Source organism: Bradysia coprophila (genome assembly GCF_014529535.1).
Source record: "Bradysia coprophila strain Holo2 chromosome X unlocalized genomic scaffold, BU_Bcop_v1 contig_173, whole genome shotgun sequence".
NCBI classification, from domain to species: Eukaryota; Metazoa; Arthropoda; class Insecta; order Diptera; family Sciaridae; genus Bradysia; species Bradysia coprophila.
In genome coordinates, this window is record NW_023503302.1 from 1191486 (window position 1) to 1263574 (window position 72089).

At 32.8% G+C, this 72089-nt stretch overlaps 2 long non-coding RNA genes across 2 annotated transcripts in view; both read right to left on the reverse strand.

The window, feature by feature from the left end:
• Positions 1-1318: 1318 nt before the first annotated feature.
• LOC119068379 lies at positions 1319-59176 on the reverse strand. The gene is made up of 3 exons (XR_005086146.1): positions 58503-59176; positions 38335-38672; positions 1319-1516 (listed from the first exon to the last, which is right to left on the reverse strand). It is a non-coding gene; the product is annotated as an uncharacterized LOC119068379 (long non-coding RNA).
• Positions 59177-68465: 9289 nt separating this feature from the next.
• LOC119068382 overlaps positions 68466-72089 on the reverse strand; it is a 22162-nt gene continuing 18538 nt past the window's right edge. Inside the window, exon 3 of the long non-coding RNA XR_005086149.1 lies at positions 68466-68630. This is a non-coding gene — a long non-coding RNA (uncharacterized LOC119068382). The remainder of the gene's footprint in view (positions 68631-72089) is intronic.

The window sequence follows — 72089 nt, forward strand, 5'->3', positions numbered from 1 at the left end:
GTAGCCACACCAACACCACATACATACATATCAACCTCAACATCTTTCGTTAGGGGTTAGGGTAAAATTCCATGAACACATTCCCATATTTGAGCCATGAATTCTCAAATATAGAGAAAAGTTTTCTGAAGTCTGTGCTAACAAAAGGAAAAGGTATGAAACAAACCCCCGGATTCTCAATACATAACATAATGACTATACAGATATAAGATTCAAATAACGTCTATAAATAGAATATGGAAGATTTTACACATAAACTCAACTGTTTTTCATTCTGTGCTGCCGAAGGGTTCTTTAAAATACAAGCTTTTTCTAAGAAAGTCGGTATGTGATTGTGTGTTTGTGGTTTAAATGTTAGAAGTTGAATGGAATTGCACAAGAAAATCATATTCATTATACACAGCCACAACGAAAAATACCTTTTAACAAATGGAACGATGAACATTGCGTGTTGATGTTACAACAATAGCAGAGAAAAGTCTCTTTGTAGGATTACAAAATTTAATTTCCAATTTAAGGGTTTGTCTCTTCTATAATATTTACGACTGAAGTTAGCGAAGAACAAACATGCTGTTACACTGATTCAAATGTATGTAGTTTTACATTTTCAATTGTAAAGTCCTTTGATTGAAAATACAATTTTCGTTTAGAGATTATCTCATTTTTGCTTCTAATCAAACAATTGCCATACTTTTCTTTGATGAAAGCATATAAGCTCTTCCTGAGAATGCCAACAAAAACTCTGCATTGAAACAATAGAACAAGTGGAAGTTTGAATCTTGAAAATATAAATTAAAATTTAGCGGGCAGGTCCTACGTACTCACTGAAAGGCCTTTCCTCGAGGTGGCGGAGAAGGTGCCGCGCCGAAAAGTTAGCTTTTATTTGTTTAATACCAACAACGTGCCTACATTGTTTCGTGCATTCAGGCTACTGTTTTCATTGTATACTTAAACTCGCTATAAATATACATTCACAATACATCTAAAATCTATGTTCTTAATTTAGCACAGATATTTCATCAGCGAATGTACCGTCACATACAACGTACTGTGTGTGTTGTGTATAATACATGCATTACATGTATCCATTATTGTAAGAGCCTCAGCTTTATTTTATCCGGCATGCATAGGACATATATCCGGTCCTCTATCACTTTCAAGAGTATTATATTTATGGCTTGGTATGTGTTACACATTGTATACGTGAATTTCCTGGTTTTGTAAAACGCAAGATGCATGATAAAATATTTTCTCTGTTGTCACATTGTCGGTTCTAAGTTTCGAGTTTCAGCTTTTGTCCGGTTTCGTCTAAGTTAAGTTTAATAGCTCTTTATGGCAAACAGTTCCTGTTGGCCTAGACATTTCGTGAAATTGGAAACTTCATTCCACTTGAAAGTGTGTACAGACTAACGAGCCGGAGCTAAATTAAAATGAATTTTCTTAGGTTACATTTTATTGTACTTACCGACTGGACTCTCATCATTCCAGAAAGAATCATCAAGAGTGTAGTCTGCTTCTGTAAATGTAAGAAAGGAAATATGTTAGTATTGGGATCTGTGGTTGATGGAATATTGATGCTTGTTGGATAAGATGTTTGTTTTTTAGCCTATCGAAAATTTAATCAATTTGCAATAACAACAGCTGATTTCTCTTCAGTTAGTACGATCTTCTTTTATCGATTGATGCTAGTCACACTCAATTTATAAGGAAAAAGTAAAAAAAAATCGCATAAACTTTACGATGTGGACCAGCTGTAGATAGCATGCACGTAAAAGTTATTTGACACGTCCCAAATGAAGATCCCACAGAAAGCAATCGGACACTTTCGAAATTCATCAGCACGTTACGTAATAGTTAAATTAAAATTCAGATTCCCATCTTATGACAATTTTTCTTTCGAGGGTCAAAGACCTTGAAAGTAGGTTCGAAAACAATTTGCTTTCAAACTCAATATAATCTGCAAAATGTTGAAATTCATGAGTAATATTCTGAGTTGAATTTAATAAGTTTTCGTTTCTTGCTGTTAATACATTATTGCCTAGACGGTATCTCATTTTTATCGTCAATTTGAGAAACGCTTATTATGGCATAAATCGGAATTAATAAAAATAAAAACGTATTACCTATGTTAAGCAAATAAATGTTAAAAATCCATTTCAGGAAATGTTCTATATTTTCTACCAGATCCGACACACACAGAAAAAAAAGAATATACACCATCTGATACTACAATATCAAACCAAGAAAAAAAGCCCATTTCACGCCTAACTGGTTGCCAAGCCGAATCATTTTCAAAATCATCAAATCGAATAGAAAATATCCCCGAAGCAATAACCGTCTTTTCCTCTATGTTTCTTTCAATAATATAATGTATATTCGCCGGAATAAAGTTACCTTCAAATGGTATATGAGAAACGTCTGCTACAATCATCTTTGAATCCAACGTTATATCCTACCATCTGGATGTAAAATTAGGAATTGATATAAGAATATTTCTGTTGTGTAATGATTAAATTTAGGGTGATTTTCCACGATTTGGAATTGTTTTTTTTTCTTTATGCTCATCTCCCGCTTCCCTTTTTTCTTCGTTTTAATATAATGAGAAAATGTTTACATGGGAAATTTTAGTTATATATTTAGGTGGGTGGATTCAATCGATTGAGAGTTGAGACTGTCAGACAACCTTAAAAAATTATGAATTATTCGATTAGAGTAGCAGTTCAGGTGTGCACGTAGTATTGTTACATGGTAAAACATTTATTTTCTTTTCAGTGGATAAATTAAGATTTCGTCTTTAGGCGATTCGTAGAATCGAATCGAAGTGGCACATTACTGATTTCATTCAATTGACACCCTCACTGTATCAGTTATAAAAATAATTACAATTTCGATACAGTTTCTGCACGTTTTGAGCTACCGACCTGTTCGGAATAATTTGTACCTAACCGGTCCACTTCGTTTCTTAATTTATATTAAATTTATAATTTTCAGTAGAGGGTGCAACGGCAATTTTTGTTTTGATACTTATTGATAATTTTACCCTCTCTAAATTTCAATTAAAATCACAAAACTTACAGGGAAAAATTTAACAAAATTCAAAAATAATTCGAATAATCCCAAAGTAATCCTAAAATAATCCTGAATTAATCCCAATTATTTCCAAGATTAATACCATCTCCGATAAATACCATATCGTTTTTAGCAATTACCGGTAATAAAATCCGGTAATTTTCAAATTGTTGTAATTAATTACAAGAAAGTTTTTTACCTGTGAAAATAATTTTTTAATCAATGAAAATTAATAACATTCGACGCGTCTGTCAAGCTAGTGCGTTAAAAGCCATGTGGTACGATATGACATCTAGTGCGACAATATACGAATCTTGCTACATTAATAACCAATCAAACAATGTCATTTGTGGCCTTACTTTAGGGAGCCAATTATATGACAGCATTGGCAATTGACAAAGTTCTTGGAATTTTCCAATCAAGAGAAATTTTAGCTATTCACACGTGGATCAATTATCACAACCAATCATCTACGACAGCATTCAAATTGGCTAAATATGTTAGAATTATGTGGATTACAATAATAACTACAAAGATAACATGAAATATGTGTGTTTACGTAATGATTCCTGTTAAATATATTAAATTGCACAAACGACGGCCACATCTATATACCGTTAACGAGACCGAATTAAAATGTCCAATTAAATTAATACATTTCAATTTCATGTCCGTGCATGCTTAACATGTGCAGTGCATAGTATATATACTTGAACAACGAGTCGACCATGCCAGTAACGTTACCAATGCAATTCCTTTCTTGAATTAATGTTTCATTTTTCGTTCAAACAAAAATTGGTGTTATAATATACCCATGCCCGAAATGTATGCATGTCGTATGCATAACGAACGGATGTATCATTCATATATTATATGCAAACTTTGTGAGCTTTCCCCAGACAAAATTGGTAAAACCAACTTTAAAAAGTCTGGAACATGTGTACTATTCAAATAAGCAACTATTCTGCATAATGATGATGGTCAGGCGAATGAGATTCAATTCGTGTTTTGATTATTTGATTAACATTGCAAGGGTGTATGAACGTCATTTTCAAAGAAACTGAAAACATATAGAGGAAAAACGGAAAATTTAAATCTGTCAGCATTGATACAAGACTCAACGTAATAAGTGTAATCGAAGAATTACGGCCAAATACATTGAGCAATTCAACTTCCATAACTCGACAAAATCGTATCCAATCCCACACAGCATTTATCCATAATTATTCGAACATTCTCGAAGCCAACTTTTCCCAACTGTCCCAACTTTTCAGATATTTCTCGGATAGAATAATGGAATTCAATTATTCAAAACCGTTCGCATAATGGTCACGAGATTATCGTGTTAGGTACTCTGTATCCGTCATATAACTTTCGTTCAAAGGTTTACAATCTGCTTTCAAAAATACGCTTACATCCATCAATTTTTTGTTACATTCGGATATCTGCCATTTTCATCGATGAGGCAACCATTAAAAAAAATCACGTGCTCAATTTTCTCGACTGTTTAAACCTCGTGACGAGAGATTAAAATGAAGGTAATAAAATACAAGCTCGCATCTATATAGCCCAGCATAATATGGTAACTATAAACAAATAATCGCTAGAGATTAGGTTGGTGATATGCTTTTTTTAATAATGAGTCCTGCTGCTAACATAAATTCGGGTTTGTTTAATTATGCAGACAAAAGTAGTGTATTATCCAGCTAGACCTGCATGTCAGAATCGACCCATTGCTTTATTTGTTACAGAGTGTGGCTGTAGGCAATTTAGAATTATTCGGAAAAACACTGACCACCAGGGCGGTCCTACTAATTTGCTTTGTATTACTTTTCCATTTGTCTCGTATGCGTTTTTTTTTCCTCATCGTCACGTCTGTTATATATTATATATACGAAAGCATCGTGATAATGATCCATGCCATTTCATTACATTAATATTGATAAAGTGAAAATACTTCTGGTTAATTCTTTTAATAAAATTTAATTAAATAATGGATTCCACGTTGAATTATTCAGTAGCGGTATGAGAAATAGATGTGTTGTAGTCAAGTTTGTTACATAATAAACGAGAACAAATTTGTATTTCTAAATAGAATAGAAAGAGGATAAAATGTGGTAAATTTTCGTCCACATCTGTCGATTTTTTTTATATAAACGTACGGTATGGTGATATATGAGAATGGTTGAATGTATATAAATCGATCCGTGTTTATCATTTAGGTATATGTGTGTATGGGATGGAAATTTGCAATATGTCAAGTTTTAATAAACATATTGTAGAAGCCTGACTTTGAGCCTTTGTCGGGGTGTTGTGTGAAATATATATATATATGGACCAACGTCCCACTTAGTTTTTTTTTCTATTTGAAGTATATTTGCAGAAAAATCTACCGATACAACAGCTTTGACAAATGAGTTTGTGTACGTTAAGACATAGGGAAAATTAAACGACTTTTACGTGCTGTATTCGTTATGAATGGAACGGGTTTTGAAGTGTGTTATTGTTGTCGAATTTGTATGATGACAATTTCAAGGAATTATATTTTCAGTACCCGTTGCCATTTACTAGTGCTATACTTATGTGACGTTGGAATCGTATTTGAAAAGATTAATTGATTGGAGCAGAGAGTACGGGTGAGTCTAATATTTATTTGCATTTGCGAAAATTCACAATAAATCGACTGAAGTGTCTTGGAATATTAATAGAATTTCCTTGACAATTAATGGAATTTTCGTAAAGTAAATCGTGCTGTTGTGTATGAAATTCATATATATTATGCTTGGGATCAAAGGATAGTGCATTAATGTACTTCTTTTTAATGTTAGATATTCGTAACAATGAAAGTGTCGAAAACGAATAGATATTAGACATCCTTACTTACTTCTGAGCCTATCATGTAAATAAATCTCATAGTAAATACTCCGCGAAGAAGATAGTTCTGAGCACTTGCTCGACTAAAGACACTGTATCGTGGTAAAGAAAAAGATTCCTCCACCAGACAGCGTCATAACTCACTAGAAATAATTCTTTTTGAGTGTGGTCGAAAATCTGCATGGATGTGAGAAATTTTGTGAGGACAAGTTAGCTTACCGCCACGAAATTAGTTGAAACATGCCCATTTTTGCAATTACAACAAATTACCAACTTCGTGCGACTGAACTACGATTCGGTAAGAAACAAAATTTAATGCTAATGAACAATCGCGATGCATCGTTTCAAGGAATAAATACTTCGTCCGAATCGAACAGAAAGAAAAACTTTCGTTTGAAGTTACGGTTGTTTGTTCAGAATCTTATCCTCAATGTAATTACAAAATAAATCAATTTCAAATTCTCAAATTTTACAAGTTTGGCTATTCTGTCGGCGACTTAAAATTTAGTGACGAAAATTCGTAAAATTTCTTTTCGATTTTATAATTCATTTTTTTCTTCTCCATTTTAAATTACTGAACTTTCGAAAAACTTTTCAGCCGTTAGATTTGTTTCTATGTTATGAGCATAGCTGAAAATTTATTCTAAAAGTTTCGTTGATTTTTAGAGAGACGAGACTTTGTCACACTGATTATTTTCTGTGATTTTCGGAAAGTCGAATGTTTACAACTAGACACAAAGACGTTGAACATTGCTTGCTCACAAAGTCAGTGCCAGATTAAGATTTCCAGCGCCCTGGCAAGAACATGATCCAACATCCTATCTAATGAATTTTTAATTGCTTAAAACGAAAATTAAAGTTAGGGCGCTGAGTGCGAAATTTTTGTAGTTCCAAAATTTTCTCGAATTGAAGCGTAATTGTCACACTGTATTAAAATAAAATGCGCAAATTTTTTCAATTTAAAGATTTCATGAAACTGTAAATGTCTAAATTTTCAGTTCAATTTTCATCTTTGCACATCAGCACCCTATTTTTTGTCCAGTGCTTTTTTAGCCCATTGGGTAATCCGGCTCTGTACGAAGTTTTACACATTTTCGTTCATTCAGCGCCAAGTTCTTCGTTTGTCGTTGAATCAAGTTGCTGAATACATGACGGTAATTGTATAATAACCAGAGATTTAAATAACATTTTACAATAAGTGATAACCAGAACGCCGTGTAATAAATTACAATTTAATGAATTTGGCACCGTGCTTTCAAATTTTAAATTAATATTTATATTTAAATGATGCGCTATTACCTGAAGGGTGGGTGGGCCGTGAAAGTGTATAATATTTTTAAAGAAAGAAAACATAATTCCTTTTGAATTATTATGAGAAACTGGCAAATTTCTGCAAATCATCTCGTGAAATGTTTTAATTGATGATTTCCGAAATCCATTTACAAAATGTTCATCTAAATAATTTAACTGATTCATATCCTTTTTTTCGGTGGAAGAAAAACGGAACGATTTTAAAACCATTTTTCATGAAAAGCTCGCGTTCCATGAACCAACTTAGCATAAATCCAATTAGTTTTATCATTTTCCCTAACACAATTTATAGCTGTGCTCACATATTACATTATTATTACTTCTAACACATTAACCCTTTCCTTTCATTAATTTCGTGCTTTTTTTCTTCTTCTTCTTTCTTCATTCGTTTCTGTTAATAATTCTCATCCCATTACACACTCACACTGAAATCAACTTTATCAAAATATAATTCATTAAATCCAAGAGGAAATTAAATAAATCACAACAATTTTCGTTTGCTTCGAAGGAAATTTATGCCTTATTCCATTTCCGTTTTTACTAAACTCTATGCCACCAACGGAATATGGTCTTTTAGCATAAATATTACTGCAAAACAAGGAAAGAAGCATTACAACAACGTTAGAACTGGTTTTTATATATTCACAGTTTTTACGTATATATAGAAAAACCTTCAAACTTTTTTTTTTTCAATTAGCCTTACAGAGGATATTTTCAATTCGCTGTAACTATAGTGATATTTCGTGTGGGAAGAGCGTGTTGCAAAATTGATCTATGAAATGTTGTTAAAAGCAAACATATTTTCAAATTCACCTCATATTTTCAACGATGTCTCTGAAAGTTTTCAAATGAAATATTGCACACCGATTTATTTTGGCGACGAGACAAATTAGTTGGCACAGTAGTTGAATAATATACCTTTCACTGATTCGATTCAACTTTGTTCGTATTACACACACACACACACACACACACACACACACACCCACACATGATGTGTGCTAGTACCTTTTACGTGTAATTCTTACTTTAGAAGTATATTAGATATATTAGTTAGGTGGTCGCTTGGTTGGTTCATAAATTAAAGTACCACACTGCTTTCATGTATGGGCATAACCCGTGTGCCATAAAAATTGTTCTGTTTCCGTTGCTTTGATAACAGTGCCGTTTATTGCTAATTGCGCAAAATTATGTCATTTTTTATGTTACTTCATGTTATAAACAGCAATTACTAATGGAAAAAGTTACTGACGTTGAACGTAAAACATAGAGAGTTAATTGGTGTTGAGTTGGTTGACATGCGTGTGAAAGGTGTTATAAACAATGTTGGACAAAGGCAAATCGACCTCCTTTTTTTTAAACGAGAAAAAATAATCAAAGCTTTGAACACATTTTGTTCAGATTAAAACATGGTTTTACATTGTGTTGTTTCTTATAATTACTACCTTATTGAATTTAAAAAAAAAATATTTCCGCCGTTAGGGGAACTCACAGAAAGCGAATAGGTAACTGCTATGAACATGGAGTTTTACGGCTTCTGGTTTTCCTCTGTCGACTATTTTCATAACACATGTGAATCTCTTTAGTGAAATTTTTTCTTCGCTGCTGTTACCTGTCATCTGCTATCGATAAGGACTTGCGAAAAAGCATATCCAAAAAAGTTGAAATGTATCTATCAAAAATGCTTAGATCGAATGAAGCAATAAATGGATCCGATAGTAACACTGCTGGTATGCTTGCCGTGTACACTTTATCCTAATAAAAGGTAGATTCATCTGGTAATTTTGGACAGTAGGAAATATTTTTTTCCTCCATATTTGGAATGTGCTATTTTACCGGCTGCTAGGAATTTCACGCCTCGTTATTTACAACAATTGACAATTGACAATTCACTAGTGTCGCGTCTTATAACACTAAGTTTGATTGAAAACATATCGTAATAAGAATTCATATAGAAACAATGTTTTGTTCATAAATATTCTGCTTGAGATGGTATTGTAATAAAAAGTAACAAATGAATGTCCTCCGAATTTCGTACAGATCTTTCGACGAGATGATCACGCCATAAAACATTAAACTGTGGTATGTGTGTATGTTGTAAAACACTTCACCCTTTTCCGTATATATCCATTAAGTGCCATAATCATTTAAATTTACGACAAACAATAAAAATCACATACGATAATAAGGTACAGCCTACAAATATCTAGAGAGTTTTTTTTCATTTTGTTTGGAAAAATATAGCCATTTTTTTCGTACATACACTTCCGTATCATCATTATAAGTACAAGTCTATTTATTACATTTCGTGTGCAAAGTACGTTATTCCCTTAAATTTAATAAATACGCCCCAAGCGTACGAAAATTATTGGTAGAATTTTGTGGAAAAATTGGTGAATAAGTAATGTTGTTCAGCCACAAAGTCGTTAGCACACCAATACAAGTGCAAAAATTAAGCAAGAGACAACGAATCGTTTTTGGACTTTATTTTTTTCGGTTTTCTTTTTCCACACATTTACGTTACAACATTTGGTAGAATATTATTTCGCTTCTCCACATTACCTTTCGAATATTTTGAATATTATACGTTTTATCATAACACATTTCCTACAGGAAAAAGAAAATAGGCGAAAAATCATCATAAAAAATAACACAATCACATCGAAGATGAAAATTCGTGCTGAGAATCTATAATGAATGAAAGAAAAAGTATTACGAAAAGGTTGAATGCGGCAGGGATGAATATTTTACTCTTGCTATCTGACCCGACCTTCCAGTAGAAAATCTTAAAACGAGTAGGAATTTTTGGCAGAAATCTTTTTTTTATTTTCGACACAAATACAGTCCACAGATTGCAATCTGTTCCCACAGTCGACTATTTTCGTTCGGTAGAAAAAAAGGAATGGAATGGAAACGAAAAATGTTCATATTGCAACAGTGTAACTTATATATGAAGGTGCGACATCTTTTTCGTCTATACTGGTAACACAAGTCTTACTGAACCAATTTTAAGGTGTCTAATTCGGTGAAAAGTGTATACCTACCGTTGATAAAAGTTTTCGTCTGTACTTAAGAAAACTCGACAGAAGTTAATACCTTGTTGACGTAATTCAGGAAAGAAAAAAAAACTGTTGTCGATGCAAATTGTAACAAAAATATAAAATCTTAAGTTTACTTTACAGTTCCTAATCCCAATTACGGAAGCTCATTATAAAATGTAAAATAAACTTTTTCTCGCGCATATTTTATATATTTTCAGCGTAAACATTTGTGTCACACAACGACAACAACAACAAAAACTTTTGTTTGTTCGTTATAACAATCGTCAAATAAATAATAGAAATAGGAATAATATTGCCGCAAGGAGGAAATTCATTCAATGTTGCGTCAATTCAGGGAAAAAATAATTGAAAGGTACTTTTGTTGTGTACCATACATGCATTTGCCGGCATCGTTTTAATGGACTTGGACATTCAATGTTGCTGTTGTTTTTTTCTCTGTTTGCTGGAATAAAAAGTGTGTAGGTAGGAGACTCAATAAACACATATAATAGAAAGATATACATTACGTTTCCAAACCCCCTTTCCCCCCAGTCACGTTTCACAAAAAAAAGATTTTATTTATTGATTTTAAAAGTTGCTGAATTTCACTACGGCAATTTTTTATTTTAAAACCAGAGTTAGACTTTATTTTATTGGACTTCGTTATTGGCAGCTTAGGTATAGAGAACGGATTGGCTTAGTGGTAGCGTACTGGCCTTCCATGAAAATCCGAATTCAAAACCAGTGGGGACAAATTCTGTATAGGATTTTTTATCAATGTATGGCATAAAAGAAACGTTTCTAATACCCAAGCTTCATAATCTGGGTAGTTTGGGTGTTTGGTGCCCTTAACGAAATGTGCACAGTAGAATGATATAAATGAATTCTGTGTACAAATATCTGAGTCTAACTTTAGGAGGAGGTATAATTACTGCCAGACAAAATCCTAAGAGCACTCACCCCTTGGCAAATTTCTAGCCTACATTTGTGCGCAAAAATATTCGTTTTTGATGATTTCTCTGAACGAAAATCTTTTTTTGAAAAAGTAAAACCATTAAAGCAAAAATGTGTTACTTTTAAAGAAAAAGAAAAATTAGTAAGTCATAACTTTACCCACTTGGAGAAACCCTTGCAAAATGTGTAATGTACATAACACATTTATAACTTATCGCCCACAAACCAATTTTTCCTATAAAAGTAACACTTTACTTTTTCAAAAAAAAAGTCTTTCGTTCAGAGAAATCATCAAAAACGAATATATTTATGCGCACAAATGTAGGCCAGAATTGTGCCAAGGGGTGAGCGCTCTTAAGGGCATGCTAGATTAAATATCCCCAGTGGCGCCTTCTGATGAGGCATCATTGCCTGTATCCAGCAGAAGATGCAATATAGACTTGAAAAGAGGAATAAGCTCAGTTGATTAAAATGATTTCTTCCTAGTTAACGCAATTAAAGTTGTCCCATCGCTCTACAGTATACTATGGTGTTTAGAAGTGACGTTTAAAAATTCCACTGCTTTACATAAAATCTTGTTTATAACTTGTTCTCTAATGGCAATTTTGCGCATTGTGTTGTCAACCGCAGCCTCGCCTTGGGTGGACAATTTACGCATTTGTTCACGTTATAAAATAGTTATTTATGTCAACGAGTTATAAACGATTCTTTAGGCACTAGATGTGATGAAGATGTCACTCGAAGCCGTAGTTCTAGTGCTTAAATACATATCGCGTACCCTAAAAAGCATTTATCAGAGTTGAGAAAATATCTAGCTCACTAGCAATGTTGTAAACTATTGAAACGTTTTCCTCCACAAAAAACCGTGTTGAGTTTAAAAGAGATGGCGTTTTTAAATCTATACGGACGAGAAAATTAATGCACGAAAAAAGTAATGAAAGTTCGGTCAATATTTTGTGGAATTTCGCTTCTTCTTGTTTAGCCTGTGAACCGAAAAAAAAAAATCAGATTTACAAAGCCACCCTTCTGTGTACGTTTGGCTTCCAAATCATATATCGTTCTATAGGGCAAGTTAACGTATTCGCATTGTGCTGTGCAAGCACTGCAGAAACTTCAACCGAATTGCGTTATTTCAGTTGTTGTTGTTGTTGTTGTTGTTGGCGTATCATGTAACAAATTTAGTTTGCGTGTTCATTAAGCGTTAGAAACACACTTGAGAGTAAATGATTTTGGATTTGATAGCTTCAAAATGTTTTTATAATTGTTACAATCTCGAAAATTGCTTAGTGAAGCACATAAATTATTGAACTATTGATAATTATCAGAGTGCATTCAAACATTATACCGTGTCACTGCATTTAATATTGCTGTAATATTAGACAGGTAGCATTTTAGTAGCATTTAATATAAATAAATAAATTGCAATCGTTATTCAACCATGAGTATATCATTAAAAGTTTTTTTTTTTAATTATTCGTATACCGAATTATTAGTCTAATTATGTTAATTCTTCACATGAAAATGCACTGTTGATTCTATGTCATTGATTGGATTTGCATTTCTTGTTTAATATGCATTGGAATTGGCTTCGATTTTCTTTGGTAAACATTATAACATGAACGAAATATAGACTATCTGAAAGTGAAGAATGAAGCTATACAATAAAATGGATTTATTGTTTCACATGTTGGTGGTCCAATAGGTCATCCTCATAAGGATGCGTCATAGATGTTCTTCCGGAAGAGCAGTTAATAAATCTGTTGACCCGTAAACATAAAACCGTTGGAGGCTGAGGCGTGTTATCGTCAACGACTTCAACCAGGCGGCAATTAATAAAAAAAAACTAGAGCAATGGAAAGCGAGAAAAACCGTTGGTCTGGGTGTGGTCACACGTTCTGTAAGCTATACTTAAATGGTACAGATGAAAAGGTCAGGGAAGTGTCGCTAAGGTGTTTAAGTAATCTACATTGGAGGATCGTAGCAACTTTGTACCAGTTGCTGTAGAATTTCTAGCAAAGTGCCTTCGTCAGAAAAAACTGCTGAGAGTAGAAATAAAGTTGTTGTGATCCGAAGATAGCCTTTACGTGATAATCTTTTAAATTCATTAAAGTGTGATCATCGAGACGAATAACCACTGTAAAATACATTGCAAAAGTGTATTGATTCACTCGGGTATTTTTTACTTCGTTAGGTTCTACCGATATTTCTTGTGGAAATTATAAAGAAATAAAGTCAATTTGGAATATTTTGTCAAAATTAAGTAATGATGTCGAAAGTCCTTAGTAGATATGTACGTTCTGTATATGTATGTATTGTATGTATTATTTTATTAAAAAGTTTTCCCCGTACCTTTCGTTTTCCGTTACATTTTTTTTTCTTGCGTAATAAGAAAAGTTATGCGAGTGGGAACGCTTGAGTGTTTTTCCAATGAAACATGGTATTTCTTTTTATATCGACATCTTTATCAACAAAATGGAATTATATGATTTTGAATAAATTTTCCGATGTAACAAGTTTTGGGCGGAGGAGTTGTGCAAAGAATGTTGGACGAACGAAAAACCGAATTACAAAAATAATTAGTAAACCGGAGACAAATTAATGACTTTGCTTATTTTCATATAATTGGAAAAAAGATCTGACGAAATCGAAATTATCACCGAGATGTCCACCGAATTTGTTTCTAAGTTTACTTCATCTGATTTACCAATTGGTTCAATCATACAAACACACTACTTATACGTGTTTATACGGGTTTAATAGTTAGCGCCAGGTAGTAATGAAACCGTATAAGCATGTAAAAGTTGTGTGATTGTGTAGGTGAATCAGACCAGCTAAAATATATATAAACACAAATTCAGTTGACATTAACTGTATGACGAACTAACGGAGAAAAAAATGATTCTCTTGAAACTGTAAAACGTAGAATCATTCATTCTGAGTAAACTCAGACTATCAAAAAAGCGAAACATTTTAATTGGGTTAATGATATACCTATCCAACTTACACTTCAACCCATCCGTCCACATCTCAACCTTCTCAAAATCAAAATCACTCCTACTGTTGCTTACATTATCTACACCGATTTTCGGTTAGCCTTTGTATGTGATTTTGAAGCATTGTTCCCAATTTCAGTATTGCGCTTTACGTTCGGTAATGTTATTTATATACCGTCGTATATACAATAATATGTAGCGAGAACAAACGCTTTCATAATCATCACTCCCACGTGTCTCATTCACTTATCCAAAAACAAACAAAATCCGTTTGCTTCTTCGTTATTTATGTTATTTATTCCAAATAAAGCAAAATAATTATGCAATCTTTCAAAATAATTATTTTCTTCAGATGCCCTGGTACATAAAGTATTTATTTTTGTCATTATTTTCCCGAAAAGATGGGATTTTGTCGTATTCAAGTGGAAAGGGTGAAATAAAAAAAAAAAATAACAAAACTCACTTCATTTTATTTAATCTAAAGAGAAAGGGATCTAAAGGGCATATCTATAAGTATTTGTCAAAAATTCACGAGAGATTCTCGTACTTGAACATTAATTTATTTTATGAATGTGAAAGCCCCTTTTGTACTGTACAAAAACAAAAATGTAAAATTGTATTGTTGTTAGAGATTGGTGGATTTTACGTTTATTTCGTTTCAGAATCCAAACGCTTTGCCAGTATTAACAGTCACGGTAAAGCGTAGGAATTCTAAAACAAAACTGAAACGTATGTGACAATACGTAGCAGAGTTTTCTTTCTCGTGGGAGTACAAAGCCGTAGTTATAACCAAAGTTTAATCCGCTCAATTTTCTAGTGAAATGTATGCAAAGAGCTCACACAACATGTATACACCAGCATTTATTTGATAAAAAAAGAAATTTCTGATTGACCATGCCTTACATTTAATAGTACATTTCGTACCTAGGACTAAAAGTCTTTTTTAGCGTGTGAGAAGTTTCCACGAATCGAATACGGTAAAAAAGACTTTTAGTCCGTGGTACGAATAGTATTTTTCATATTGGACGAAGAATTCGGGTCCTAGGTATGAAAAATTATTTTATGTACAGCAGTTCGATCGAAATATAACGAAAATTTTCAGATATTTTACAATCGAGTATAATTCACTGTCAACCCGAGGCGAAGCCGAGAAATGCGTAAAATTTCCATTGAAGTTAGTAACTTTATATTTTATGTAAAACGACAGTGAGATCTTCCTTTTTATAAACGTTACTCTTGCGTACTATTTTCATTTGGCGCACAAGTTAGGAAAATAGTCTTTTATGCTGATAAATGCAAAAAAAAAATTATTCAAAGGAACTCATTTTTTATTGCATCAAAGAACAAAAATAAAAATGCTTGAATGAATCACAAATATTAGATGGAAACAATTTGCTCAATAACTAACGTTTTAATTTTGTAGAAATGTGCTTTTGATGTGGTTGGCACATTTTTTAATTAAAATTTCACATTTTCGGAGAAATTATATTAGTTCATATAATTTCAACCGAAATATATAAAAATTTCATTTACATTCCACAACTTCAAAGGGACCTGTGTGTCGCTCAGCTATACGATACAATGAGAATTGTAGCTTGGCTTACAAATATTTGAAATTTTCTACGTTTTCAATTTAATGTCATCATTCCGAGCACAGAAAATAATTATCGTTGAATTTGGATCATATTAATTTGTGTATGACGACATCAATACAAAATACACCAAAGGCTCACTCAAAATATCCCTGGTGCGTCAAATTGATACTGTTGTCGTCAAGCGAAAAATTGCTTCTACGAAAAACGTTTCAATACAAAGCCCCGATTTCAGTCTATTTCCTAGAAATTCAAATTACAAAAGTCAAACGAACCGTCAACATTCTAATAGTTGAAGGAGTTTTCTTCTGATTAATTATTTGCTCGGATAGCCGCATGTTGTCTATGGTAATACTTAATTAGAAGTTCGTTAAAAATTGAAAATAATACGCTAGATATGCAACACAAGCCACACACACTCGGTCAACATATTTTGAATTTGCATGTTAAATAGCCTCGTATCATCATATTAATAATAAATACAGAGTCCTACGCAAACAAAATCCTTTTAAACTCCACATAATATGGCAAAAATTTCAAACAACAGACCACCCACCCACATTTTAGTTTATTTGATGCTCTTGTGACACACATAATGGGATGTTGTTTCTTCGTAAAATGGTAAATATTTTGAAAAATTATTAAATTCACCTTTTTGATCATTACGCACGAACCTTCCCCGTCATTCGGCGTCGAAAGCCCGTAGACAACTATGAATGCTTTTTTGTGCTGTGCTGTAATACGTGTTATTAGAGAAGAGCATCTTAGCATAGTGAATCTGTTATAGAGGCATTGAACTATACTTTTTTTTCCCATTCCAAAGTTATTTCGATGTTAAATGTTATGTATATTAGGAAATTGATTACCATCATCGTTTATTGTCAATATTTCATTGACAAAAAATATTTCCCATTGAATGGCATGCAAAAAGTATTGCTAAAATGGAGAAGGAAAAAAATATTGAAAAAGATAAATGGTAGAATTTCTTGTTCAACAAAAACAAATATCAACAGAACCTTTTTAATAAACGTCAATCAAATCCTAAACAAACAAGTAGAAATGGTAGCAAAGTTCTTAGTAAATTATCAAAATCGTCCTATAGTATAACCATAACAAATCATACAATAATTTGTATAGCAGATTCTTGTAGCACTCGGGATTTAATGGACGAGAAAATACTAGGACGACCAACCATAAATGCGGTAAAACTTATAACTAAAAATCTAGGCATAGTTTGGTAGATTGATTGTTCCTTGTATTCGAAATATCAGTTTTACCCAGATGTTAACTGACTAAGCTCCAACGGAAATTGAAATTCAGACAACAGATCTCTGGCGCTTCCTTTTACAGGATACAATGCGCACAAAATAATGCAAATTGTAAGTTTACGTCAGCCCATTTTACTTAGAAACAAAACATACGGATAACAAACAACATTAAATAAAGCGTTTAACATTGACGTCCTATATTATACTGCACAGCTCATTTAATCTATTTACACTGAAGCATTCCAATCATTTTTCACTGAAAGCTTCGATTGTCGTTTTGAGATAATTCTACATTCTTCATGCATGTCATACAGCTCAATTTCGTTCGTAAGATAATATCTACACCAATCATTTATCATTCACTCTGTGAAAAATATCCAGCATCATCATTAGGCTATATTCAATTTGTCAGGAAAGATCATTTAAAATACAATTCCTTATTTTGATATGTGAGTTATAATATTCATAAAATGCTTGTTCAAAATGTATCAAGAAATTTTCGTTATGACTTATTTTTCCATTTTTGTTTATAAAACATCCATCAACCAGAATGACGGCTTTGTAAGACACAACAAAAAAGAGAGAAACCAAAAGCAGAAAAAAAAAATTCAGAACTTTATTTTAAATCAATGTCATGAACACTTTTTATCACAGCATGTATGACAAAACTGTTGAAAATGTATATTTAAAGTGTCGACGAGTGTGTTCGATTTGAGTTAGGTCGGTCGCTAACGAAAATCATCCAGAACATTTGCTTACGGGTAAATAAATATATGATGCAAATGGTCGTCATGTGGACACTATGCTAATGCATATCTAGTTAAGTGGTAGTACCATATAATAATTTGATGTAGCGATGCATATCTTAATCGCTGAACAGGCATTTTAGTTGGTAAATTAATGGATGTGTTAGACAATTGTAGATAAGTAATTTTTTCACATGAGAGAACAACCAGAAAAGCTTAGGAACGGTGTTACATTGACTAGAAATTAATGCTCACCGCTGCCGTTCGACAGATTCACTCTGGAAGACCCTGTTGCAGAGTTTTTAAGATAAACTGCTTGTAGTTCTAGCAGCCACTTGATTATTAAAACTTGGATTTCTAAATAATATCTGACTTTATTCAATGCCTGGCAGACTCAGATCATTCGAACTGTGTTCGTATTAGGATGGTTCAATTTTGTTAAATACATCGCGAATTAAGTCTAGAATGGGTCTATGTTTTTGTGTTCTTGCTGAATTTTTAATTTCTTACAATTGTTTTCTTAAATACATATTCTCTCGCAGATGCCCTCATAAATTGGTCATTTAGCCAGTTATAAAATTACCGACAACTAACAATTGTGGATTTTTATTGCTTTTCTTACATTATGCTTTCATAAAACTAAATACGTGACTTTTCCAATAAATTTACATTTTACAAACGGTAATCATATCACGATCTATTTATATTTATGAAAACCTGGTATTTCTGTTCCGTTACTTCATTAGTTTCAACATTCGATGATTGCTTCAACAAAATCATTCTTAGTTAAGGCCCGTCATTAGGAAATGACAGACCAGTTTCCCGAAAATGTATGCAAAAATTTATCACAAAAATTCACCGAAAAAATTCAAAGAATCTCACCTCTTATGCTTTCCATTGTATTCGGGCATAGTCTCTTTAGGACGCCAAGGCATATTTGAACACTAAAACACTTTTTACTCGATGAAAAAACAAAAAGTTTTTTTTGTTTTGTCGCGACAAAAACACAGAAAATATTTCGACACAATTGTGACACTCCGCTATTATAAGTACTAGAATGAATGTTTGCTGTGTTCACTTCGGCGGTAAAATATTTTTATTCAAAAAAGTGTCCGACCCTTCAACGATGGTATACATTTATTAAAATTGTAACCTCTCCCACTTCCTTAGTAAGCTAACAAGACTTCGCTGAGTCTAATTATGCCAACTCTTTGAATAAAAATATCGGCTGAGGTCGAATAATTGTCCGCTGAGCTTTAACAAACCTCCGCTGAGCTCTAATAATTCTCCGCTGAGCTTTGACAAACCTCTAATGAGGTCTAATAATTCTCCGCTAGGCTTCAGTAAGAGGCCGTCAGACCTTAGCACGTAGTAGTAAGGCAATGAAGCTAAGCGAACACTCAATAAGCATAAGCGGATACCTAATAATTGTTGCTATGATTTGATAGCTCCACTTAGCTTCGGCAGATCTCCGCTGAGTGTCCGATTAGCTCCATTAAGCCTTCCTAAAACTTCCTTAGGCCTAACGGACACTTCCTGAAGCCTAGCGGAGAATTATTAGAGCTCAGCGGAGGTTTGTGAAAGCTCAGCGAAGAATTATTAGAGCTCAGCGGAGAATTATTCGACCTCAGCCGATATTTTTATTCAAAGAGGTGGCATAATTAGACTTCGCGAAGTCTTGTTAGCTTACTAAAGAGAAACGAACACTTATTTACGCTCAGCGCAGTCTTACGAGAGGCTAAATTTTTAATAAATGCTCTCCCATCGTTGAAAGAATGTCCGCTGAGCTCTCGTAAACCTTTAAAAAAATGGTCGATGAGCATTATTAACTGTATACGCTACCCTTTGTCAACTGTTTCATGATTTTTATAATATGTCCGACACTTTTTTGAATGAAGGTATTTTACCGCCAAAGTGAACACAGCAAACATTCATTCCAGTACTTATAGTAGCGGAGTGTCACAGTTGTGTCGAAATATTTTCTGTGTTTTTGTTGCGACAAAACAAAAAAAAAACTTTTTGTTTTTGCATCGAGTAGAAAGTGTTTAGTGTTCAAATATGCCTTGGCGACCTAAAGAGACTATGCCCGAATACAATGGAAAGTATCAGAGGTGAGCTTCTTTGAAATTTTTCGGTGAATTTTTGTGATAAATTTTTGCATACATTTTCGGGAAACTGGTCTGTCATTTCCTAATGACGGGCCTTAATAAGCACTTGACATGAGAAGCGTGTAACAAACTCAGCGTACAATCACGACAAAGAAGGGTTGAAATTTACTATTTGCAATTGACAACTACTATTTTTAAGTGTTTCTTATGCAAATTACGGTACAATACTAGGGAATCCATCTTTTTACGGAATGGAACGTAGAGGTAGTTTGGTCGATGTTAGGAAATTCGTCCCTTTACGAAATTTAACATAAATGCGGATTGTTCGATCCTAAGGAATTAATCTTTTTACGAAATGTAACGTAAAGGTAGTTTGTTCGATGTTAGAGAATTCGTCTTTTTACGAAATGTAACGTAAAGACGGGTTGTTCGAAACTAGGGAATTAATCCTTTTACGAAATATAACGCAAATGCGTTTAGTAGAATACTTGGGAATTCATCTTTCTACGAAATGAAACGTAAAGGCGGATTGTTCGATCCTAAGAAATTATCCCTTTTACGAAATGTAACGTAAAGATAGTTTGTACGATCTTAGCGAATTCGTCCTTTTACAAAATTTAACGTAAAGGCGGATTGTTAAATCATGAGGTGCCAATAGTCTCTTCCTTTATTTATTTCGTTCTTCTGTTATAGTTGTCAATACCAAAAAGTATAGAGTGCACCTCGTTGCACTAGTTGATGCTTATTGGTCATATCCTAAACTTGGGACTATTGCTGCAAAAATATACTTTATGAAATATGGTGCACATGCACAATATTGTATTTCGTTTCATTAGTTCACTCAAAATTAAACTTCAATTCCTACGGTGTGAATTTTCTTCAAAACTTTAAATCCCCATAGGATTAGGCTAGGTTTGGAGCTTTCCAAATTCACGTTTTGGTGGCCAATTTGACAAAATCTCACAAAATATCGTTGGTTCGCATGGGTAGCTATCATCCCAGCCCTTCGCAAAATGTTGCTTTGGTTTACAATGTTAAAGTTGCTGAACCGCCGTTTATGAATATATATTTACTCCGACATAAAATGATAATTGAGAATTGAGAATTATATTCAAAGTGCTTAGCCAAGACTTTGTCGTTTTTCTTATTAAATTAAATAATAAATTTATCATTCAATATGAAGTAATAAATAAATAAATGGTTAATTTTCCGTACAAAATTCAAAGTTTGTTCATTACGCACATTTTACGCCCGCCTCCCGCTCCCATATACATCTTTCAACCCCCCACGTCTTCTATTACATAAAACGTAATCATCCTCTATATCCCCAGCAAAAGCCTTCAAGCTATTATCCCAAAAACTTATTTAATGAACAATTTCTTATAATAAAATATTGAATAGATCCCCATATATTATTATTTAAACCATAATTTTCCAAAAAGACACATTTCACCATGTTTCATTGTGGAAAGCGATTGAATGTGAGCACAACAAATGTGTGCAAAATTTGGTGCCGTTCCTACTAACATGTCAAAGTGGATATGGATAGGCACACCGTATCACACATGGTTCGAATGCTTAGACGGTGATCGTGTATTATGTATGTGATGTAGTGTATTACATAGATATGTGGATAAATGTATAAAGGGTTTTGCTATACATAGCTTACCATGTAATACGAGAAAAACCCTTTAAAATATGTATGCCATAATTACGATGATGATTCTCTGATACTGAACGTAATGTAATGTTGTGCCGTATAACATTCAAATCAAATGTACATATACCGAACATGTATAACACACAATGTAATATGTGTATTTGTATTATATATAAAATGTAACATATTTGGAATAACAGTTGAAGTACTTGAGGAATAAAGAAAAAAAATTTAGCGGGGCGGTGGAGGATGATGCGGTGGTTAAATTGTATCTTCATCTCACATGGGATAGATGGGTACATTAAAATAAAACAAAAGCGTTGAAATTCGGAATTCCCTTGAGGTAAACAATATGGATGGCAAAAAGTCAACCCTTATCAGTTTCGCTTTTGTTTTCCCAATTCACATAATATTTTCGGATGTTTTGTCTATATTTAAGAAAATGGCGCTTATTTGCAATAATTTTTTTTGTGTTCGTCTTTTTTTTTATCAAAGTATCGTATTTGTTATCGTATAAAATAAATACTTTTTTTAGTAGACACAACGCAAAATTTATCCAATCTATACCACACGTGTGTTACGCTCACGCACAAAAGCCAGATAGAATTTACACTTGTGTCAGTTATATCAACCGCTACCCATATACACATATAAATGTAAATGCTACCGTAAATGTTTTGTAAATTGTGATACAGGTAAACAGCAAAATAGTTTGGTTTTGATGTTTGTAATAGACGTCTCCAGGATAATCCCAGTAATTTGTTAAGACACAAAGTTGCTAACATGCTCAAATGCTAACATGTTCAAAGTGAACTACTGTGACATGTTAGTTATTGTCAGTTAATAATACAGGTAATGACAAAAGATTTAACAGATTTGCAAAACAACATCTTTAATGATGTCGACTAATGAAAGCTTACAAGTATAATGATTCGAACATTTTTGATGATGGTTGGCTTGTGGCATGTTCAATATACTCTAAGCGTGCAAGATGTCAAATGTCTGAGAAATCCGCGTAGAAGCATTTACTTCCTATTTAATCCCAAAATAACTCCAAAAGTGATTTGTCATGAGAACCAAAGTAAAATTTAACTAATTAGGTTTCCTTCGCTATGCGTAGCTGTAGAAAGATCTGTTCAGAAATATTGGCACCAGTATATCCTTCAGGTGGATTAACATATCAAATATAGTTTCTTGTCGCTTCTACTACAAGATAATCAGTATATCAGAATTTTTCGGTTATTAAATGTCTTATGGGCCATCCGTAGTTGCTCAAATCTGTCTAACTTTATGATACAGACGACAATATCCATTTCAAACGTTCTTGACTTGTTTTTGTGTCGAACATTGCCTTAGGGGAGACCTTTACATGATATGTCCACTATTTCATAACATTTTCAACCCATCTACTTGCCCTGTCACACTTTGTCCGATGCATGCCAAATTATCCGATTTCGGGTCGGGTATCCAAAAAAAAGGTTTTTCTAAATTCGCTAGTCAGACGCAATTTCTGTAATTTTTTAAATTCGTTCTCCTGTATCCACACAATGTCTGCATTTTTTACAGCTACCTTTAGAGTGGAAGTTCTTCATGGATTTTAAGTATGTCAAAACTATAAGGGAATTCATGAAGCGGAAGCCTCGTGAATTCCATCTCTACATTGGCGGCAAAAGTTTGTGGTAAGGTTTATCGTTTGTGTATCGCAATCTGAAAATACTAAAACTGAGAGTTTTCGTCCTAGAAATTGATGTTACGAAAGTAATTTTTTGAAAAGATGATATAATGAACGTCAGGCTCTGTATTTTATTCGCATCGCGAGTATGAAGCGATAATATAAAATCCAAATTTTCCGCTTACAATCTTTTCAATTTACTAACTTACCAGACAATGGTGACATCACCACTGAGTAAGTGTGTCATGCATAAATTCATTCATATTTTCATACTTAAAAACGTAATTTCTGGTCTCTCTGGTCTACCGAAGTCAGGTACACAAATCATCGTCTCTTGTAATCACGAATTTCGTTGTACCAAATTCATGAGCGCGCGTAATTCTTTTACGTTGCAAGTTAGTTCAGTGATAGCTGTCAAGTTTCATTGTTCTACCCAAGTCTACTATATGGGTAGCATGGGTAGGTCTGTTAAAAATGTTAAATGATTTACCAGAGAAAGGAAATGAACAATTGCAGCACGATTGTTTAGCATTTCAGAAAATCTTTAGAAGAATGGGGGAAGTGGTGAAATTGTCAGAATCAGAGTCCGGTGCTCTAAAATACCTCGGTAAATGTTTTTAAAATTAAAATTTGATTCACCAAAATTTGAGCTGCAAAGAAAATAAATTTCGAGAAAGAAACCACCAAAAATATATTTCAAGTTGTCCAAGTCTTACACCACATATTGGATTTTAGAGTTGAATAACTTCATACATCCTTTCATACAATTTTTCGTACATTTTTCATCATAATAAAAATATTCAGAATATTGCATCGTTGTAAGTTGCTCAAAATTATTTTCTTTTATCAAATTTCAACTAACGATGACGAAATAGAAACTTATTTACCTTGTAGTATCACCTCACTACGAATATACATATTGGCTCACCAAGGCTCGCCTTACTCGTACTCGACAATAATAAATTTTCGAGACGACACAATGTACTTTTCATGCTTGCGGCCAAAAATGTACGCCATTGCTGCTCGCTGTTTTTCGTATTTTCTGGCCGCAAGCAGGAAAACCACTGTCCTATTTTGATCGGAAATTTGTTGTTTCGATGAATGCGATAAAATCCTCCCCACCGGTTCGCCTAACTACCAATTTAGGCATTTGATTTTCACAGATCCAATTAGTGGCAGTGAACAGGTAACTTTATTTTCCATTTTACAGACAATTCCAATCGAATCGCTAAACAGAAAATAATTTAAATCCAGATTGACAACGTAAATTCAATCAAAAATAATTTATTTTCTCTAAACTTGCGAATTTTCATTCTTACATAAATTCCATTCCCATCATGTACTCAACACATTTCAACAAAATTGCTTATTAAAAACCGGATATGGAATCGTCAACCCAAAAACATTGCAAATTATCATTTATATAAACCAATACAATCGTACTTATTTTATCCCTTTAGGCGCCTGCACTTCTCCATCACAGGTCCCATATTGGAAAAGTAAAGTGCCGTACAAGTGAAATGTTCTCTCTCTCTATCTCTCACTTTTAAAAATTTTCCTAACCAAATCACAAAATCGAACAGTTATTATTATAGTTAGAAGTTTGAAAACATAATACGAACGTTCTAAATCTTTTTGTTATGCATAATATGTATAAATCCCATATCAAATGTTGTGTGGACGATACAGGCTTAGAAATGGAATGAGATATTGATAGTGTTATGTAATATCTACTCATAAATACACAATACACACACATGTATATATATATATACATACCCTGGAAATAACAATAATCTGTTAACGGACAGGAATAGTAGATTGAATTGAAAACGGGCAAAGTTTGATGGAAGTTTATTACGAGGTTGGCATGACAGAGATGTGGAATATTTATATTCTATATACGATATGGGTTCAAATGAATATTTCAATAACAACAATATGGAGTAGTATCCATCAGATAGCGTTGAATATATTGTAAAATTCAATGGATTCAGGTCAAACTAATATTCTTTTTCGCAGATTTAATTTGCATCTCACTTGCAGCGAATTTCGTAAATATTATAGGATAATCCACTCAGTCACTACATTTTAGTATTTGAAAACTTTTGATTTGATAAATGGAACCGCCATTATGATTGCATACATTATTTCTGCTGTACGTAACATATAAAATCCATTCGAAGCAGGGCATATTTTTGGAAGGGTGACACTCTTCTGAAATTTATGGAATTAATGGAATGATTGGGAATAAATGAACTGAGTCACCCCTTGTTATCTTTACAAAGGTATTTTTATTGAGTTTTCTAGAGTTTTCCCCATGAACTGACACTGATGTTGCTATAACTACGATTTACATTCCATAATCAATGATGTTGAATGAGGTGAATTGAGGCAAAATAATATTTATTTCTTCTTAGAAAAACTAGTTTCTAATCAATTTTCCCATTTCAAATATAAATGGAAAATCTGACTTGACCCGAATCAAACCCGTAAAAACATATCCCGTTCGTCTCTAGCAAGTCCTACTGTAGAATTTTCGAAGAGTGTGTATTTTACAGAAATTTAATGCTGCGATCCTGGATTAGCCAATGGGCAAAGTTCCAGGGCGCTGAGAAAGTAGGTCATTGAAAATGTTTTTTTTTTAATATGACGGTAATGAAACCCTGAAATCTTTTTTTTTGTTGGGCGCTGTTAGGTTCATTGCACAGGGCGCTGCAAATACTAGTGCGGACCTGATTATGAGATATCCGTTGATGATCCTCGGGTAGCATGAACAACTACAATAAATCGTTAAATGTATTGAAATGTTGATATGAAACTTATTGCTTACTCTGACGCACCCAACGCATGTTGATTAAAAATAAATAAAATAAAAACGTTTTCGGATAACATCGATTTGGTAATATTTTCAACTGCGTGAAGTTCGTTTGTCCGTTGTGTTTATTTAGTATTTATGTGAACAGTTTTATTAATAATTGTGTATAGATTTAAGCGGAACTTTTTTTTCTCCATAAATTGGAAATTTTATCAAGTTTATCGTTTTAGTCTTAAACTTTTCTTCAGCAAACTTAAATGTTTGCAACGTAAGAAGAGAAATTGGTTAAAGAACATGTATTATAGACAAACAAAATTTTCATCGTATAAGTTAAATTTTCTCATAAAACATATTTTGATCTCCTTGACAAATGATCGAAATATTGTAATTTTCTTCTCTTTTAAATATATTTTCGAATATTTTGAATGAGAAAATAAACTTTTATATGAAAATAATAGAGATGGTTGGAGAATAGAGTTTAAACATTTTTTTTTTCATATACTTTTACATTATGGACGTATTATATACATATATAGCAAAGTCGACTGTATTATGCATGCATAAATTCCACTACATATCTATATACATAACACAAAAAATATATAATATCAAAGAGGTCGTTTTCCAATATTCAAGAAGGATGTTAAGAATATAATCATTTATCATGTTCGGTTGTCAGATTGGGATGGTAATAGCTTTTTTATTATATATCCCCTATGAGAATGTTGTGTATATATAATACATATAGCAAAAAAAATTTTTTTTTACTGTTTCTCTTTCATGGAAAAGTGGTCGAACCCACAATAAAGGATTCGGCGTGGGCATTCAATGTAAGAATTATTATTTTTTAAATATTGGTAATGAGAAATATACAGCTGGCGATACAATGAAATGAAAACACAATGAAATAATTGTTATTTTTACAATCCGTTCTTTTTCTACTGCACACAGCTTTCGCGTGGAATTTCTGTTTCCAGCTTTAAGTAAATTACGAGAAAATTTAATTGCTAAGATTTGTTTTAATTGAAACAGTTCTTTGGTGTGTCGACAATGGCAATAAAAATGAGAGAATTTGCTGCAATTTATTTCAACATGATAAGCTGGCAATTATGCGGTTTTATACCGATTGGACATCGGACAGTTGACGTCGACCTGCACATCAATCAACGACGCTCAACATTTTAATGTATGTACCTCTCATCCGTCATGGTGCACAATTATCCAATTTACTAGTGGTTCCCTCAGTACTTAGATAGTGTGCTTACTTGGATGGGCAGTCGAAAATAATTTTTTCATAGAGATAATGTATGTGCGATCAGTTGTTTTCAGCCCATGGTACTACTGACATATTTTATGACGGATCCAGATGTTTAACAGATATATTTGATAATTAATTTACTGGAAATGCAAGTAAACCCAATGAATATAATAACAAATAGATTGATACTAATGGTATGTCCTGAAAACCGTGTAAATGAAAATTACGAAGTACACAGTACACTGTTGCAATTTATTAGTCTATTTGACATAAGCAATATTCTACCACTATGCTAGGAGCTTTGGTTCAGATCGTTATTGAAATTGATACGATTGGGATATTAATCCAGAATGTTTAAATTTTGCATTTGTATGCACCTAGCGCTCTTTACTAGCAATCTTTCTTATTCAATTCGTGCCCAAACGGAATAAAGTAAAGTACAAAAATAGAGATACGAATAAACCATTCAGTTCACAGTCCTTTAGCATCTGAATTGTATATCTTGACTGTAATATTATTCTCAAAGGAATGCACATGAGCAGCTGCAAGTTTGATATATATACATCTAAAGGTGGGTTTGATCTGTTTGATTAGAATCTATTCAAAGGTTGACAAAGGTACAGAGTGAACAATGGAAAGTGGGTAGCTGGTTGACGAAAAATCGCTTTTCCAAAATGAGTTTACTTTGGGTCTCGTGATATCGATCCGAATATTTTATTGTATTATTATCAACATATTATCAACTTGTGACATGTTTAAGTTTAATTCTGTACAGAACTAAACTTTTTTTGCAGCAGAAATTAAACTACGACTGCGTCAGTGTAGGAAAAAATCGTATAACCAGTTATGATCGTATCAATTTACGTCTATATCCGCCCTTCTATGCTTCACTACATATGAAGTAACTATGTATTATGAACTTCATGTTAACATGCATTGTTAATGATATTTTTGGTATTATTACTGAGATAAGTGCATGCGTGACAAGCGAAAAACCAAACAAATATTTTCATTAACAATTCAATTTCACTCTTTATGAAACAGTGTGCCCAGTTGATCATTAACAGGGAAAATGTGACAATTTTTTTTTTTGCGGAACACAAAAAAAAACCCCGCTTATCATCAAAAGTATTTGAAAGTTTTTCTACCATTTAACGAAATCCACAATAAAAATCGTTTCATTTACATTATTCTGTATTAATTACATTTTTTTGTGTGTGTCCCCAACGCAATAGTCATCATTATGGATTGAAGTAGAATATACTCATCGATAATTGTCAGTGCTTAAATGTATTGTGGACGATTTTTTTTGTTTTCGTTTTTTTTTCATTACTCGTCCCCATCGTATATAAATGTGTGTGGAAAATGCGAATTTCCATAGGGCATCGATATATGGTAGGATTATATGCATAGTATTGAATATTTCATTTCCAATGCATTCGAATAACATTTAAAATATAAAAAAAAATAAAAAATAAAAAATACAATTGATATATACATTATCAAGTAAAATATTAAATTTTCAATTTAATTTGATTTTCGGCCATTTTGTATATATCGTTCAAATTTCACTATTATTTTTTACGATGGATTGTCCAATTACATTTTAACGATTTTTGGCAATCTAATAAAATGGTGTGACACATGTCACACTGTCAGTAATTTTATACAGTAGTTATACGGTAGTTACAGTGACTTGATATATTGAAATGGTCGTGTGGGCAGGCCATAAATGAATAAGAAGTTGATTATGGCTGATAGGGAAATATTGTGTGGGATCTAAAGCTCAAATGTTATAGATTTTCGTATTCTTCTAGTACATTTATACGTTCTACAATACTAATGCCCACTTTTTCTTTTTTGTTATTGTGAACCAACTTCACTGGTATGAAATTTCATAGATATTCACCAAAGTGAAGTTATTTCCGACCCAGTTTCAACACAATTTATTACAAAAACGATTTTTATTCAAAAACGAAACGACACGATGGTAAGCCTAATATATCTATTTTGCTGAACAAATTATTCTTTTCAAATTCTGACAACTTGTCTGTCCCTCTTTTTTTTAAAGTTAATCGACCCATGTTCGTGGAATGTTCGTTTTGACATTTCAGCAGCGTCATTTTAAATTTTCTTCATATATAATCATTCAATTCCGTCGAATTTCACATATAGCAGCTACTGATTAAGATGAGTGTCACGATTTTTACTATTTGACAATAAATTAGATCCGACGACACGAAAGAAAGAAAATTATTCAAAAAAATATGTGTAATATGTGAGCACACTAAGAAGCTAGGGTGGATTCTCAGTAAAGCTCTTAAAATGTCGACATATATAAAATATGAAAATTGATTCTACGAAAACATATGGCAATTTGTTGGACCAGCTGGTATCGATTCCGCTGTAAGAACATTAAAAAAATCCACAGCCGTGGATAGTCGGGACTCACTCTTTTATAAATGTCAGTTGTAAGTATCCCGTCACTGTCTCTAACTTACAGAGTAACTTATTTAATAAGATACAGATCATTGGACTACAATTAATTATATTTATGAATGAGTGAGTAAATGTTATCAACATAAAGTAAATTCTGAATCAAGTACTTCAATTTTGCAGAATAATGCTAAATTTTTGCTCAAAATTTTGTGTGAGAGACAAAATTGAATTTTTTCAATTTTTCTTAGTTTATTTGACAGCTCGCTCTCTCACGGCTCTCTCACGGAGTACTTTTTGTTGAGCGGAGTGAACACTTAAGGAGATTAAATTCTTAAAAGTTCTTAAATTTTTCCATCATTTTATCTAGTAAGACAACATTGCAGTGTAACTGTCGTTTTTTTTACAGCCTTTTCAGTTGTTTTTCATGTCGTTGAGCAATCAGTTTGGAATGAGATCTAACAAACAACCAAATTTAGAAATTTTAAGAAATTAAATTCCTTAAAATAAGCCCTACAGTGTACTGGCATTAGTAAACATGGAACAAAATTCTCCTAAAACTGAATTCTATTGAACCTTGTAGTAGCTTTCTATGACTTTAATTTCCAAATTGGACGTTGTACGATTACAATATTTTTAAGGACATGGACAATATATATATGCTATACATGCTATACCATAAAACAATGTCATTGTTATTTCAATTACGTCACTTTATCATGGAAGTACTCTTCACAGGAAGCGCACTCTGTACGAAGTTCTCTGTTAAAGTAAAATCACATGGGCAAATCTAATCGTCTGTTATATTTCCACTAGTTTGTCATAAAAGGGACACGTTAAATTGAGGAAATTAGGAAATTTAGCACGACTCTATTATATATCCGGGACCTATTTTGAAAATATTTTAATACCATTTATGCTTAACTTCCTTTTTCGGATGGCATCGGATGGTTCTACTTATAAGATTTAATAGAAAATTAGCTAGTTCCATTCAAATGCTATACGTATATACATACAGCTACGGGTGCTTCATTGTTCAAAAATTTCACTTTATGAATCAAATAATTTTTAAGTCAAATGGTAAAAGTTTTCGCTTTTATCAACTCTCGTTAAATTGTTTTTAATAGTTTCTAACATCCGTGCATCTTAATTAAAATAACAAAATCCCTTTTATGCCGGGTCATAATTGCTATCTTACCTATTCAATTCGTTATCGCATTAGACATTTTCATTTAATTTCAACTTCTTGTTCCATGCAATCATAATGCTTCAACAACTTCCATGTAGTTATGACTACATTTAGCGAGTTTATTTGTGAGTATGCATATGTGAAAGAATTGGCATGAACTGACTTGAGTCGCAGCTGAATGTTGGTGGAACAGAATGCACTATAATTGTAGACAAATGTCGTATTGCTTTTTGTTCTGCATGCACACAAAAGTCATGTCACACAAAACTACTACACGTACAAATGAACGGTTTTTCTAATTAAGAAGTTAAAACCCGCATAGCATCATCTCAATGTAAGGAATGCTTATCTGATTTTATTCATGCGATATAATTGATTACTGCTTGCTAATGACGTCCAAAATAATTGATAAGGAGGCATGAGACTCGTGTGAAGAAATGAAACTGAGAAACTGAAAATAAATTTCCAATTAGTGTGGAAATGTTGGAATTTCAAACAGGTCGTCTTATTAAAAGTGTCAAGGTGGTACACTTGCTATGAGTAGTAAAGTAATACTTTTTCGAATAATCGGACACAGTGCATCTGCCAAATATGTTAGCGCATGGCCCATTAATTTGTGAATCCGCAAAAAATCGTTTTTTTTTCGTTCCACGTAAATATTGATTGGAAATTGTAAATGATCCCTCTCAGCGACATTAGGGGTTAAAATATTACAAAATTTGATTGGTACTATATATATGTACGTTATGTGTGAGACTGAGTCAGTTTTAATTTTTTTTTTGTTATATCTATGAAGTATAGAGCCAATGTTTCGGGTTTATTAATTGCAATATAATGGATACGGAAAGTGTTTTGGAAGAGGGACGCTGTAATATCAAATTTAAATTAATTACATCGACATCGGTAGACGCTGTATTCAGTATATGTTTCCACTCAAAATTGATTTAATTTAAATTGGGAAATAAGAAAAGAATTTAACAGAGTTAATAGGAACGGTACATTGTGTACCCTCTTGACTGTATACAATATCATTCTTCTCGCTACATTCACCAATGTAACGACGACTAAAATGAATTCTTTTTACATTTTCAAAGCATATCACCCGAATAATTACATCGTTCTCAAGAAGCAGCAGACTTTATTTGCCAGGGTTCTTATCATTTCTGTCTGTTTAATGGCACCACCAGTATATTATGTGTAGTTCTACGACGACATACTTCAATCGTCGTAAGTATATCAATTATTTGAGTCGCGTGTTATAGCGAAAAGTTTCAATGTATCTGACATCTTAGAGGAATTTAACATACATGGGAGAAATGAGATATTCATCCATTCCACATTCCAGTCGATACTCTCACACCCTAAACTGAAAATAATCGCGAATTCTAGTAATACCTCAGTATTTGCCGTATATATATTGTATTACCAGTCACCACCCTACAGCGGCTTCCCATTGCTAAAATTGAGTTGTTATTTTGTAAATAGGGTTATTGAAACGACACAAATAAACATGCAAAGATCTCTACACGATATTTGCATTAATTTGTATTTGATTAAACAATTAAGTTAGAATTTATGTATAATTCGGGAGTTTATTAATGTTCCCGTTGTATTATTTTGGCTCACTAAATTATGCGGCATATGAGTATACAGAACGTATGCGTTTGTGTAATTTGCGTGTTTTAGATGATTTTATTAGGTCTCATTAATTCATTATGTAAGGAAATTATTTCTTATGTAAGTCAATCAGATTCAAAGGATGTAATCAGACTGACTGACTAACGAAATCAAACAGATGTGATGTCGATTTACACTGTATCGTTACATGTTCTGTATAAATTGAATCGTGTTTTCGAAAACGTCGTCGAAAAAAAGACGGCTTTGCATGTACTGACAATAGAACTGTGTCAAGGTTTCAGCTCTGTTAATTGTATTCAAAATATAATGTGAAGCCTTTAGGTGCGAATCAATTCAATTAGTTTTGTCATCGAAAGCTAAAGAATTGCTTTAATTAACTTAACCTTTTATTCATCCCATACAGCTACGTACTTTGAATGTCTCTATCGGACGATTGAATAAAGATTAAGTGGATTTAAAATTATATTTTCTGTTACCATGATCGAATCTTCGACCATCTGAGCCATGACATCGATAAAAACGAAACACATTTTTGATTTTTGTCACAGAAATAGAAATATTCTTTTGCGAACGTAAAGTAAAATCCCTAAATTAAATTACAGAACCCTCAATACAATTTGATTTCATATATATGTATATATATCGACTATACATCAGCAGACACACACAGAGTAAAATGGAGACTTTTCTATTGCTACACGACCATTAAGACTCAGTATATGTCTCGATTTTGAAAAGAATAATCAAACAATTGCACAATGCTTTATTGCTTCGTCTTCTATTGAATTTAATTTAATTCTGGAGATAGATTTTGTGCAATACGTAAAATACGTTCAATATTTGCGAACACTGATAAAATTCCTAGCATGGTTTCATCGATGAAATTGATTTTTCTAATAAACAATGTTCGTATATATCGAATCTGACTAGGAAAATGAGGTTGAAATTAAGAAAAATATCATCGCTTTATTCATAAAATGCACGTCCGCCTTTTCTTTAATCCAATTCTTGTCCCTTGAGAGTATAGAGTTTGATCGTTGTTTGGTTGTTTAAGTTATAAGTCATGTCGAGAAAACTAATCAGGAAAACGAGAATCGTTAGAAACATACGATTTATTCCACTTAGTAAATTTACAGATTGGAAAGCCAATTTTCTTTTCTGGTATTAATGAGGTTTTCTTGTCATAATTGTGTGTTTTTATACCATCGGCATTTGATTCATACTAGCAATCCGACCATTGATAGGACAATGCCGACATTTTTTGTCATGGTCACAATTTTCCAATACTTTCACTTTTTCGATACCTGCCATCACAAATGCTTTTTTTTCTTTCTTTCTTTCCTCGATCTATTTTAATATTCGGCGACAACATTCCTTGACAACAAGTTTTATTCATTTGTATTTTGGATGTGTCTTTTGTGTATCGAATAACTTAACACGATAACATTTACGAACTTTTCCCTCTATATCGTTTTTGTGTGCTACGGTTTCGGAATCGAAATGTTTTATCTAAAATTCGTCCTGAATTTCAAACTGTGCGTTGTTTATTATTATAAATTTGTTTACTTTACAATATAGACTCATTCGTTTACAAACCGGAAATAATATACGATAAATCATGTCAAGATTTTTCTAGATTACGCTCTCTTGGAAAACCAGTGGTCGAGCAATTTTACTATACACAGCGAATTATTGTTCCATTGCTGGCACCAAAATCGTCGACAGAAAGAAAGAAAAAAATGACCGTGATATGAAATATCTACGAATACATATATAACTTCTAAGACCGCAATTTATGGTGTTTGGGTCACACAGTTCCGAAAGTTGTATAAAAAGTTTTAGTTTGAATTGAACGTAATTTCAAATCTTATGGACAGTGATGTATCACTATAAGAAAACATTCTTTTCCATTCGGTACTGGCTGACAGAGTCGCAGGTAGAGGATAATGTGGAAAGAAAAAGAAACGGTCGCTATTGTTGACGAACGATATCGATTAATTTTGATAATCATAGTTTTAATATATGACTGTTTGTTCGATCGGTCTGTGTGGACGTGGCATCATCGTCGGAATGGGGTTTCAAAATTCAGTTTATTGATGTTGCACATATTTTAAGTGACACGAATTTGTTCCAGGTGTAGTTTATATTGGTTTTGTCAATGCATTTGTAAAAAGCAAAAATCAGAACATCTCGATATACGGTGTCAAAACGAGAATAACGCGAATAAATTCCACCTGATGAATTTAAATGTGTAATACCAGTTGTTCCTGGAAAAACTACTTTCATCAAATTGTAAGAAAACTGGTATCTTCACGGCGAACTCTGATTTTTGGCGGAACGACCCAACAATAGTAACCGTATTTAATACCATTTATATATTCAACAATGTCTTTGATCGAACCTGCTTTCAAACAACAGAATTATATCTTGGTCGTGGATGGAAATGGACGTTTCATTCAAGCCTTGAGATAAATTTGACCTTCTAGCCACTTGACTCACTAAATATTTGATTTTTCGATAAATATCTTCTAGTATTTCTACCAATGCGAAGCATTCGACAGCTCAACCTTACTTCAGAAGCTATAATTAAATATCTAAACGCAGAACAAGCCCCAATTAGCGAATTATAAGAAAAATGAAATTTCATTGATATAAATTTGTATGACGATGTCACTAGCAGTCACTAGAAAAATCATCGTCAGCCTATTGGAAATAAAGCAAAATCATTGACATTTCATTTTTTATATAATTCACTAATTGGACACCTTTTTGCATTTAGTTATTCAATTAATGTTCAATTGATCTTGAACGGAAATATCGCCAAATTGAGGAAAATTATCATTCCACACATTCGCATCAGGGCGTTAACCTTTATGTTACTGACACTAGTTCTATCGCTTTATTTTCTGTTTTACATAATTGAAAAAAAATCCAATCACAAAAAATGCGGCTATTGATCGAACCAATAAGAAATTATTTATAATTGCGAAGAAAAAATTTTATCAGACCATCGATTTTCACAAAATGATAAAAAAAATGTTTTGCTGTAGCATCTGAATGATTTCCAACCGGAAATATTAAAAATAATTATTTTGTAATTCCGGGACATAATCTTTAAGTTTTCGTGCATCATTAATTCATCTCGAAGGCTTTCTGGAAGGCTTTTCATAATAATAACTTGAACAAACATCACATTTTAACTACCGCTCCTAATATTTTGCAGTAAGTTGATTATGCTGCTCGGACGACACTTGATGGATAAATAACTATTTTACCATTTTGATTTGCATGCATCGAATAACAGCATTAATTTTTTAATTAATGAATGAAATTATATTTATTCCTTTCTGTAAAATTTTTCAGCAAAAAAAAGAACGGCTCAATTATATCGTATTTGATGCTAAACTGGAAATTTAATATGCTAATGCTTTTACTAAAAGGGTATTATGTCGTAATAATATAAAGTTTATACCGAATAAATTAAAGCATCAGAAAACTTAAAAACAATCCAGGCTGCAAAAAAAGAGAAATTAAAGTGACAACCGCTATAAGACTGACGTGACATTGTGACTGTTACAGCATAAAATCTTTGGTGCTGATCACTTTTGACGATTAAAAGTATTTTAGCATGTTACCTGAAACCACTGTTCTGAAATAACACACCCATCCAGTTAAACACAAAATTCACCGAAATTCGGATATTGCGGATGTAGCGTGTAAAACAACTTCAGTTATATGCGAAAAAACCGTTGAGTTAGCTGTTCGTATTTCAGTGTCAGATGATGTCTCGCGAGGCTCGCGAGTGTGCGAATATCGTAACTTGGTTATTACAGTGTGACAACTCGTTGCACAGATTGATTTTGATGGCTCACGTTTCCATACTAGGCTAAGGCTCGGAACAGGTCTCATTCAGGTCATACGAAATTGAGTCGAATGTGTCGCATAAATCACGGCAATAAGTCAAATGTGGTATGAGTGTGATACCGTGTCACTAATATGTGAAATGGAAAGCCACACGAGGCGTTTGACTCAATTTCGTAACACCTGAATTAGACCTGTTACGAGCGTTAATACTCGCTCCGCTCGTGCTACAAATTCCGACTTTGTGCAACAGGGTGTACTATTTTCGGAACATTGTCTGAAACATTTTTTTTTATTTTGCCTATTAATAAAAAAATGTCGGTCTTCGGATCTGATACCAAAAATGTCCATCTATCCATCCATAACAATTAATTTATAAGAATTAATTTAACTAAAATTTCAGATAGTCTAAGATCAATAGAAATGAGTAATTTATCGAGTGACGTGATTTACTATCAACATACTGTACACTATTGCACTTAATTAATACACCGAATAGCCCGAACATAATACCAAAAACTTCCAGCTACAAATTTTGTCAACCACCTTCTCTCTCCCCCCCACCCGAAAAAAATCAATATTTATGGCTCTTGTTAACTAATTTTAATAATCATTTATAGTTACGCTTCAGTACGCTGTATCCTGTCTTATAAGCTAAATAATTATTACCACTTTGTTTTGCATGTATATTCATAATTCAAAATTTACGGTTGGCACTTATTGCCCTGACGCAATGTTGAACATTCCACTGTATTTATTTAATTTTTACTACGTCCATAATTTATGTTGGGGATTTATATTATGAAAACCTTTGAGCAGAGAAGCCGTTGTTATGGTTACACTTAAGCGTCTTACTTTAGTGTATATGCTTGAGCTGTAATTACGCAAAAAAAATAATAAAATAAAACTCACTCACCATCGAATGGAAAAAATTATCTTTTGAATGGAAGGCTTTATTGTTTACTTTGTAACGACCATGGATGGGTGCATGTATTTGTGTATAAATGTGTATTGTAAGACACACATAGGTATAATAAATATTGCATAAAAACAACACCCTCCTTTCCTTTTGTCGACATTTTCCAACCCATCATAAAATAATAATTTTCTCTAAAATACACCATATGCCTTCCCTGCCATTACTTTAACAGGAAAATACCTTCTCAATTAAAATGGAATTAATGTTGGCTAAAATTGCTAACGTTTAAGACGTGCGAATGCTTGAAGATAATTAATTCATTATAACTGGCTTGTGCAAAATGGATTTTAATCAGATTATTCATACTATGCTTGTGCAAAACATTTCAATCACATTATGGGTGTATACGTCATAGTCAAAATTGAAGCACACGTATGCATGTTATAGTCGTTTATTTAGCAGCGAAGAAATTATTTGGTTTGAAGTACTTGATGGATGATCAATCTAGTAAATGGTATACACATAATACATCAACACACAATATAAATATCTCAGTCGAATTCTTCTGAATAGAATCTTGACAAGTCATTATTTCATAAGTTGCATTTAGGAATTTATAACAACGTGTCTCCGATACGAAAATGGAAGGAATAAGTAAATTGTGTGGCAAATGTGAAATTTAATTGAAGTGTTCTTAGAAATGCCACTCCAGCGAGTATTCTAATTAAAATTGTGAAATTTCTACAACCGACTGAAACGGAAAGGGAAAAGAAAATCCTTTTGTTTCTGTGTACAATGTCATCTGGAAAGTTAAATGGTGCGAAGGGTATGGATGGAATGTAAACAATTTGCGTGTTATTGCGATTAAAACAAAACAAAAACTTGACCGACAATAATTTGAAGCAAAAATAGCAAAAATATACAAACCTCCGGTTGGTGTGACTAGGGATATCAGGTGGGCTAAAACAAAAGCCCGAATCGGGGCCGCGAATTTCATGTCGCCGGCTAGAGATCTCGTTTGCGACGACGATATGGGCATTTATGCCACCAGCTGGTGGCCATTCGTACCCAACTCCTGTTTCAGTTTGTCACGTGGCTATAACACCGATGCTTTAATGGTTAGCGACATTAAACATGTTTTTTCTTTCTATCTTTTCTGCGGTTATTCACACTCTGTATCACTGAATCGTTGATTTCATTTGTCTTTGTGAAATTGTTGCCAATCTGTTACTTTGCTGTTCGTGCTAATTGTCATTTTGGCTTACCTGAAAAGATGAAAGAAACAAAAGTTAAACAAAAAAATCATTTCCCATCAAAAACATTGGTTGTCAATTGTCATGACGCTATTTTCAACAATAAATCATCTTGCATAAATTCGATCGAAAATATCATGATATCATGAAGCGCATGTACCGTTCCACACAATACAACACGAAAACTCACAAAATTTGAATCAATTAAGTATTCTCCGAAGTGTTAATCATTTAATCCGATACATTTGTATTATCCATTATGTTCATTAATTTGAATAGAATATTTTCCCTCATTGATTCCCTGGTGAATCGGGTAAGTAATGAATACCCATGTGAAGTATGGGTGGATTTATTTCTTACATACAGCTAACCAGAATGTGCACATAACCTTTACACTTACAACGACAATAATCACTTCCCGATAAAAGCCATTCTGAACGCAACAATAAACCCGAGATTATGGCATTGACCTAGGATGTACGTACACGGTGTGGTGTGGCATGGTGATGTTTTGCGAGTAAAAGTTTAAGTATATGATGGGATCTACCGAAATCATAATCAAACCGAATTAACGTAATGTATATAGCGACATTCCATATACACATTAAACATTAGACAAACGAATTTATATGACTGTATGGGGAAGGACCGTTATTTTGTCATCGCTTGGGTGAATAATAAAATGTGGCTCTGTACTGGGTAACAAATAGTTGGCATTAGCAACATATTTTCAGCAGTTATGCCATTGCAAATGAAGCCTATATTCGTGTTCTATAATAAACTTTTCGAAAATTCGTAAAAAGGAGCATCATAAAAAATTGTTTTATAATGATTGTATTCAGCTGAATGATACATACAAGAAAAAATAATAATCAAAAGAATTCTTTTGGAAATACTGAACAAAATTCTGTTAACGTAGGCAGAGCTTTGCAACAACAACAACAACAACAACATGAAGAAGAAAAAGAATCAAATGAAAAGGGAATACCCTAATTTAGCTACGAAAAATAATTGGACTGCTGACTAACATTCATAAAATGTTGTATGCGGTCGTTGTACTTTCTGAATACCATCAACCAACATATGAACATTTGAAAATTATATTAAGTGGTCGTACTCCAAAGTACTCAACTATTAAATACGTCTTGCTTTCAAATAGGATGGTCAAAGTCGTTATTGTTGCGTACATGCGGTAAATTGATTTCGACCCACAGTTTCTATATTTAAGAGATATAGAGCGAGTGAAAATAGCTTCAATTTTAGTTTCCAAAAACATGAGTTTCATTGTGCATCTCAACCTACTTAGGCTTAACGATTTGACGCTTGTTACCCCTACTAAATCACAAATTGTTGTATTAAAATATAAATTCAGTCTCATACAGAGCGTACAAAATCAACACTATCACATGACGATCAAATCGTCTCGATTAAAAATTTACAATCAGTATAAAAGCAGTATCAGTCGGAAACAATGACTAGATAGTTGAACAAAGGTTCAGAGACGCACCGAAATTCGGTCACAGATAATAGACTTCCTCCAAATTCGTGTCTGACGGAATGGTGCCTAGCACTGCAGCAGCATTTCCTCTCTGGATGGCAACGCTAAGTCTTTGCAGCAGATAGCTAGTGGACCATTTCTCCCCGGTGACGTTTTACAACAGTTCGCCTATGCGTCTGATGAGTTTCAATCCGCTCTCCCCAATTGTCCCTAAGGTCTCAATACACACGGGAACAAAATGGAAATTTGGTTCCAAATTCCTATACAGCCAGCGCTGGTATAACTCGCGCTTTTGAGCGGCGTATCCAGCTTTCTTAGCTACTAAATTATAACCACATTTTGCGCCTCAGTCGATTCAACGACTAGTATTGTATATCACAACCACTGAACAGCTTAGGGTAAGAAGGTCAGTAACGCTGTATCCTTTTATGCTGCACGAGCCGTGCAGGAGAGGTCCCAGTTATGCCACTGTTTGAGTGAGAGAGACAAACCTACAAACCTGCTAATAAACTTGAGACTTAACGTCGCTCTAAAGAACTAAAATTAAACGGCTTGATGGCGTAATTTTCTGGCAAACAGCGTTCTTGCGTATACTTTCACACTTGTGTGTCATTGTAAAAATGTATTAAAATTAATGCCACCGATTAAAGAATCCATGTGACTATCTTCATCGAATCAAAACCATCTGGTTGCATTACATTGTACCCATCTTTAGAGGATATCTGACAGGTAAAATCTTGATACAAGCCAACGGTGTCACAAATTGTAAATTTATAGTTTGCTTGCATAACCGATATCTTCGAACAATGTGAAACTTGCATTGTCTACTAATATACAAAACTGAACAAATGTCCCATTTATAAGACCCTTCATTTACGAGATGTCTTATTTATATATACACACAAGTATTATCGCATACAATACACCATACACACAACATATAAATTCATTTCCCCATCTATATGATGCTGAACAATGCTCACATGGGAAATGCCCAAAAGGCAATGCTCTCTGTTTTATCAAGAAAATGTTGCAAATTGAACAAAGAATATCTCACACTGCCATGTATATGTTGGATGGATCCAGAATTCAAAGATGTGAATATGCACACTGCAGCGGAATAGTTGGTTGTCTCTCTATTTGGAACGCCATTTGATGTCTCGTAAAATAGTGATATAATGTTGTGTATCCTCTATTTGTGGTGTATGAACCGTAATGGCAGTGTCAATAAAATATACATTAGCGAAAAGGATTTGGTCTTTTATACATTCGACACACAGTTAAAAGTTCAATTGCAGGAATTATTTGTTTTTGTATTGTTTGTTATTGAATTGCATGTAATTCGGAGTTTTAAATAAATAATTTGCAACGAGTGTATATGCACTGATGCATTAAAGCTTCATCATACATCATTTTTGGATGTAAGCATAATTAATCAATGGAATCTGATTAGTGTAGGTATAGAGTCTAGATTAGGGTGTGGCAATTGATTCCAATTTAAGAAAAAATTTAAATCTAAAATCCAGCTCACCATGTAGTTAGGATATCTTTTTTATTTCTATCGTAGTTAACCGTTCAAATGTCAAACATTTTAATGTCTTTAGTAGAGAGCACAATTAAAATGTTGGACATTCAAATGGTTTACTCTACTGAAGACACTAAAATGTATGACATTTTAACAGTTAACTACGATAGAATTGAAAAAGAGACCCGAAAGAGATTGACAGCCGTAATTTCTCTTCTGTACTCTTATTAAGAGTCTCTCATTCACTTAAAATTTGCAAACTTTTTTAGTGAATATATTGGGACCTCTAGGAACCTCAAAACTAAGAAAAGTTAAAAAATGGTAAAAATGTATTTTTGGCGTGGTGTAAAGTATCGAAAAATCAAATTTTCCAGAATTTTCGAACTGAAAAATCGGTGTTGAGGAATTCCGCGCCGTGTCATTCACAATAACCCACAAAGTGACATTTTCCTTATACAAAATGTGTCATTTTGTCAATTATTGTGAATGACGCGGCGCGAAATTCCTAGCAGCCGAAAAATCACCTCTTAGAATAAAATTATTTGGAAACTTTCCTTGTGGTAGGTATTTTAAAAGGTATTCAAATAGCGTATTTGGGGCAAATTTTCGAAAATTTATGAACATGCAAAAGGTAACTTTGTCACTCGTTGCTGAAAATAAATTAAAATAATGTTTCTTTTAATGCATCCGTTGTATACCTCTCAAATGAGCTATTACAAAGCCTCAAACTTTTGAAGTAGTTGCGAAAGTTGTTGCAAAACCTCCTCAGGAAAATTTTCTCTTTAGCGCTTTTGTTTTAGTTGTCTTTCGACGTAGATTACGTGCTGACTAATATATTTTGCATAAGCATCTGTTGATATTTTTGGCTGGCCCCAAAGCTATCTACGAAAGCTCGTAAATTTCTTTTGGCAATAATTATTCCTAGTAGAAATGCGCACAGGGCCAGCTGAGATTCAGATTACAATTTAAAAAAATGGAAATCGCCACAACCGACTCTGAATTAATTCACTATAATCATGAAAAAATTAATTCAGAGTTCAAAAATGTGAGCATGTCTAAGCCGAACATTCCTGTTTTGGATTCTTCACCGGTTACCATCATAAATCATTTTAAACTTTGGGACAAACTAATTTGTTTTATTTAACCTACTTAGTAAACAGGTAAATATTTTGTGGTAAATGCTTGCATACCTAATGCTTAAGGTCAAACCTTCATTTATACTCAAATTTACAATAACCGGTCTCCCTGTTCAGTTATAACCGGAAAGAAAATTGTGCAAAGAAATTTGACTTCTGCTACTTAACTTTTAGCATCATTTCATATTCTCAACTCTAAGACCGTCCCTTTCTGCTTAAAAATACATTAGAAGGCGACTTGAAAACTTTAAAGTTTTAACAGAAAATAATTCAAAGTTTTGCCATACTGTGCTTTGCTGGCTTTCGGTATATAATTATGATGTTACCAACTATAATTTACAATGCACACACATAGTACTCGTAATGCTGTAACTGGGTTCAAATCTTAAACCAAAGCATATTTTATTAAATTCGATGGTGAGGGAGGAGGTCCTATATCTCTATGGTTGAGGTTGTGGATACTTTAGATGGTGCAGAATATCTTTGTGTAATTAGTCGAATATATTTATTGTTAAGGGAATATGTTTACGGGTTATGCAAATTTGATTTTCTAGAAACTCTGTTGAAACTTTAAATTGTTTGTCGGCTTGTATTTATTTACGAAAACATTATTAAGTGGTTTTGGTTCCCTTGAGTTTGACACATTGACACAGGAGAGAAATGTTATCACATTTTGTATATGTGTTCATCATTAATAAAGTACATGGTTTATGAATTTTTGAGGCCATTTGATGTATACGCCTCTGAGGACTATGAAATAATGAGTTAATTCCATGATTTATTGGTTAAATATTGATGTTGTATTATGGATGGTTACGAGAGGCGTCCTCAGTATTTAACCTATGCATCCGACAAGACAAAAAGGCAAATACTCATAGCAACACGGACTATTACGTATGTACAGGATGTCTAATTGAGATAATTATGCGGACAAAGGAATAAATTCAACATTAGAATGTGTACAATGCATCTGGTGCACAAAAGCTCCTTCGCCAGCTTTTATTGTCTCAATTATTGTTGACAATTCAATAAAAAAAAAAATCTGCCAATTCTTTCAAAAATATTATTTCCTTCACTTGGCTACACAAACCCTCTCCGAAGTATTAATCAAACAAAATAATTAGAAAAGACTCGTGTTTGCCACAACGTTTTTTTTGCCGATAGAAATTTCCAGACGATTCGTGATTGCTGTGATCCAATTACTGGAAAATTGATTTCATCAATTCGTTGATGAAAAATGCCATTCAAATAGAAACATGTACTCGAGCTGTGAAGATTATATCAGCAATTTTTAAATTAACTATGCTCAACTTGACTTTAATTAAATTTGAAGCACGCATATTCAATCAAAAAAATCTATCTTCCCATTTAATATTTCGAGTAAAAAAAAATTTTCGTAATTTTTTTCCTATCGTAGAGGTTTTTCATCGAGCTTAATCAATTCGTTTGTTAACATAAAATCTAAATATTTACCTAACTGAAATCATTTCCCCCTTTTGCTTAGGTTTGGAAATGTAAAAGGTATATGACTTTTATGTATCGATATGTACGCACATACATGTATATATACGTATATAAAATTGAATGTAAGTGGTAGGTCTATTGAAAATTTCTTCAACACAAACACAATATCAACACCTACCCGTATTGACTTGAATTTCACTCCGTGACTATTTTTTTTGACACACACATTTTCTGCTCTTATTACTGAACGTACATGTTATACATAAACATATACATACATTAAATATAACGAGACAATATTTTTTTCCAGTGTTTACTCGCGATAATTTTCTTCAGAAATTTCGCTAGATTCTTCTCATTTTCATTTTTTTCCTTCGTTTTTTTTAAAATTTAATTTCATTTCAAAAAAATATGGAAAGTACTTTTTATCGTCGTTTGTTTGAATTATTTTTTTGTATGTATGTATACTCCAACCATTCACCTGTGCTTAACACACTTGAATATTTTATCAAAGAAATATGAAAAGAAAATTAAAATACTCTCGTCCACTTTGTTGGATAAATTAAAATTCAATTTTTTCGATTTTTTTTCTTCTTATTTTTTTTTTAAATATCTCCAAGCTTTTACTACATCAATTCGTTTAAAATGGAACCTGTTCGCACAGCTCAATTGTACAAAAAATATATGTATATATGTCGGTCGTCAGTCTGTCTAAATAGGAGTACGAGGAGTTTGTAAGGACGACAAGATGATGAAAAGTTGGAAAAAAAGCGAAATGTATATACATATAAAAAATGAATCTGAGACTTTCTTTTCTATTACATTATGCTAATAAGTGATTGAATTACATTTTATATTATGTCAAAGAATTTTTATTCTATTAAATTCGAGGAACATCGTTCGTCTTTGAAGTTTTACTCTGAATTTGGCAGAAGAAAGAAGGAAGGAAAAAAAAAACACCCGAAAAAAAATGTCTACTCGGTCCCACATCCATGGGATAAATTCGATTGTATGCATTGAGTGTGTTTGTATATTTATGTATAATGTATATGCTGGGATGATCGGTGAGTAAATAAAATGTGTGTAAAGAAATGATGTGAAATATTCAATATTTGCAAGTTTTTACCCTATTTGCCTCAGACGAAAGAGAAACGTAATTTTAAAAGAAGTTTATTCGTAAGAAATTTTTCTTATTTTTTTTTTATTTCTCTAAAGTATCAATAAATATTTATTAGAATTTCGCTAGAGATTTATTAAAGAAAGAAGAAGAAGAAAACTTGTTTTTCTGCTTCACTTTGAAATGACTACCCCGAACGAACGGTACACGAAACGACGACATACATTTATAGGAACTGTAGGAACTGTGATGTAAAAAATAAATGTGTATACGAGTTTTAGTGTGTATATGACTTAAATCTGTCAGGTATAACACGAAAAACTGCTTACGGCAATAAATTATGTGTTTGATGGTAAATTAATAACGTTGGAGGGTTTCGTGTGTTGCCTGTACACACGTATATATATATATTTATTAACATTCCTCATATATATATAAATGTATAACATGATCGCGAAGCTTTTGGGGGAGAGAGAGGATGAATGTAATATACGAGTAATGTGGGTTTGTAAACGTGTTTCATATTTTATTAATAGTCCTTTAATTCATGAAGAGAAATTGTGATTTTCAAATTGTTTTCAACATGATAATCTTAAAAGTATTGTATCACATAAGCACGTACGTACGCTGTTAGATGTAGGCATCTTGCATGTTTTATATTTGGCAAATATTTGTCGGAAAAATTTGTAAATGGTTAATCGGAGTGAAACCACTCTCAGCATATACTTGGCATACCATGTGTATAACGCTGGAAAGATATGTGTGTGATGTGATATTAGACTTTCAGATTAGCGGAGTAGCAAAGTTACTGAAGTATAATGGTGGGGGTACGCAAGGTAGTTCGAATGTAAGTAACATCGTTGTGACATTAAAAAATAATAATTTCCAGATACAACGATCGAAAATGAAAATAAATTTAAACCTAATTTGGATGACTCTCTTTGAATTTCAATTAGAGATTGTTTTTCTAAGCATAAAATTAAGGAATTTACGTTTCATTAATCGCAACAAGTTCATATAAAAGTATTGCGGCTTTCCAGGGTTTTTATTTTGTGGGCTAATCATTATTTATACCGTAAAACGTCGATATTTGGAGATAAAACGACAGATGCAAAAAAAAGAAATTCTAAGAATTCATGCCACATTTTCTCATAAGTCGACGACTTTGACGAACTCTCATATAAGAAAGCCGTATCATCGAAACCTAATTACTGTTAAAATAAACCTATACGTAATAATGCGCAAATTGGGTTTGAATCGATGCCTTCGCTTTCTAAACAGATTTTCCTAATGTCATCTTTGCAAAAAAAAGAGATGTACGAAGCAGCTCTGTGCTTGAACAACATATAAAACTCTAAATGCAAATATCGAAACTTTACTGAATAACGACTAGCGCATCAATTAGCGCAGCCCGACCCAGGCAATTCATATTTAACTCATTCAGTATCCCGAAAATCCACTGTTTAGCTTCCACGCCCCTCAATTATAAATTAACGAATATTCTCAACTATAATTACAGTTTGTTTATGGTATTAAAAGTGATATGTTGTTGCAAGTGTTAAGCACAAGAGTCGTGTTCAGCGACTGGTTCGTTTAACATTCTAAGTCCTCGGGGTATAATCCTGCACATGAATTGTTTATTTACACGAAAAGACAATCGTGACAATAATATAGCACTCTTTAGCTGGGTAATGGTCGTCGAAAATGATATAGTCTGAGTATTCAAACAAAGCGAGTGAGAAAGTAATCAAATTTTCATAGATTAGGAAGTATTGTGTTCTACAAGAAAAGGGAAAAAAATGAAGACAAATAGGACAGATTTGTCATGTTTCTTATCGAAACGTTGCGAATCACACGAAGATCTTAGCAATAAATTTAATTTTTCATGTCTGTATCATGAACTGTATTTTTAGTTGCAAAGCAAACGTGATAAGAATTTTGAACACGTGAAAATGATAGTTCCAATCAGAACAAATATATCCGAGTTCTTGTATGAACGTGGGACACGTTGAACTAAAACAGAGAGAAAAAATATTGAAAAAAAAAATTACGTTCCTTCTCATATATGGACACTGTACGGGGATGATAAACATGCTATGTAACTAAACTTCACTCTGCTTGATGTAAAACAAAATTAGGGTATTGGAAAAAGGGATAAAAAACAACCCGAATTTTGCCCAGACAAATGCAATAAGCTTAACCTAAACCTTCATCATAACAAAATTAAAATAAATCATTTCAACGGCTTGGCTTTGCAATAACATCACTTCTGCCAGAAAGGAAAGGTCTTTTACGATTTTCCACTAATATATAATACAACACACCCAACATTATTCTCATTCATTTCCAACTTATCTTTCGGAAAAAATTACTAAATAATCCTTCTTCACATTACCCAGCCCACATTCACCGAACCGTGGCTATTTATCATAAAAAATCCATGATAATTGGAATGGTTTTTCTTCTTTAAAAACATCTTTATTTTAAAATGAGATTTGCATTTGGTCTTCTCTTCACTGTTTCTTTGTTTTATTGTAATTTTGTGTTATGCTTAAAGAAAGGATATATTCTTCCTTCAGATAGGAGAGAAGAAAGAAGCAAAAAAAAAACAACAACCAGCGAGATGAAGCTGTTAGAATATCGTTCAGTGTACTCGTCGTCGTGCGGTTGATGTCATATTTTTTTTCGTTTTTTTTTTCTTCTGTCTATTCCTACCAATGGTATATATCGTTGTGTGAAATGTTTTGAATAAAATATTAGATTTTTTACGTTTTATGTGACATAAATGGTAAAATTATAAAATTTTAATATAACACTGTCCATTTATTTTATGTAAGTGGTTTTTTTCATTTTTTCCATCTTTTCTAACCCAGCGAGTTAGATTAAATTAATTTACATAAAAAGTCATTTGGCTTTCTAAACGATAAAGTTTTTTTTTCGGTTATTGTCGTCGGTATGCTTACTATATTCCAGTGTAACTGGGAAAATTTTCTTCAGTTTTGCCCACAATAGCCGAGAAGGTGAGATGACAAGTTAACCGAAATGTAATTAGCTAAATTTAAATGTGACTGGCGAAGAGCGACAACCTTTCCCATACCACTACCTACGTCACAATATTATCATAAATTCTGTAGATATATTATCATCATGTCACGCTGTTGCAAGTTTTGCAGTATATTAGGGATCATAGAGTTGCTTTTTGACTGTAGCTTCAGAAATCTCCCGATCGGTCGTCACGAAGCCAGGCCCGAAGTATTTTCTATTAGAACCGAAATATTTGAATGCAGAGTCCGTTTTAGTAGTAAATTCGTTTTCTGCTCTTTCTCAGATGTAAAATTCTGATTCAAATTCACAAATTCATCGTCCGTTACTGATGTAAAGCTCATTAATCTGAAGCGAATGAACAAAGAACGAATTGATGATAAAATAATTAGTAAAACCATGCAAAATGAAACGTAAAAAGTTCACTTTTGCATAATAATACAACATTTGACTGAAAATAAATGATGAACTGGAAACCTATTAAATAAGACTGTCTCCACCACAACAACAATACGTAAAATCTATTATAAAATTTTCAACAATATTATATGCAAGTCAGCATGAAAATTTCTCATTAAATTGCTTGCTTTTTCCACCCACATATTTATATTTATAAATATGTTTTTTATTACAGGAAAAGAACCCCAGAACTTATACATCCACATAGTTACTTGGATCAACATAGTTCAGTGTCAGTTTATATAATGCTGAGTTTTGTGCCTATCCAAACATCGTTTTATATCAAAAATTTCTGTCATTATAGCTTGCCATAATTAAAGAAAAGAGCTCGGAAAGTAGATCCGAAAATATATATATATTCGAAATAGAGCACCGGAAATGGCTGTGTAATCTTTTTATATTATACTGCCTTCTTAGAGTGGTACGTTTGCAAAACTGAAATGTTCGTTCACGTGTCATTCGATAACCAATTTTCGGTTGCTGGAAAGTATACATTTTGGCGAACCACAATTCAGAATTTAGAGCCATACCATACCAATCAGAATATTTTGCAAATTCATTTGAATCTATTTGCGTTTAATAGTGGGCGCGTAAAATAAACATTTATATGCGGCGTACCTATTCGCAGCCACAACAAAATAATGTTTTTATGCTCCGCACAATTTTTTTTTTTAATCAACGCTGGTAATTCGAATTTTCGAGAGTTATTGGTTGTTTTGCAATATGAGTGTTAATTAGTTTCACTTGTTTAGCAGCAATAGCTGCATTAAGCCATGTTCGCTCAGTACCAAAATGTCTCCCGGTACATTGAACTAGGTAAATATTTGCGTCAAGCGCCTGAAAATATCAAATTTATATAATGAAAACCGGTATAGCATTTTTGAACTACTATACTGTACTGTAACTTCCCGTAGAAAAATTTCCATTTACCCACCATTATAGTTAATTTCATGTCTCGCTATATACAAAACAACTTTTATATGCCATACATGATTTGCGCGAAATGGTCTCTCGGTAACTCGGAGTCATAAATTCATACTCGATCCGAGATACGATTTTACAGTTTACAATGTAGTAGCATAAATCGTTAACTAATCTCACCTCCTCAATAATGTTTATCGTTGTAAATATACTCCATATTGAACGCCTAAGACTATGTAAACGATAGCGATCAGAACACTTGAGTGTACGACTTTTTCCGAAAATATTAAAAACTCATCCTTTACGAAAGGTCTTCTCAAACAGAATGATAGCCTGATATTATGAAATATGCTCTAAATTGCAAATATCCATCATTTCCAGCAATCTTTTATATACCTTCGAACAAAGTAGATCAAACAAAAGTCCTCGACAATTTTGTTTCTATTTTCTCTATCTATTTTTCTTCTGTCATCATTAAATGGCATCTACGTTCCTATACAGAAAACGATGGCAGTCTGTGTTCGTAACAGCTAGAGGCAAAGGTACTCATTGTTGTTTATACAGATACGTAATGGTGCTAGGTTTTCCATATAATAGGAATCGATACCAGATGAAAAAAAGCGAAGCAAAAGCATCCTTCACAACACTGACAAGACAACAAAAATCAATACATCACCATATCATCCTTTTGCCAGTATTACGTACTTATACCAAGTATTAATTTAGCGTTTTATGGTATCTTGTAAAAAGGCTAACATAATAATAAATGGGTGTTACGTGACTGAGACCTTTGTTTCATCTTTATATTTATACACATACATCAATATGTGTTCTATGAATGAACTATGTACATTTCAGTGAATAACAGTGGGTACATGACGTTTCCTTTATGGTAGCAAGTATAAAGAAACATCGGGAAGGATGTATGATGATACATTGGATTGGTAAATATTCCTAATGTATGTTTACAGCGTGTGCCTGACTATATATGCTTGATTATGATTGAGGAAAGATATAAATCGAACTAGACAGTTTTCATTTTTCAAAAAAATGGAAAAAAGATATTGGAATATCGGAAAAGATGTTTTATTTTGATACAAAATGGTATTTCACAGCTTGAATTTGTAATAAACGGCATGACGGTGAATAATTTAAATCATAAATGAAATGAAACGCATACAAGCCCGTGCTATCATCAATGGTTTTGTATTTTAAAACTGAAAATTGACACACACCAAAAAATAGAAAAAAATAAAAACGAACAACAACCGATTTTCCCGGTTAATTGAGCTACAATTTTCGTTCACATTTAAACTGAACATTTTGCGTTTAGCATGGTGTAAAATCATTGCCCGTTCTTGTCCACCCGCAAAGCATTTTTTTTTATATAGCGACTAATGTATTTGCCGTTATCAAATGAAACCATACAAGATTTTATGCACAAAATTCGTATTTCCATTCGACTAATTGTAGACATTATTCATGTTATTCATTTGAATTGCTGCAAATGGTCATTGCGGTACTAAATTATACAATTTAAAACAAAAAATCGTATCGATTTAATTAACCGCAACATATTATTCGTATCCCACGAAACTATTAAGTGAGACAATAATTGTCGACGAATGTAATTTTGGTTTTCGAAGTATGTCGAACTTAAACAGTGATGAAAAGAACAAGTAAAGCCGATGAGCTGTGGGCAGTGGTTTCTTATATTATAGCAAAATGTTTAGTAAAATTGAAAGAGTAAAAGTTATTGGAGAAGTTGCTCAGACCTATACGGGATGTAATTGGTGTCTAGTTAAAGCTTTGACTTGGGTCTGAACTATTTTTTTTCAATCACGGTTTGGATAAAAGAAGCGTCCAAAGTTGGTGATTTGTAGGAGCTATTATGAAAATGTATTTCAGAAAATTACCAGCGTTTGGTGGAACAAGCTCGAATTTCTCCAAAAATAATTTCAAAAAATTGGAGATTTTTGATTGTTAGATGACCGATCGATGATATTGCTATTATTACCGCTTCCATTGGTCCGGGTGACGCTAATCTGATTTCTGATTCTCGAAAACACCTCGATAATTGGAAAATTGCAAACTGTATGAACGACGCTAATCAGTTGTATCAAATAAAGAAAATCAGACGGCGTATCGCATTTCCATTTAACCTTTTTTTTCAAGCCTACCGTCACACCGACTAGATAAATCAATATCTAATGAAATGATTGAACCTTCATGTTCATACTGTTGTCAACTCAATTGGAAACAATGTGAACCCCTATCGTTTGATTGACTCTGTAAAATTCTTTTGTCCTTTAATAAACAAATCATATGACGACGACGTTAAATGTTTAACAGTCAATCGACATTATTTTCTCGTTGACGCTTTCTTTTGAGGGTATTTATTCTTCCGAAAGGGGTATGTAGAAATGATTGTAAAATTTATGGATACGTAACGAATTCGATTGGTGCCAATAAATTCTCGTTCGTTATCTATCAGACAAAATGAATTCCCTTTCTGTTTAAATAATTATGGATAACTCCACACATATCACATTCTTTGATCATGGTATACGACATATATTCTTTAGAATAAAAAAAACTCTCTTCGTATGCGAACGTACTGAATTCCTTGCCCAACCCGTTTGAATATACACATTTTTTCCCTTTTTTACATACTTTATTATAAAAAATTCTTTGTCGATGTTAGCTCTGGGAATCATTTGCCAAAATGAAAATGTGCACTCAAATCATATACGAGGTGGATGTGAGAAATGATTTCTATTTTTTCTCTTTCTCTGCCGAAACGAACGACTAAATCCGATAGAAAATAACGTAAGAAATGACAAAGAAAAGGCAAGAAAAAACTTCAAAAATTGAATAAAGTAAATTGGGAAAACTGATAGAATCTGTGTTTCGGAACGTGAAGTAGAAATAATGGTCAGAGTGGAAGTCAAGATTATATATCTGCTTGTGGTGAACCACTTTTATTTCAATTCAATTTCAATTGCAGAACTCAATTTTCAATCATTTATTTATATGTACATATATGCATGTCAAAGCAGTAAAACCATTGGTGGCCATCATGAAAGTTATCTAAAATCTATCGTTTTTCGTTCGGAGAAAAATCAATTTGCTGTTTACACTCCAAACAACAATACAAAAACTAATTTCCCCAGCAATTAATTAATCTCTTTATCGTGTTCACGTTCGCTTCCGGGCGAATTTTTTTAATTCAAATCGGCAACTAACACTAACATCAACAAACCAAACTTTATAAGCATCGTCAAAATCAGTCATGCTGACTGTATCAACATATGTATTAATGTTCATTCGTATTGGGAAAAGCGCGAGGAAAAACAATTTATAAATTAATTATAAACAGACACGGGATTTTAATCAATAAAATTATTTTTATGCTCCACTTTGCTCCTAAAAAAAAAGTTGAACTGAACGAATTGAACGATTTTTTATCCATCATTTCGTTTTGCGTGCCCTTTTTCTTTTTCCGAATATTAAAAATTGTGAATGATTGAAAACCAACAAGCATATTTCGATTTGCTGTCAATTACTTAAAAATGTCACGCTGGGATTCGATTAAACGTCCTCTGATGTTATGTTATATGAATGTCAATAACTTTCAATATTTCATGAAATTATTAGACAGTAATGACGGTTTTATGTGGAACAAAAAAATATTATTTTCCTGCAGTATAACCAGTCCTAGCTCATAAATGAAGGATTTTATTTGTCATAATGGAAAATACACTCTTTCTCTCTCGATGGTTTTACACTAAAAAAAATGTCGTATTTGTGCTGATTATATACCTAGTTCTTTCATAAGCTTATGCTAGTACTGAGTAATAAACAGACGTATCTCATTTTCCACAAATTTTGCATTTGGTTGGATTTGTTTTTTCTCATTTTTCATGACAAAAGAACCGACCGACGGATAATCTCAGTAATTGACACAACAATGAAGCAGCGTTCCTAGATCCACCGATTTATGTGTTATTTTCTCTGTGTTTATCTGCAAAAGGTTTGCGTCAACATTATTCACACTTATTCTACTCAATGGACGCCTCGGGAAATAACCTTGAAAAGGTACAGCTAATAACATCAAAGTTGCAACTCTACGACTTTTTATACAAAACTATTGAGATTGTGAATGGAAATGCTGAGTTTTTAGCCCCGTACGAAGTACTGGGGGCTTATAAGATTAATATGCCGTTTGTAACACGTCGAATTGGAAGCAGACAGTAAGGGCAAAGCATTTGGTTATGTTCATAGATGACGAATCCGCAATAAAAAAAATGTCCGTCCGTCCGTCCGTCCGTCCGTCCGTGACCCCTCTAGCTAGAGTAAATCACAACCTTTTTTCAAAATTCTTTTTTTCCCCGATTGGTATCGGCAAAAGTAAGGTCAAGTTCGAAAATGGGCATGGTAGGGTCGGCCCTTCCAGAGCTAGGGCCCTATAGGTGTTTTTCAGTCTTTCGACGATATCTACCGAAATACGCACGCAATAGCTGCTTGTGATATATCAAATAAAAGGTATTGACGAGTAGAACAAAGTTGCTGAACATTGTTTTTGGGTAAGATGCAACGTGGGCTTGTTGGGAGGGCTCAAAGGTCGTTACTCGGCCCTAAGTGTTTTTTGCACATAAATCGAGTAAATCTCATCCGATTTTGCTAGATTTAGTTTTTTATGGAAGGTAACTGAATACCGAAAAGAACGTGACGAAAAAAGTTTCAAATTAGGGCCCTTGGCTCGGCCCTTGGACTAAGGCCGCTACTCGGCCCTAAGTGTTTTTTGCACATAAATCGAGTAAATCTCATCCGATTTTGCTAGTTTTTGTTTCATTTGAGAGATAATTGAATGACGAATAGAATGATGGCGAAAAAAGTTTCAAATTTGGGCCCTTGGACTAAGGCCGCTACTCGGCCCTAAGTGTTTTTTGCACATAAATCGAGTAAATCTCATCCGATTTTGCTAGATTTTGTTTTTTATGGAGTCTAATTGAATACCGAAAAGAACGTGGCGAAAAAAGTTTCAAATTTGGGCCCTTGGACTAAGGCCGCTACTCGGCCCTAAGTGTTTTTTGCACATAAATCGAGTAAATTTCATCCGATTTTGCTAGTTTTTGTTTCATTTGAGAGATAATTGAATGACGAATAGAATGATGGCAAAAAAAGTTTCAAATTTGGGCCCTTGCACTAAGGCCGCTACTCGGCCCTAAGTGCTTTTTGCACATAAATCGAGTAAATCTCAACCGATTTTGCTTGTTTTTGTTTCATTTGAGAGGTAATTGAATACCCAATGGAAAGTAGGCAAAAAATTTTGGGTTTCTAAAATAATGCCGTAAATTGTTGGTTTTATTTGAAAGGTACTTCGTACGAGCTTTCGTAATTGCGCTATGCGCAATTTTAAAAATGAACAGTTTCAGTAAATTTGACAATGCGCAACTTGACTTGCATTTTGGTAACATACGCATTAGAGGGTTGTAGACGTATTAGGGTTCCGGGCTTATTAGGGCTACGGGCGTATAATGGTTGCGGACGAAATTGGATTACGGGTTGTACGGGGCTAAGTCGCAGCAAACGCTCCGACTGTTCTGATGCCTTGTTTTTCATGCTTTCATCCATATTTCAAAACGTTTCTCATAACTTTTGAGTTTTCTTAAGTCGACACCAGTAAAGCCAATTTGATTTGAAATTGTTATTTATTTCGATGAGAACGTATCTTCTCACAGTTGGACGGATTGTAGCATAATACAACAATACCATTTTCAGTTCACCAATCGAAGCATCATTATGGTGAACGATTGATTTAAATTTACTAGTCATATCCGAATCGAAATGAGTCTTTCCGTTTGAGATATGATCCGGATAAACTTAAATGAACAAGGATTTTGTGATCAAAGATTGCCCCATCTACATTGAAAATAACGGCCAGCAAGTATCGGTTTTGTGACATGTTGTAAAATGGAATATCAATGAAATTTGAAACTGGATAAGAATTTACAGTTTTGGAACCAATTTAAAGCATGTCGATGATTCTAAGGGACGTCTTCAATATCGACAATCGAAGGTGTCGGTTGATTTTTTTTTCACTGAAACAACAATAACAATTGTACTCCTAGGAGCTAGTTTTAGTTGATATTGTTCAAGCCTCCATTAAAAGACTCATGTAATTGCTTCCGAATTGAATTTTTAATAGAATTTGATATGGAAAACCATCAGACTTTATGATGGCCGAAATAACGATTAATCATCGATGCAAAATTGGCAAGTGGTAAAAATTAAGGCGTTGTCGCTGAAAAATGTATGGAAGTGTTGTGTAGCCGCTGCACACCTCCAAAATATTTTTTTTTTACTTACGCTGTGTTCGAAAAAATGCCAATATGCTAGTGCTTGAATAAGTGTTGACAGCTAAAAATTATTTATTTATATTTTTAAGATGTATAAAGGTTAGCAAAATTACATTCATGGAAAATATAACAGGGACCTACAACCATTCAACATCCACATTGTATAACATATATAACTATATATATATATACACTGTTCAAGACAGTGTTCAAAACGAAAATGCTTTTGCTCATATCATTCAGCATGCAAGGGTATAACTGAAACTCTATTTCAATACATCTTGGTTGCCTATTGTTATCTGTTATTCCTCCCATACATACAATTTGTCTTTACATTGTTGTACACCTACACACCCGTATATTATATTTCGAATTTAAATACATAGATGGAATATACGTAGCACTAACCATTCTATTTTAATGCACTTCACATGCATTTAAAGTATTCTTCCTCAATTTGATAAGAATTACGGGAAATTCTTAATGCACACAAAGAATTTCTATTTACATATACGATCATCTTTCGATAAAACGTTGGGTCGTAAAGTTTCTGGGCGCTCATTGTTATGCATACGATGGGGTGCCATTACATTGTCAAATTTATTATAAGAGCTCCATTTTCAACGTCGATTAATTAATGATTTTTGATTACTTTTGACACCATCAAAGGTAGAAGCTGTTAAATTTGTTAGAACATTTAATTAAGAGGGGCAGGGCGCCGGAATTTTTTGTTTCCGTTTGTTTTTTGTATAATGGAAATAGGTGAAAGGGTAGTCCAAGTTTAAAACAACTGCCATAAAATGGCGAAAATAATTCAGATGTACAATCTTTGCTGTTTGTTTCAAACTTACTGCCAGAGTAAGATACGAAATACCCACGTCCAATGTTCTATATTGTCGTTTTTTTCCCTTTTCGTATTATTCTGTCGTTTTGTCGAAACATTTTCTTTTACCCTTGTACGGGAATGATACAACGATGTGCGGCAAGTAAGTTGATAGACTTTCGAATGAAGCATGCAGAGAGTTTAAAAAGACTTTTTTAAAAGATTTTATTAAGATATTTCACCTCGTCGGTGGTACGTGCTTATAAAAATGTATATCAATACAAACGGTGAGTGGTTAAAATTGCAAAACAAACATTTCTTTTAAGGGCAGAAACACTTTGATAGAATAAAATTTTGTTTTTAAAACACCAAAAAAATGTTTCCTTCAATTTATTTGACTCACATATTAACACAACGTTTGAAAAGATTTTTGCTTTCTATTTATTACGTTCAATGTTTTGATCAAAGTGAAATGTTTATCCTGCGTCTCTTTATGTTTTAAGTTTTTTTTTTTTGAAGGAAAGACACATTTTCAGTTTTGTTGTTTTTGTGTTCATCATCTTTATGCAAACGAAAGTTGACGGGGAAAAAAGTTAATTATTCCAGGAAATATCTTTTTTGTCTTTTAATTTTAAGCATACCATACCATAAGTTAAGTCCTCATTTACGCTCTCCCTACAAATTTCGATTTATATAAAATTTTCCGCGGCTTATAAGACTACGTCTTTTTTACTCTTCAAAATTTTATTTCGATTTTTCTTTTCAAACTGGTAAACTCATTTAAAACTCTCCCAAGATTATTTTTTTCATTTTATTTTAAATTGCTAACAATCATCCATTCAGTTTGTGATCGCTCATCAAATAAATTTAACAATAATGGAATAAGCTAAAAGATTCATCTGGAAAATATTTTTTTTTGCGAGTATCAGCAAAAGTAATGGTAAATGTGGTCGCATTTTTATTCAATTTAATAAATTCAATTAAAATACTTTTTACATTCTCTTCTCTCTCGTTTTTTTTGTTGTTGATGAATGGACAAATATATTAGATTGAGCGAAATAATTCCGTGGAAATGTTTTTCTATTTATTCGGAATTAATAAATGGAATGATTGGCAAATTCAAGAAATTTTTGATTTTTCCCGATTTTTTTTTTTTTCATCTAAAATCATTTTTTTCATTCCTTTTTCGTGGAGGCGGAAAAAAGTGAATGTGAAAAATTATTACAATATGCGAGAATGTGATTTATTCAAAATATCTTTAAAAAAAATTTATCTTAGTTTATGTGGTGCAAGAAACATAACATCGAAACGAAACGAGAATTTTTTTTTCTTCAATAAATTAGGAAATATACATAGCATACATACATCGTATTAACAATCTAAAGGAAAATTCATGGTTATATTCGTCTACCAATCTACCATATATATATTATTTCTAACAAATTAATGTTTCGTGTAAAGTAAAGTGTAATATAAAATAACATTGAATTCTTACACCAAAAAGCTATGAAAGCAGCGCTTACGATCTTTATTATCCTTGATTTGTACACACACAGAAATTCCTCATTGGCAGCTTAACAGCAATAAATTCTTATTCCTTCTGAACACACATTTTTTATACATAGCATTAATAGAGGTATATATTTCCGACTGTTTACTTGTCGGTTTTTCGGTTTAATATATTTTCTATTTTTCCTTTTTTTACATAAAACGATATATACTTATAACAGATATATTATCATGTATATATGTACCATATATATGTATAATATTTGACTCACAAACACTCGCACCAGAGTTTACTTCTTTTTTTTTAATATTTAAACATCAAACTCATCATCACCGTAGTTAGGGATGCACACAGTATAATATTCATATACCAGAAGTGTATGTATAATATAAAAAAAATAAAAATAAAAAAATCGTGGAGGATTGGTTATGTGGGAAGTCTTGAGGGATAGTAATTTATGATGATAAATGGAATCGAAAGTGTAATAAATTATAAAATCAGAAACAAAAATCACTATTTATTCAAAACACCATACCGCCATATATATCTATTATCATCAGTCCAAACATGAAATGTTTTAATTGAATTTTTTTTTTGGTTAAATTTAATTTGATTTTTATTTATTATTGTTGGAAAACTTAATCAATATTTTCGATTTTATTTAAATTTTCTATTTTTCTTTATTTTTTTAATTAACAAATCTGTAAAATTAAGGTTTTTTGTATGCTATCTATATTATTGAATAGTTTAAAATCTACATTTTAATTAATGTCTTGTCGAATGTAATGATTATATTTTATGCCGTCAATTTTCAAACAAACATTTTTTTCTTCTTTTTATTGAGTTCAAATATTACTTTCTTTTATCTCACACAATCTCTGTCCGATTTCTATTCGTCCCTTTTTTTGGTTAAAAAAAAGGAATATAAAAAAGCGATTTTTCATTTAATTATTTTCAACTCTGTTTTAAAAAACCGATAGATGTAAAACACGCGAACACTCAGATAAGACTGACATGGAAATTTAAAATACCAACGTGTAGTACCAAGCGCTAAACGTATAGGAGTGTCTAGTCAGTACCACGTGTCGCGCCCAACTGCAAAATTTCGGTAAAAGCTCGTCAACGATAACGGTTTCTTCAGAGCACTCACACAACATTTTGCCATGGTGTGGCAATGTTTTTTTTCTACATTTTTTTTTGGTACATATTCGTCTTTGCTCAAGCGCACAGCAGCTATTCTCATTTTAGAATCATTTTCTATCACAAAATTTTCCCAGGGCTGTGTGGTGAGGCTTTCAAGGATTCCAGGGAATGTGCTTGAGAGTTTTCTGTGATGATGAATATGAAGTCTATTTTTGGTGTGTTTGTATTTTATCGTATGTATACATGGAAAGATGGTGATATTTATTATGCGAATGTGATGTGAATGAATGTGTACTGTATAGGTTGGAATAGTAATTTATTGAAAAGTTGGGTGTTGTATTTGTATGCTTTTTTGTACTTTCATCTGTAGGTACTCATAGGAATCATTATTATACATACACACAGAGAGTGTATGGTGGCAGCGTATAGCCTGACAAATACAATATTTAATTAAAAATCTATTGAACCATTTGACTTAATTGTGTACAAGTATAATAATAATATTTTAATTGGATGAGAAAAAGTTTTTCGCAAACGATTTGTCTCGGTATGATTATTAATTGTTCGGATCGTTGAACGGTATACAAAAAATATTTTTTTTCTCGTTTTAATTTCTTTTTTTTTTCTCATTTTTTATTTATTTTTTTAGGTTTCTTTTTATATATATTTTACTATTGGAAATAGATTGTAATTACAATGACTTAATGACAATTAACACCGGACGTATATAGATAATAGGGGCGTAAAACAGGGAAATTATTTTATGCAAAAAAAAAGAAAATCTTTTTGCCTCATTTTAAAATTAATTGTATTTTGCGTATAACTAACGACATTCATAAAACGCTAACAAAAGCGTAACCCTATGGAAAGTTGTGTTATGCCAATCTTGTTCACATATTAGAATCACATTTTGTCTATAACCTACTTTGAAAAATTTAGGGACAATTAAAAAATATAATGGAAAAATTAAAATATTATAATAGATCCACCTTCTATACATGTAAGAGGTGTGGTGGTGTTATTTTAATTTTTCCTTATTTTGAACTCATTTTTTTTTTGATATAGCATTAGTGCCACCATCTCATGAGTTTAAATTTTGCTCTTGAGTATTAGAAAATTTAAGGTATAAACGTTCTGGTTAGTAACCGTTTCAGATTTTTTAATAATACGTTTGTCGTCAGAAAGGTATAAAAGTACGCGCAGTGAAATATATTTTTGATAGGTTCACGTTGTGTGCTACTTTCGATACATGTATCAAAATGGAGGTGTTTTACATAGTAGATGTGAGATGATGTCGACACGAGCCGCAGGTGAGTTTGTAAACACATCTTTTGCGACATCTAGGACGCTATTCTTATGTACATTTTGCATGTATACACTTATCGAATCATATGAAAAATGAAAGTAAGGTTTCGTATTGTTTCATCCTGCGGGACTGTGGTGAGGTTACCACAAAGTGAAATATATATATTTTTTAAATTTCACTTTATTATCTAAGTCTGAGTTATTTTCTAAGTCTGGAACACAATCAGCAGGAAACTGTAAAAAAACAGTTTGCCAAACAATATTACATAAGAAACAAAAATCATCTGATTGAATTTAGAAAAAATAAAAATTAAATATATCTTTCACAGGTCAATTTTGGATAAATAAAAAACAATAAACAAATCTATAAAAGCATTGCAAATCAGTTCAAAAAGTAGAAAGGAGAGATACCTAGACCTACGAATTCATCATAGTCCTTCATCACTCTAATCCATAGTTTTTCTCTAAAGGATTTAGCATTTCTAATACAACATAATTCCTCATCCAAAGCGTTATAATCGGTAAGGACCTTCAAAATGCTAGGACGGCCAGCAGCCACGAAAATGTCATTTCCACGTCTAGTAGTTCTTCCATGAACAGAATGGCGGGAATTAAAAGCGAAATTGTGCTTTGTCGTTTTGTTGACCAATTTATGTATTTGAATTATTGAAATATTTGAAATATATGTTAAGCTATATTTATATGGCTTATTTTCACTACATTTCGTCTCTCGCTGCGATACATGTAGACTCTTAGAATTTTTCAAATAATGTGTTTCTGGGAGTGGTTTCGAGTTTCTGTATTTAGACAAAGGAACAATAAACCAGTTTCTCGCCCAGTTTCAATGATCGAATGGCGGATTGGTATTATTGAAGATTCTAGTTGGTATGATCATTCAAAATACGAAACGAGGAGTTTCTTATAAAAACATAGCTAACGCCGACCCGTACGAAACACCTATTCGTATCAAAAGCCTTTAATGTGAAACTCTTTATTTCTGTTATTTCATTCTCTTCTCTACTGAAAAGCTATTCGCCCTTTAAAATTACTTACATTATCCACTCTTTGCCTTGTTATCATATACAAATAAATTGCCGGAGGCAATATAGACAGCCCCGTACCAAAGATACATCACTTTTAATAAAATCCAATATGGCCGCCGACAGCCATTTTGTTAGGACACCGGAAATAGTACCAACGCTTTACATTCGTTAATACCTTTCAAAAAAAAAAATTCATGAAATTCTGTCAAAATTTACTCGAGATATTGACAAAATACTCCACATTCACTGTACGGCCGAGTAGCCAGATAAGAGCTCACTCCGAGAGACCTAGCTCACGCTTTGGTGAACATAATATCATAAACTTTTTTTATCTGATTGGCACGGTCAATACCTATCTAGTAAAGCAAAAACAGACGAAATATGTTCAAATTTGGCCGACCTGCAAGCAAAAACTGCTTGCCGCCCTGTGCCTGGTTCACACCAAGGGGTCTAACTCACGAGTCGGTCATCCGATTTCTATAAACTTTTTTTTTGTCGATCGGTATTGTAAATATCTTTCATTTGATATAGCGGTTGAATGTCCGGAGATATCTTCGAAAAACCGTAAAGCTTTTATTGGGCCCCAGCTCGGGAGGGGTCGATCCAAAATCACTCATCCTCGAACTTAGCCTTTCTTTTGACATTACCAAACGGGAAAAAAAAGAATTTTCAAAATCGGATGCGTTTTACTCAAGTAAAACGGACAGACGGACGGATTTTTTTTTCGCGAATTTGGCATCTCTAGACAACCACAATAGGTTTCTCCTTACTCATGGAGTCCAATTCGACGTGTTACAAACGTATGTGTAAACCTATAAGACCCCAGTACTTCGTACGGGTCTAAAAACTCACTTTACGGCCAAGTGAGAAAACAATATTTGAAAATATTTTAACTTTCTTGTGCAAAAAAGTCGTTCATTCGATATGAAAAGCATAATCTTTACCGTATAATTTTACCATACTTGTACCATATATGTATTGCGAAATGAGTTTGTTTTTGTTCATTATCATATTTACAAAACGATCAAATGAATCTACAATATTAAGATGGTCTCGCCTCAGTCTTTAAGTAGTATAAAAGTAAAAATAAAGCACGAAAAATACACAAAAATACAAAAAGAGAGAGTAAGCGGGAAACCTCATTTATCAAACCTAAAACAACGATTTTTCCAAGGATGTTATAAGTACACGTAGCCCAAAATGATTAGAAAGATTTGGTGACTTATTTTCAGCTGTGTGTTTTACGTTTACGTGGATTTTGGCCGCGACTTAGTACGAAAAAGCAAATCTAGTTCTTCATCTTTTATCTGTTAGGCCAATAATCCAAAAATACCGTGTACAATGTAAAATTATGTCGCTTTTAATAGGGGTAAACCATTATGGTTCGTAAAGTCAAAAGTCTACGAAATTTTCGAACTCACTAGCTTTACGAGCCATAATGGGTTACCGCTAATAGTTCTTAAATGTTGAGTATAAAGTCGTATTTCTTAAAAATGAACAAATCGGCATAAACAATGATTTGAGAATACAATACAGCTATAAGCTTTCACAGCGAGTTTTTGAACCAACTTGAATAACATCCCTAATATTTTTACCGTGTGATTGAATCTATCTTTACGCGCTTATAAGTTCTTAGTAAACAATGTTTACTCGTTCTGACAATGTTATGCAAATATGGTTTAAATGCTCGCTACGGAGAGTTTGTATTGATTTTCACGTCAAGATGAAAATAAAAATAGTTTAAATTAAAGTAGAAGCGTTATAATTTGGTCGATTCTACTCATTTAATTCATTTTTAAATAATTGTAGTATTCAAAGAAATCATTTAGAAAACATTACAGTATAAAAGCTGAGACATGTACATTTGAACGGATTTGAGCGAGTAAACAGCTCTAATGCGTATGTGTAAGCTTTTATACTGTAATGGTTTGTAAATGATTTCTTTGAAAACTACAAATATTTAAAAATGAATTAAATGAATAGAATCGACCAAAATATAATGCTTCCACTCTAAAATTCTTGCACTTCAATTTATTTTGTTAAAATCATGAGCTACATCGATGACAAATGTAAAAATTCACAACCATACAGCGGCTAACTTTAAAAAAACAGGCTTGATTATTCGTAGGCTGAGTAGACTTGATTGGTGCATTAATTGGCGAAAACAACGATTAAATGCTTGTAAGATAGAGATTAACTCAATTCTATTATCACGAACTGCGTAATAATTGCTGAAATAAACACGAAAACTAAGAAGGCATGGGACGACGTACTAGTTTACCCTGAAAACTACAAAGGCGCCATTCTGGTTTTCATAGCTGAATACGGTTGTTTCGTGAAGTTTTACACTGGAAACTACAAAAACGCCATATTCAGTGGAAGAAAAGTAGCTGACAAGTAATGAAAACGGCCTATTAAACAATAAAGAAACTCTACTTCATTTGAAGAAATGTTTTGATATTCGAAAGATGCCGCCAAAATGTGCAGCTAGTACGTTTTTACAACTGCGAAAAATGTATGTGGCTGTATCAGGGCATATTATTGGGAATTTTACTTGCTAAAATTAAATGATTTAAGTAATTTAAGTGACTGAAATTTCAGAAAGTTCCCAATAATAATGATTCAGAAATAATGCTTTTAATTGGTTTATTGGGCTTTCACTCGAATTTTTCTGAAATACTCAAAATGGAAAGACATGGATGGAAATTGATTCTGCTCCTGCATAACTCATTTTCACCAAACAACATTATTTACTTTTCTACAAACTAATTGACGAATTATACCCCAAAGTATTTACTTCTTTCTCAAGAATACAGCAAATACATTCGTGAATCTATATTTACCGAGTAATTGCTCTGATTAGTCTAATTGAATGTACGAATTCTATATACATAGGATCGGACAAATTCCGACCAATCGACATCGTCTACATTTTCGGTCATTAACAAATAAAGATGGAAATTGTATACGAGAATAGAAGAAGAAAAAATCGATTGAATTGAATAGCCTTTTATGTTAAATGAACACTAACTACAAAAAAATCAGTCGAATCGCAAATAGCAATTGAATCGTATCCGAAAACATAATTTCAAGAAGAAAAAAATAGCACGAAAAATATTACCATACAAATCATTTTCATGTTTCTCCTGATGAAATTGTTTATATCCATGATAAAACTCCATAAATAAAATCATATTTTTGCGCATTAGATTATTGCATGCTTGTGCGATTAATGAAGTGTGAAGTAAAACATCTACATTATTCAACGATTCGAAACATGAAGAAATGTGTATATTAAGATTTGGCAGGGAAAACGGTTCTATACATACCTACCTATTTTATGCAAAATATGGTTTTTACACCATTTGTTTGAAATATTGATTATGCAGGAGAACAACACATCGGTAAAATTTTCAAGTTTTTATGTTTTAATTTGAACTAATCGTTTGGGGAAATGTTCGGCGCACATATATGAGATGTTACACCCGCATTATATAAATGTTATATGTACGTACTTACTTAAACACATATTATATATATATATATATATATATATATATATATGATGTGCATACTCCGACGTTTACGATCTGGGTAATTTCGAACATTGTTGAATATATAAAATCATCGGCACGATATATCTTATGAATTAATTAATTAAGTTATTAAGTCAATTTTGGCCTGTTCAAATCAATATTGATTTCGATGGAATGTGCATAATTTGTTCAGGTGATTGTTGCAACCCATTGCTTGCGGTATCGTTTTGTATATTTTTGCAATAGCAGACGATTAAAGGATGATTTGCGTTCATATTAGATCCAAAGCCCACTGGTCCTATTATCGTCTCTCATCGGGTCGCCGATGTTGATTGTTTTAATATTGTTTGGTTTTTCCATGACAGAAACAGTTGTTTCTATCTATGACTTTTATGCTTTATTTTTGGGCGACAGCAAGATCAGAGTGAGGTAGCCCTACTATATATCTCAGCCGTCACACATTGTACAAAATCTATATTGGTGTCAAAATGACGACAGTAATTTAAAAAATAAAACTTTTGTTGGACTTGTCAGGCTCTCTAGATCGTCCAACGATTTTATTTGTCAATTGCATTATTTTTCACTTTCACCTTCTTTGTCCGTGTTACGGCGATTGGTCCGACGATTGAAAGCAAAAAAAAAATGTTTTTCAGAGTTTTATTTTTTAGGAAAATAGTTAGCTTCAAATTCTGTAAATTCAATTAAGATCCGGTCAAAAGAGAAAATCATTATTATACAGCAAACTTCTTACTTTTAGTACTTTCAGACCAAATCGAAATAATCAGTAAAACGTGTTTCAACTGTGCAACTTAATCATTCGAATCCTAAGAATTAAGAAAAGAAATCGTAAACATCCACGACTAACTCAAAGAACAGTACAATCTTACTTATTCGTACTGGACGTATTATCAATTCCAAATTCGAAAACCGAGCTTGAACACCTGACTTGATGTCTAAACAATGAAAAAAAATCTCAATTGAAATTACCTGAGAAAAAATCCGAAATTATCGCAACTTACACAGGCAATCTTTGCCAATTAATGAGAACAATGCACGAAACACTTTACTGATTGTTTAACACAGAATAAATTTAGAATTAGTAAAAACGTAAAAATTGATCGCCAACTTTAGATTAATTAAAAGAGCACAAGCGCGTCTATCAAGAGCAACTTTCGTAATATTATACTTCCGCACAATAGATTAAGATTGGCTCACCTAGTATGTGTATACTACGTAGATGGAAGCACGGGGTTTCAGTGGGTTTCGAACATTTGGTTTTTTATGTTGCAGATATTGGAGTGTCAAATTCTGTCCAAGTTGTGACATATTTGCAAGGTATTGGCCTTTTTCACAAAGTATAATCAGCGTAACCTTCGTAAAAACAATCTTGAATCTGACAAGAGCACGTGTGCCAACGTGTAAAAAACAAATGTTCGAAATCCACTGCTGAACCGTGGCGATCCGCTTGTCAAACGGACAGTACATAAACAAATTCCATCACCTATTGTCGAGATGACAACCAGTAGGCTCAGTGATGTCATCAGTATCAGCGTTGTCGAACGTTTCGGACATTCATTTTGACATCAATTTGATCTTTCTAAGACGTGTAACGGCTTAGAAATATTACTAGGACAAATCCCAAACGATTTTTACCTTGTCAAAACTGCAGTATTCTATGTATGTACCTGCTTGCAAAATTATTGTTTTGTCAAGTGTGAGGTATGCGGAACGCAAGTATTCACACGAGCCGAAACATTAATTTACAAGCAGAAACTTGAGTTTACCTCACAGATAAAAATAAGGGATTACCGAGGGGTGACTCACTTCTAGATTAAATGGATTAAATGGTATTAAATGGATGTAATGGATTAAATGGAATAAAAATTGGATTAAATGGATTAAATAGGAAAAAACTTAATTTTACCAAATACTTTAAAAGTCTTAAAATTGGTTGATTTTGATTGAACGACGTACTACAACTCATACTGCAACGTTAAAAAGCGTAAAATTCCACTTTTAGAATTTTTTGGTGTAAAGTGGAATAAATGGATTAAATAAATTTAATACCATTTTTAACAAAAAAAAAAAATTCCTATACCTCACGAGTACTTAAACGAGCTGGGGATCGTGCAAATCTATTTTTCGCAATTACTTTACAAATTTTTCAGGTGGGTAGCCTAATTATTTCGGTAAAACTATTTTTTTTTAATTAAATGGATTAAATGGAAGTGAGTCACCCCTCGGGGATTACAATGTTTAGGTCCGAGGGGATTACTTTCAAAAAGTAATTCTTTCGGGATTAGATTTTTAATCTTCGCCAGAAATTGAAAAAATGTAATTCTTTCAGGGATTAAAAGTAGGACTAAACAATAATATTGAGGATTGAACGATGATACTGCTGCTTAGAATTTTCCGTCTATAATTTAATCGTCTTGAAATCACACTTTTGTGTGAACTTAGTTCGAACACGATTTACGAACAAGATTAATTAATTGAAACGGAGATTTATTTGGTGTTAAAATGTTTTAATGGTACTACCGATGGTTTATTTTGCCTTAAAATATCAGAATAGAATATCAGAATAAATTAGCTCAGAATAGAAATTTTAAGTCGGTTTGTAAAGATACTACCAGTTAATATGGATATGGTTAAAGATAGTATAGAGATATTCTAGATTGAAAATGGCAGTAAGGCCAATTTTAGCAGCGAACTATTTCACATTACTATGGGAAAACAGACATTTTTGAATTTAAATGGTTGAATACTTATAAAGAATGGTAAGGAAACTACAGAAGAATATAAAAATGAAAATCGGGAAAAAATATCGAGGTTTGAAGTGACGATCTTGCCATCTGGCAATTTGCATTTTAATCCCACGAGGAATTAGTTTCTTTGAAACAACGTTTCACAATAAGCCGCGTTGGGATTAAGAACAAATTGCAGCAGTGGTAAGATCGTAGACTGAAGTGCAGGAGGTCCCGGGTTCAAATCTCGTCAGGTAAATAAAAAAAAATTCTGTTTAATAAAAACATTTCATTCCAGATTCACAAAAAAGCTTCTTCTCATATCAGACGTTTAGCTAAAAACTGAAGTATCACACAATATCCGATTAATTTTTTTTTTCTGAAGTGAAAGTAGGAAGGGTTAGATTTTTTTTTATTGCACTACAAATAACATTTTGATCAGATTAAAATGAGATTTTCGTTTCAACGCATAGTAAACAAGCGTCAAACGTTAGGGCCTCAAAGATTAAAATTTAATTCGTCTAGGGATTAATTATTTGGGGTTGAAGTAATCCCTGAGGGGATTAAATTTAAATTCTAAAAAAGATTCGGTTGCATACTGTTAATCCCAAAAAGATTTAGATCTAGATTCATTTTTTATCTGTGCTGCTATTAGTAGTAGACATTTTAAGGTTTAGTGAACATACATAAATCTTGTTAGCTATTTCTAAGAAAAATTCACTATTTTTGGACTATTACAAACCCATTCTTTCTTAGAATACTGAGAAATCTGACTGGATTAATGGTCTTATAATAATGGTTGAAAAGGGTTTTTACCAAACAAATTTTTGAACTTCAATCAGGGACAGGGATACAATGTAAACCTACCGGCCTTCGAAAACTTACTACAATTTTCAACCAACATTGTGCAACAAATATAAACTTTTTACTCAAAGGAACGACATTTGCTGGAAATCGTCACCGAGAATTAGACATTCGCGGCAGTTTCTTTTATCATTAGCAAAAATTCACAGGTAAGAAACCAGTACGTACTGCAGTCTGATATTCCTGAATTCTGATGAGATGAAGATAATATATCACAATTTTCGGTGATGATTCTTAGTAAAAGTCTGCGACCTTGAGTAATTCTAATTACTGTTATTACCAAAATTACTTAAAAGTGCTTATGGGATGCACGTTTATACTTAAATACCAAAGGAACGCTAGGAACAAAACGCTTCCTTACTACAACCCATAAAAACGTAATTCCATTGTTCCATACTTCATGCACTCCGACTATAAACGACCGTTCAGCTGATGGATGCTTAGTGTATTGGGGATACGAAAAAATTGGTTGCTTATTTGGTGAATAAAGTAAATCACATTGAATTATGTTGTGTACTCTTAAATTCGAATTTATTTGAATTGTAATTAATGTATTTTATGATGCACAAGAAATGAATGCATTTTAGTAAAGTTCCTTGCATCCCAATAAATGAAGAATTTAATCGCTGTAGAAAATTGTAAATAGATGAAGCCGCACTATTAGGCGTAGAAGATCACAAAGGATGGATTAGTATTCGGATTGCGTATGTTAAGTTTTGTGTTACATCCCTTTTTCGTATTTTATTTTAAGCGATCTACGGTGAGCAGATGAGTAGAGACCGGTTAGTTTGAAATGCAAAGCAAACATCAAAACATCATCTTTCCATCGCACGTTCTGAACGCATTTCACTTAAAAATTCTCCTGTAAGATGTTCATACAAAACTTCATTCACAACTCGTTGATGTTTCATTAGAATATTAGGTAAAACCTCACGAAAAATGCAATTTATTATTCATGGATTTTTACATCACATAAATGAAGCCAACAACGTATACAACCCCTCCGATTCCACGTTATTTTCAAATGACTTCGGGCTACCCATCCGAAACAAACTATATGGTACATCGCTGGCTGTTTATAATAACAGCTTAAATATAGGAGGAAGCATGATGGCATCGTCATAAAAAACATTTCCACCGGTGCATTATTTACAGCTATGACGAACATAAATTTTGCATGGAATGAGTTATTATTGCCGAGTAAACCAATCATTTTTATATGATATTCAAAGAAAAATGTGCTATAAAATATGGAGGCGAATGCTTTTCAATAAAAAGTAAATATGAAAATCGTTTAGCTGAATCGTAATTCGAGAAAAATGAAATATAAATGGAGGCATGAGCATGTTTATTGACCAGTTATTTATTTACAAAAAGATAAAATGTATGATTGACTCGAATGGTTTTATAGAGTACCAATTATTTTGGCAAGCAAAGTTATGTCGAAAAGCTTTCAGATTTGGAGGCAAATGGAATTGGGTCGAGTATTAAGTTTTACGGAATTTAAAAGGAACGGTGAATTGAATGGCTATAAAAGTTGAACTGATTGGCGCAAAGCGTCTGTTGCAATCGCAGTGTAAAAAATGTATGTAAAACTGACTATCTACGATAAATTATTGTGTTCTGTTCTCAGACATCACTAAGAAATTTCTGCTGGACCACCTTTAAATTACGCCTCGGGGTATGCAATTATTGCCTGATGATTTTTAGATGCTTAAATGATAATTCGTCTTAATCTGGGATAGTTAGGGTAAATAAATACAGAAAGGGGAGATGATCAATTAGCGAATTATAATAAAAATTAAATTTCATTGCGTCTTTTGCGTCTTTTGAGTCAGCCTATTAGGAATCAAGTTAAGCGAATAAAATCTCATTTTTATTATAATTCGCTAATTGGACAAGTCCCATTTCTGTATTTAGATGTACAGTTAAATTTCGAGCCCTTTTGTGTAGGCAAAACCTTTTTTAATCTAAATTTTCTCCAGCTGAACTGTATCAAACTTTCAAAGCGTGGTTATGGACCCAGTTAATTTCCTTTCTCCTTTCTTAACAAAATTACGAGTTTAGCCCCAACATTTCAGAGATGTAAGGTCTCTACCACTTGTTTCGATTGTTTCAATCAAAACTTTTCATCATTCTCAATAGATGATTTAATATCAATCTAATAAATTCCACATGCGTTTGATGTGTTCAGTAAAACGTTGACATAATAATGTGGGATGTATCGAATTGAAGTTATATGTGAAACGATAAATGATATCTTTAGTACACTCTAATTGTTGCCGAATTTGGCCGTAAAATTTTCAAATAGTCGCAAATTTGACTATCATTGAAAATATTGCGGTTTGTTTAAGTACCAAAAATGCTTTATCTGAAAATGGATTGTGTTTCAATCAAAAAATATTTATATAAACATAATATTTGAGCCGATGCTATTGATTCAGAAGTTTCAACAGAACATTCCCACATACAAAATATCATCTTTCATATTCAATTCTCAGCCATCATGTGCAAGTGATACAAAACGTATTTAATAATATAACCAAAATTAAACCATGGCAGTTCCATAAAATACCTGTTTACTTGTGCAATCTACAAAGTCCCACAAAGGCTATAGCACATATGCGAATTCAACATTTCTCGTCTACATTCACCAAATATGTATTATAATACCGATCAACGGTGCTACACGACTAAAATCCATGTCATATAGTGCAATGATAGAATATATACAACCCCAGATTGAGTTCAACATCAGAGAATTTATACGTCGGATCTTCACTATGAGAAAGCGATGACGTCATGAATATAATATTATGTGCACTCTCATCGTTGACTCGAAAATGTGTATGTAGAACCATGGCAACGTTTTAAATTGCAAAAAAAAACTTTCATCTACTCGGAATATATTGCAAGGATAAGTCAAAGCAATCACTA